This window comes from Jaculus jaculus, chromosome 6, assembly GCF_020740685.1.
Source record: "Jaculus jaculus isolate mJacJac1 chromosome 6, mJacJac1.mat.Y.cur, whole genome shotgun sequence".
Lineage (NCBI taxonomy): Eukaryota > Metazoa > Chordata > Mammalia > Rodentia > Dipodidae > Jaculus > Jaculus jaculus.
Window position 1 is genome coordinate 108,322,721 of NC_059107.1, and position 71,932 is coordinate 108,394,652.

Genomic DNA, 71,932 nt, shown 5'->3' on the forward strand with positions numbered 1-71,932 from the left:
TTATTCCCAGCACGTAGGCTTGAAGATTCAGAGAGCGCTTCTGGATTGAATAGTCCACAATTCCCTTTGAGGGAGCTTGCAGCTTGGGGAATGTCCCATGGGTGTAGGGTGTGACATTCAGGGCATCTCCAAACCTTTTTTTTTTTCTGTAGCAATTGAAAAACAATTTCCTATGTGGTGTGAAGGAGCATTTTTTTTTCTTTTTTTTATTTTTTCAAGGTAGGGTCTCACTCTAGCTCAGGCTGACCTGGAATTCACTCTGTAGTCTCAGGGTGGCCTCGAACTCACTGAGATCCTCCTACCTCTCCCTCCCAAGTGCTGAAGGATCATTTTGAGGCAGGGTTTCACTTTGTAGCTCAGGCTAGGGGGAAGCTTGCTGTATATTCCAGGCTGTTCTCAAACTTGTGATCCTCCAACCTCACCTCCTGTACTCATGTCCTGTTCATCTAGTAGGAAGCTTACATTGAGATTTTTTCCCCCTAAATTCAGCTTAAATCATAACATGCTAATGTGTGACACATCTACATGTGAACTTGTGAATTTGCTGACACTGAGTAAGGATCTCTTGATGAGTCAAGAGTGGTGCGTTGGCTTGGCTGCTCAGCGCTTTGGGGAGAGGCCACACTAACATGTTCTCCATGAGTTAGACTTCAGATGACATCTTCTGCTTTTGGAAAACAATATCCCAGACATGAAATAAGAAACTATGAGTCACATAATAAATATAATACCAGGCTTGTGCCATGATTGCTTTTAGAATATTGTATTTTAGTACTTGTTTAATTATCTGTTTGCTACAAAAGTTGGCAGTCCTGGCTTCCCTCGCCAATGTAAACAAAATAATATTGTTTCATTCCTTCACTATTTATTGCCATAATAGTAGAAACACATTTTTTAAAAAAAAAAAACAGTTCCAATTTCTATGTAGTTTTCGAATGGGAAGTTTCAAAGAAAGCTTGTTTTTACTTGAATGGTCTGTTTTTCCTTCTAATACATCTATAAGAGATGAAATGGAACATTCATTTTGAAAGTAAACAAATTCTTTCTCAATGAGGAAAAAAAGCACTGTGACTGAAGAAGAATTTCCAACAGAAGTCTTTTTGTCAGTCATGACTCATCTGGGGGCTTGGTGGTCCAGGGTGTAGAGCTCAGCTCTAATCGCCTAGTATTTCGATTTCTACAGCTCACTGAGCATCATGCGAACCAGAGGCAGTGACTGCTGTTCACTGGTTAGTACTTTGTCTCCATGGCAGCAATCTGTTTGGGAAGCCAAATGATCATGAGAAGTTTGCTGGCGAGCATGACGTCAAAGCCTGAGGGAGCAGGATACTCTGAGGGGCATGTGTCAAGCAGCCCCAGGGACCAGATGTCCTCCCCGCTCCAGCCAGATGTCTGCTTCTGCTCTTGGCTGGCCCAGTGCGAGACACAGAGTGTGAATAGCCTCTCTTGTTAAAGGAGGACACATAGCCCTCTAAGGCTTGTGCAGGGGAGAGCTTTGGAGGACAGCTGTGTGTAGTAACCTGCTTGTCCTGGACTTCCTGCTCCAGCCAGTTGTCTCTCTTTGACTTTGGGTGTTCACCATCTTTAGCCCCAGGGGTATATTGGCCAGACAAAGGTAATGTCAGACTCTTGCTGTGGTCTCAACATTGCTGAGATGGGCAGGACAGCCAATGGGTCTCTTAAGATTGAAAGACAGCTAAAGACAGCAAACATGTTCCCATAGCATAAGGCTGAGAAGAACAGTCTGGGCCCAAGTTTGATGCAAAAGGATGGGAAATCAAAGACACTGTTAGTGACCAGCAGGTAACACACCTTGAAAGTTTCCTGGCTCAGACTTGGAATGGGTCATTCCTTAAAACAGCCTTTGTTCCTTTTGGTGGGGAGTAGTTTTCAGAGAGCACTGCTGGGTGCTGGAGGTGTTTATTGTGGCTGAATTGTCTGTCCTAAGCTGACTCTGTGGATGTATTTATATTTGAGAACAAAGTAAATTCCTACTAGTATTTCCAGCCTAAACATGTCAACATACTAATTGTCAAGTGGAGTGTCACACACCTGTAATCCCAGCACTTTGAAGGCTGAGGCAGGAAGATACCAAGTGTGAGGTTTATCAGGACATAGGGAGCCTCAGTCTCAACAAACACACAATATGTGATACAGTATTTTAAAGAACACTAATTTCTTTCTTAAAAATATTTTATTTATTTATTTGTGAGCAGAGGGGGGGGGGGAGAGAAGGAAAGAGAATGGATGTGCCAGGACCTCTAGCCACTGAAAATGAACTCCAGATACATGAGGCACTTGGCTTTATGTGGGTACTGGGTAATTGAACCCTGGCCAGCAGCCTTTGTAGGCAAGTGCCTTAACTGCTGAGCCCTCTCTCCAGCCTGAAAGTTACTTTCTCTGAATATATAATTATAATTAATCACTGCCTCATTTGATATTAAAGTAATGACTTTATCTTACAGTATATGAGTTGAAATCACCAACATTATTAATAATAGTCCTATGAATAAAATTAAGATTTATTTGCAGCACTATTTGTCCCTTGAGTACATATGCCTGTCAAAGTACAGTCAAAATATTGTGTTGTAACACAATATGGCTTTTATGTGTTCTTAGGCTATTGACAATATTTTCAGTCAGGTTCATTTGTCATTTGTTTTCAATATATAATTTACTTTGAATTTTTTTAAAGAGCAATGGCTTTATTATGAAAATAAAGATGACTACTGTATCTTAGTTGTGGGGTCTCAAAGTTCCTATCTTCACTTCCTAGGAAGGCTAGACTCCTTTCTCTTCATCTTGGTTGCTCACCAAACACTAAGTTGAACATTCAGGACCATCTACATGCATATTGTTCTTGCCTCAGATCTCACTTCACTCAAGCTGCAGTCAAGCAAAGGCCTGAATTCTTAACCCTTATTTATGTTAATGCAATGTTATTTCAGAGTCCAAACTGTGTAAGTCAAATCTAGAGATAGCTCAGTGTTCCAGTCCTGTCAGCACACTGCTCCTTCCCTCATAAACTTTTTATTTATTTGTTTTTGAGGTAAGGTCTTGCTTAGCCCAGGCTGACCTGGAGTTCACTATACAGTCTCAGGCTGGCCTCGAACTCACAAACATTCTCCTATCACTACCTCCCAAGTTCAGGGATTGAAGGTGTGGACCACCATGCCTGTCCCTCACCCATACATATATAATTCCTTTTTGGTTCATCTAACTTGTTAGTGTCTCTTTTTCTAAAGGTCAGCAAATACAAATATATTTATATCCTCCCACACCCCTGCCCTTTTTTTATAGCAAATATTCCATTATATTTTAATTATTTTTAGGGTAAATATTCTACTGAACTTTAAGAATGACTTAAAAAACAGTAAGGATAATACATGTAGTTCAGAAATACCAAAGCTCTGGAGACGTAAACACTTTGTTTTGAAACTGCTGCTGAAGTGCGACCGCTTTTCTAGAATTCCATTTTCCAAGAGGAATATTTACTTATTTTAAAAGCATGCATCCCTTGCCTCTCTTGGGTGACGGGAAATAAACTGACCCAATTTAGGGTGCTTCTCCATCCTTTAGCATCTATGTCCGGAGGCCCGACCGGTCCTGCAGCGGGCTGACCTTTCGGTGTGCTCGGCTCAGTGCCGGGGGACACCCGCAGCTCGCCCCAGGCCCGCTCCTTCCAGAGACCCCGCCAGTCCTCCCAGCCGCAGTTGGGGTGTGTGTGTGTGTGTTGGGGCGGGGGCAGCGGTGCGGAAATCTACCTGTTTCTGGTTTCTACCAGCGCAAGCTGGGGGAGGCGGGGCTTGCGGGAGAGGCTCCGCCTCCGCGCCGGCCGCCCCCCCCCCCCCCCCCAGCGCCCGCCGCTCGCTCCCGCCCCGGCCCTCCAGTGTGGGCCGAGCAGGCTCCGCACTGCAGATGCCAGCCTGCCTCTCTAGCTCGGCGGTGCCCGCGGTGGCTCTCTGGTGCCCCTGAACCCGCCCGCCCTGCCAGCGCCCGCCGCGCGCGGAGACACAGAGCCGAGCCCCCGCGAGCGCGGCGTGCGGAGCCCCGGAGCCCTCGGAAGCGATGCGGCAGGACAAGCTGAGCGGCTCGCTGCGGCGCGGGGGGCGATGCCCGAAGCGGCAGGGCGGCGGCGGCGGCGGCGGCAGCGGCGGCGTGGGCACCATCCTGAGCAATGTGCTCAAGAAGCGCAGCTGCATCTCGCGGACCGCGCCCCGCCTGCTCTGCACCCTGGAGCCGGGTGAGGAGCGGGGCGCCGGGCGGGGCTCGGCCGGCGCGGGAGGGCAGGCGCCAGGCACCGCGCGGACCCGGAGCCCGGGCCCGACCCGCCCCGCGGCCTGTGGCGGGCAAGTGCAGGCGGCTGCCGGGTTCCCTATTGTGTGTGCTCCAGCCCCTGAAAGAGCCCGGGCTGGACCTCTGCGCTCCGGGGGAAGACAGTCCCTGCGAGTCCGGCTCCCTGGGCTCAGCACTCCTGGGACGGGTCGCCGGGCTCCGGGTGGGGGCTGGCACCAGGTCCTTTGCGCAGCTCGGGGTCCCGGAGCGTGCCTGGCAGTGCGAGCACAGGCCCTGTCTGCTTGCGGGCAGCCTGTGTTTACACACCCCGGTTTGTTTCTCCAGGCTGCACCGCCGTCGCCTGGCATCCTCGTCCCGGGGCGCTGTTTGGGGCAGGGGCAAGGGCAAGGGCAAGGGGCGGCGGCAGACGCAGCCGGCCGGTCGCGGTGGCACCTGCTCTGGGCTCGCGCTCGCCTTCCGCGGGGCTCCGCTCCCTGCCCCCAGCGCCTCCCGAGACCTGCCTCCCATCCCCGGGAGCTGATGCTCAGGCTCCGGGTCTCGAAGGGTGGATCGTGTCGCTCGCTGCATTTCTGAACCTCGTGGCTTCTTTGTTTTTCTCCCCTCGGAAGTGTCTAATTGCAGGGATTGTAGTATTTTATTCACCATCTTCTTTTACCCCTTGAACAAATCTCCTTCCCACGTTAAAAGTGTTTTGTATTTCTGAATCCGGAACAGCTGTGATTATCAGATGAAACACAAACCTCTTCTTATTCACTTAGGAGGAAAGAGGGTCAAAACGACCCGATTTAAGCCTTTGCACGCAGGTGGTGAATGATCATTTCTACTTAAAACCTGACTAATTTTCCCCGATTTTTCTTGATACGTGTATATAATGAATCTTGATTATAAACTCCTCTCAGTATCTTCTCTCTCTGTGCCCCTTTGACGAAACCCCATCTTTTTCCTAACAACTGACTCACTTTGATCATGAGAAAATGGTTGTAGTTTTTGCTAACTCCAGGACTCCTAGCAGGTGCTTCGAAAAAGTCAAAGGAAAGTATCTGGCCGAACACACTGTGAATCCAGTGGTTTTAGAGCAGCAGGGAAAAGTTGGTGTAGGGCAGAATTTCTGGTCTTTGTTGTAATAAAGCAAGCGTCATGATTTTGCATTCCTCCATTCAGCACCCCAGGTCTGGACAGCACCCTCACAGGCAAGTCCAGTTCATAGTGTCTTAAATTATTGGCCCTAGTGGAGATACTCTGGGGACCTTTGCATCACCGATGGGGCGGAAGTTCATGTAAACCATCTCGCAGAGATGAGAATCAGTGGAGGAGTTGGTAGACCAGTGCGCGTTATTTTTATTATCTTATAAACCCTGAGGGGGTTGTTCCGATCCATACTAATCCATAAGGAATGGACGTTCCAGGGAAGTTTTCAGTATGTGCAGTCAGCATCTTCAAGGCAGCAAGATCTTTTTGAGTTTGGCATCTTTTGGTCCTTGACTTTGTGTGCAATGAGTTTTTTTTTTTTTTTTTTTGAGGCATTATCTCACTCTAGCTCCAGAGCTGGCCTCAAATTCACAGCAATCCTCTTACTTGGCTTCCCAAGTGCTGGGGTTACAGGCATGTGCCCCCACCCCCAGCAAGATTACGTCTTTTTTTCTCTTTTTCTTTTGAGGTAGGAACTCACTCTAACCCAGGCTGATCAGGAATTCACTATTGTAGTCTCAGGATGGCCTTGCACTCATGGAAATTCTACCTCTGCCTCCTAAATGCTGGGACTAAAGGGGTGTGCCACCATGCCTGGCTCAGTAAATCCTGTAAAAAAAAAAATGGTTTAGCCAGATGTGGTGGCACACGCCTGTAATCCTAGCATTTTGGGGGCAGAGGTAGGAGGATGGCCTTGAGTTTGAGGCTATCCTGAGACTACATAGTAAATTCCAGGTCAGCCTGGGCCACAGCAATAAGCTACCTGGAAAAGCCAAAAAAAAAAAAAGTAGTTTAAAACCAGCTGCAGTGGAGCACACCTGTAATCTCAACACTTGAGAGGCTGAGTTAGGTTCACTGTGATTTCAAGGATAACCTGGGCTATAGAATGGGTTCCAGGCCAGCCTGGGCTAGAGTAAAATGCTGTCTTAAAAAAAAAGTGGCTTAAAGCTAAGTGTGATGATGACTGTCAATCACAGTATGTTAGAGGCCGAGGCAGAAACATCACAAGTTCAAGGCTAGACTGATGTACACAAAATTCCAGGCCATCATGAGCTTTATAATGAAACCTTGTATTTAACAAACCAAAACCAAAACCAAGCGACTTAAAAATGTCATTCATTGATTTCTGAAATTGTGAAAGAAGGATATACAGTATTTTCAGATTTTATGCAATTTAAGCAGAAATGAGAATTATGTAATTTCTTTTTATTTTTATTTTTTTTATTTTTTATTTTTTTTTATTTTTTTGAGGTAGGGTTTCACTCTAGCTCAGGCTCTCCTGGAATTCACTATGTAGTCTCAGGGTGGCCTCGAACTCATGGTGATCCTCCTACCTCTGCCTCCCGAGTGCTGGGATTAAAGGTGTGCGCCACCACGCCCGGCTGTAATTTCATTTTAATAACAGCACATAATTCTAATATGGAATTCTGAATAAAAGCCAAATATAAGCATTTAAACATTAGTTTTTTTATGGACTTTCCTACTTATTTACTTTTGTTCCAGATTTTGGGTCCAAATCAAAGAAGGTTAACGTGATAGATTACTTGAGATTAGAATTCATTTTTTTCTTTTTCCTTCTTTCTTTCTTTTCTTTTCTTTTTTTTTTTTCTTTTGAGGTAGAGTCTCATTTTCACCCAGGCTGACCTGGAACTCACTATGTAGTGTCAGGGTGGTCTCAAACTCACAGTGATCCTCCTACCTCGGCCTCCTGAGTGCTGAGTGCTGGGATTAAAGGCTTGTGCCACCACGCCCAGGTCAACACGTTTTATCTTTATTGAGTAAGTATATCAAAATTTATATGAAAATCTCCAGATGGAATTGTGATGATGGGTCTTTCCATAAGGGGAAAAGTGGATGGAGGATGAGGCTCAGTGACAGAGCACTTGCCTAGCATGCGCGGCTATGGACTGGATCCCAGCACTCCCACAACAAACTAAACAGAAGAGGTACACAGACATTTTAATCTTGCAGTGCCGGGGATCCAACTCAAGGTCATGTGCATGGCACAGAGTTACTTGGCCTCCTTGACTGAAATTTAGCAAAAACATGTTTAAAAATTTTATAATCAGTAGAACTAAGTTTTTACTTTTGTTTGATATAACAGTTTTTGTAAATAATCGCTATTTACTTTTCCTTTAGGAGTTGATATGAAATTGAAGTTTACTCTTGAGCCATCTTTAGGTCAAAATGGCTTTCAGCAGGTAAATATTCTTAGCTTTTAATGTGCTTTTATTTTGGGTTACTGGAACAGTGCATTGATATATACATAGGTTCTGAAAATGACAATATTAAATATGTTTTGACACACAAAGGATGTCAAGGTTTTTTGAAAATTAGTTTAAAAAGTTTTTAAAAATAGTTTGGTATATTTTAAAAGTATTTTATTTATTTATTTATTTGACAGAGAGGGGAGAGAGAAAGAGATAGAGAAAGAAAGGGCTCACCAGGGCCTCCAGCCACTGCAAACATACTCCAGACACATGTGCCAACCTTGTACATCTGGCTAATGTGGGCCCTGGGGAATCACACCTGGGTCCTTTGGCTTTGCAGGCACATGCCTTAACTGCTAAGCCATTCCTCCAGCCCAGTTTGGTATTTTTTTTTCTATGAAGTATTTTATTTTTATTTATTTATTTGAGAAAAAGAAAGAGGCAGAGAGTGAGAGTGAGAGAGAGAGAGAATGAGCTTGCCAGGGCCTTCAGCCATGGCAAACGAACTCCAGGTGGCTGTGCCACCTTGTTACATCTGACTTACATGGTTCCTGGGGAATAGAACCAAGGTCCTTTGGCTTTGCAGGCAAGCGCCTTAACTGCTAAGCCATCTCTCTAGTTCAAGTTTTAAAATTTTTAAGTAGCTTAAATGGTAGCAGATTTCTTTATGGCATTTTCATAAATGTTTTGTTTTGGTCGATCCCCCCCATTCTCACTCCCCTTCCTGACTCCTATCCTTGCTTAAACCCTTCCATCTTTAGTATTCCCCCTTCCACCTTCATACCATGTATTACCCTCCCCACCTCGGAGGACCTTTGTAGCTCTCTGGCTTCTTCATATTCATCCACATAAATAACCACAGATAAAAATTAGAAGTTGTGATCTGCATATGAGAGGGAACATGCAATGTTTGTCTTTCTGAGCCTGGGTTACATCAGTATATTTCCAGTTCCATCCATTGTCCTTCAAAGTTCAGTTTCATTTTTCTTTATGACTAAAGTTACTTTGTGTATAATGTACACATATTTTGGGCTTTAGTCAGAACTTCCCAACCATTGAGTGTGTACTTCAAATGGGTCACAGGTGTATTTAGTGAGAGTGTTTGGTGTGGGGTGGTGGGGAAGTCTTAGTCCCTAGAACAGTAACTCTGGCTGAAAGAGGCTCTGGTTAGCTACTGTGCTGCATTAATGCTGTCACACAGTGTGGGTGTCAGGATGGAGAGAAGGTTGCAGAGTGCTAACCCAGGTGCATGTTCTTGCTCCTCTGTGCTTCTTCTCTGTTCCCAGTGGTATGATGCTCTCAAAGCAGTTGCTCGACTCTCAACAGGGATCCCAAAGGAATGGAGGAGAAAGGTTAGTGGCTTCAGGGCGCTACAGTACAAAAAGACTGTTATTCTGTCATTGAAAATGTTTGGAAAAACCAAAATTATATTCTTCATTCTTCATGTGTGCAGTAAGTAGTTATCACCCGTCTATGCCAGGTCGTGTTCTAGGTGGTCAGGATGCAGCACCATAGAGCTTACAGTGTGTCAGATGGTGGTAAGTGCCATGAATAAACATAAAGCCAAGAAAGAAACAAGGAGAGTGTGAGAGAATGGATACAAGGGAGTGCTATTTTATTTTATTTTATTTATTTATTTTTGGTTTTTCAAGGTAGGGTCTCACTTTGGCTCAGGCTGACCTGGAATTCACTATGTAGTTTCAGGGTGGCCTCGAACTCACAGCGATCCTCCTATCTTTGCCTCCCGAGTGCTGGGATTAAAGGCGTGAGCCACCACGCCCGGCTTTATTTTATTTTATTTTTAATTTTAGAGATAGCAAGAAGGGGGGGGGGGAAGAGAGAGAGAGGGAGAATGAGAATTGGTGCTCCAGGGCCTCCACCACCGAAATTGAACTCCAGGATACTTGTGCCACCTAGTGGGCACGTGCGATCTTATGCTTGCCTTGCCTTTGTGTGTCTGGCTAATGTAGGATCTGGAGAGTCAAACTTGGGTCCTTAGGCTTCACAGGCAAGCCCCTTAACCGCTAAGCCATCTCTCCAGCTCAAGGAAGTGGAACTGTAAATAGCAGATGACATATGAGTAGGGCCTCCAAGGAAGTGAGAAGCTGACTGTGCAGCTACCTTGAGGAAGACAGCCCAGGTGGGAACATCTAGGGCATGTTCAGTTGAAAGCACAAGGCCAGGGTGTGGGAGCGTGTGTGCTCGTGGGGTGGGAGGTGGTGGTGGCTGGAGCATGGAGAGCAAGAGAGACTAACCAGAGAGAGGGGCACAGAGGCAGTGTGCGAGCTTAGGTCATGCCTGACTTCTAGGCTATAGGAGGACTGAGGTTCTTTGCCCAGCATTTGGAGGGGCTAGGAGAGTTTAGAATAGGGGAGTGATATGATCCAACTTACATATCCAATCAACTGTTCTGCCTACTGACTTGAGATTCTGAGAGGCAATGCAGAAGCAAGGAGATGAATGGGACACTTATGTAATTTAGACCAGAGTTGGATCAGGGCTATGGTGGTAGAGATGGAGAGAAAGGTCAGATGCTAGGTGTATTTTGAAGCCTGAGATGACATGAGAACCCATTTGATTGAATATAAGGTGTAAGAAGGATATGAAGGATGACCTCAGGAGTTTGGCCTAAGTGACTGCAAAGGTAGAACTAATGTTCGTATTGATGGTAACATACAACTCTGTGTGTGTGTGTGTGTGTGTGTGTGTGTGTGTGTGTGTGTAATTGGGGTGATGGTACATGAAATAATTGGTTTTAGATTTGCTGAGATTGAAAAGTCTCTTACACGCCTAACTCAAAAGTGTCAAGTGGGCATTTGGAGATGATGCTAATGCTCAGAGGTCTGGTTGGAGTTATTGCTGTTCCTGCTAAATAATGCTCAAATACTAAAACTTGCAATGTGCTCTAATGTTGCTAATTTATGAAATTAATCTTAATGCTATAATTTGAAGTTGAGGGTTCCTGAAAATAAATATTAAAATGGAAATTGTAAAGTACATTTTTCAGAATTAGATTTCTTTTGGTAAGATAAAGAAATAAAGATATCCATTGACTTAAAAATACTATTCCAGTACTTGCTTCAGCAGCACATATACTAAAATTGGAATGATACATGGAAGATTAGCATGGCCCCTGTGCAAGAATAACACACAAATTTGTGAAGCATTTCATATATTTTTAAAGATTTTATTTCTTTATTTGAGAGAGTGAAAGGGAAAGACACACAAACACACGCACACACACAGAGAGAGAGAGAGGGAGAGAGAGAGAGAGAGAGAGGGAGGGAGGGAAGGAGGGAGAGAATGGGTGCACCAGGGCCTTCAGCCACTGCAAACGAACTCCACACGCATGTGCCACCTTGTGCATCTGGCTTACGTAGGTCCTGGGGATTTGAACCGAGGTCATTTGGCTTTGCAGGCAAATGTCTTAACTGCTAAGCCATTTCTCCAGTCCTTTTTGTTTTTTTGAGGTAGGGTTTCGCTCTAGCCCAAGCTGACCTGAAATTCCCTGTCTAGTCTCAGGGTGGCCTCGAACTCATGGAGCTCCTCCTACCTCTACCTCCCAAGGTCTGGGATTAAAGGCGTGCGCCACCATGCTTGGCTCTTATTTGTTTTTTAAAGAAGTAAAAACATACTATGTATTACGGTGGTGCACGCCTTTAATCCCAGACCTTGGGAGGTAGAGGTAGGAGGATTGCTGTGAGCTTGAGGCCACTCTGAGACTATATAATGAATTCCAAGTCAGCCTGGGTTACAGCAAGACTGTACCTCAAAAAACAAGGAATTAAAAAAGTATTCCTGGGCTGGAGAGATGGCTTAGCGGTTAAGCACTTGCCTGTGAAGCCTAAGGACCCCGGTTCGAGGCTCAGTTCCCCAGGCCCCACGTTAGCCAGATGCACAAGGGGGCGCACACATCTGGAGTTCGTTTGCAGAGGCTGGAAGCCCTGGCGCGCTCATTCTCTCTCTCTCCCTCTATCTGTCTTTCTCTCTGTGTCTGTTGCTCTCAAATAAATAAATAAAAAATTAAAAAAAAAAGTATTCCTTATGGGAGCCCACCACAGATTTGTATGTGTGGGAGTGGGGTAAGACAGAGGCCCCTATGGTGAAAAAGCATAGAGATCAATCTAGAACTCACCAAAACAAGCTGGTAGAATTATACAGCTACCTTAACAAACTGAAATAAGATGTGAAAAAAATTGTGTGTGTTTAACAGTATCTCTAATGATTGGATTGTTACTTAGCAAGTAGTAGCAACCATAAGTGTTTATTGCAAGAATAAACAAAGGGTCCTACAGGGTGCAATTTGGTAAATACATTTGATAAGTTTCTTGTAGATCTCCATGTATGAGAAACATCTGTATTGGAGCAGTTCCCATTTTCCTGCTGAAAGCATACCAGTTTTCTAATGAAAATGAATCAACATATTCCAGTTACCAATCTTATTTCTGCAATATTTTAGGTTTGGTTGACCTTGGCAGATCATTATTTGCACAGCATAGCCATTGACTGGGACAAAACTATGCGTTTCACTTTCAACGAGAGGAGTAATCCAGATGATGATTCAATGGGAATTCAGATAGTCAAGGTAAGGCCCCTCACCTTGGCCTGTTGTTCTGATGTAGAAACAAAGATGCTAAGAGCCAAATGTTTCATAGACAGAGGACAAAATGATCTATACTTTGTGGTCCACAGTTTTTTTCTCCTCATTTTAGCAGTTAATAGCTCCCCCACTTTAGTTAATAGCTTTTGTGTAGGTAAGTTTGATTTTGTCTTATTTTCATAAATTTAAATATTTATAGTAAGGAGAAAATGTTTGTGAATGAACTTCCATTTATATTCAGTCAATTTATTTATTATTTTTTTGTTTATTTTTATTTATTTATTTGAGAGTGACAGAGAAAGAGGTGGGGGGGGGGGGAGGAGAGAGAATGGGCCTCCAGCCACTGCAAACGAACTCCAGACACGTGTGTTCCCTTGTGCATCTGGCTAACGTGGGTCCTTTGGAATCAAGCCTTGAACCAGGGTCCTTAGGCTTCACAGGCAAGTGCTTACCCACTAAACCATCTCTCCAGCCCAAGGAGATTAAAATCCCCCCTCCTTCTTTCCCCTTTTTTAGCATCTCAGGCCTGCCAGCTGGATTTTTACGTAAGTCATTGACTGAGAAATTTAAAGTTAAGTATATTTTGTATTAGAGGCGTTCAGTTGATCTTAGGCTTTGATAGTTTAACTGTTAATTTAGAGGCAGGTTGGCTCATGGATCTACTTTAAACTAACCAGATGTTTGAGGGTTCAAACCAGCTGTGGAGGCAGCTGTAGTTTGCACACCTGCGTCACAATAGCTGGTGAAAGCCTGATGCTAAAAGCCAAGGATGCTGATTACATTTGGTACCAGAATAATCCTCTTACATAAGGCTTGGCCACGCGGTTTTGGAATCCACATGAGTGCATTACAATATGATGCTAAGCTGGGATTTTCAAAGGAAGGCTGTTACATCTACATTTTGGCCACCACAAGATGGCTAATGTGTTGTCATATCTTATGTACTTTTTTTCAGGAAGAAGAACTAACTTAAATGAACTACTTTTTGGTCTAAGTTGGTCTGTTCTAGACAAATGCTATAAAAAAATCATGGTATTTCACATTGCATACTAAAACCTTTTGCATTTCTACATTTTAATTCTTTATTTGGAACTTTGGAGTAGGTTTCATAGAGATAAGTATTTCGTGTTTGAAATACTCTCTTTCTGTTTAATGTGTTAAGCCAAGGCACATTTTATAATCATGTTATTAAAAGGATCTTTTATTTTCTCATTGAAGCAAATGTTATGCCAGTGTAATGACTTTAGCTCCTGAAAACCATGGTCTCTGCTTGGTAATTAAATTGTAGATCTTAGCACCATGACATTAAAGTGGAGCAAATGTTTTTGTCTTGCTGGCACAAATTTATAAAATATAGAATGCATAGAATGATTTTGATATCTGTTTATGATATATAAATGATGTATTTGATACATAAATGATGCATTTGATATGTTGATTTTATTCCTTAATTTTATGGCTTTGGTCGCTAAATATTATACCATATTTTAAATATTTTTATTCATTTGTGAGCAGAGAGAGAGAGAGAGAGAATATGAATGAAAATAAGTGCATGGGCATGCCAGGGCCACTTGTTGCAAGTTCCAGTTTTATGTGCCACTTTTTTTGAGCACCTAGCATTACATGGGTACTGGGTAATAGAACCTGGGCTGGCAGGCTTTACAAGTAAGTACCTTTAACTGCTGAGCTATCTCTCAAGCCCTTATACCATATTTTATAGAAATAATTAATTGTAGAATCAGTTATGCATGTGTTGAAATGACAATTATATAAATAGATAAATATATATAAATAAGTATATATATTATGTAAGTATATAATATAATAAAATATATATGTATGCCTGATTTTTATTTGTTTGTATCTATGAATGATTGTGTGTGTGTGTATACACACACACACATTCTTTTTTTTTTTTTTTTTGGTTTTTGGTTTTTCAAGGTAGGGTCACTGTTGCTGTCAGGTTTGCATTGTCAGCAGAAATCACCCAACCAAGAGCAACTTGTGGGAAAAAGAGGTTTATTTTGTCTTACAGGCTGAAGGGGAAGCTCCACGATGACAGGGGGAAACGATGGCATGAGTAGAGGGTGGACATCACCCCCTGGCCCACATCAGGTGGACAAAAGGAACAGGAGAGTGTGCCAAACACTGGCATGGGGAAGCTTGCTATAACACCCATAAGACCGCCCCCAACAATACAGTGCCTCCAGGAGGCTTTAATTTCCAATTGCCATCAGCTGGGAAACCTAGCATTCAGAACACCTAAGTTTATGGGGGACACCTGAATCAAACTTCCATAGTCTTACTCTAACCCAGACTGACCTGTAATTCACTCTGTAGTCTCAGGGTGGCCTAGAACTCACAGCAATTCACCTACCTCTGCCTCCCAAGTGCTGATATTAAAGGTGTGTGCCACCATGCCTGGCTTCCTAATGAATATTTTTAAAACAAACTAGATTTATATTCAATTTATATGAAGTTATAATATAGTTTTGTTATCTGAGTAGCTTTTTGTGTTAATCCTGGATGCATGATAAGGAAAATTTGCTTGACTGAAATTTCCCTTCTAGGGCTGGAGAGATGGCTTAGCAGTTAAGGTACTTGCCTACAAAGTCTAAGGACACAGGTTTGATTTCCCCAGAGCCCATGTAAGCCAGATGAACATGGCACTTGTGTCTGAAGCTTGTTTGCAGTGGCTAGATACCCCAGGGTGCCCCATTCTCTCTCTTTCTCTCCAATAAATAAATAAATAAAAATAAAAAATATTGCTGGGCATGGTGGCACACACCTTTAATTCCAGCACATGGGAGTCAGAGGTAGGAGGATTGCTGTGATTTCAAGGCCACCCTGAGAATACAGAGTGAATTCCAGATCAGCCTGGGCTAGAGTGAGACCCCACCTTGAAAAACCAAAAAATAAAAAAAAAATTAAAATTCTCTTTCTAATGTTCTCTTGGACCACATATTAGAAAGTAGTAGGAAAGAGCTGGAGAGATGGCTTAGTGGTTAAACGCTTGCCTGTGGGACCCCGGTTTGAGGCTTGGTTCCCCAGGACCCACATTAGCCAGATGCACAAGGGGGTGCACACTTCAGTTCATTTGTAGTGGCTGAAGGCCCTGGCATGCCCTTTCTCTCTCTCTCTCTCTCTCTCTCTCTCTCAAAGAAATAAAAATAAAAATAAAAGAAAGTGGTAGGAAAAAGAAAATTTAAAAGAATATTTTGGGTCATGTGTATAAATTGCATGTACATTACTTTGAGTACCAAATTTATAATACTATATATGTTTTTTAACTTTTGAAAAAATTGTTGAAATTTATACAGTCCCCTCCCCCCAAATCCCCTTTGTCCCCATTCCCCTCCACTGTACCCCTTTTCTTTTCAAGTATACCTTCTTCTATTTTGATGTCTTATTTTTATCCTCCTCCATCATCCATAACAACATGTTCCTTGGTCTTGTGCAAGTACCAACAGCCATTGTCAGGTCATGAATGCAAGGATCGCTTTGTGTTTGAAAGACACAGGATTCCAAAGCACTCCTCTCCATTCTTCTGCTCTTATATCCTTTCTGCCACTTCTTTCACAATGGTCTCTGAGCCTTGGAGGGTGTGTGTCAAAGACGTCTCATTTAGAGCTGGAGAGATGGCTTAGCGGTTAAGCGCTCGCCTGTGAAGCCTAAGGACCCCGGTTCGAGGCTCGGTTCCCCAGGTCCCACGTTAGCCAGATGCACAAGGGGGCGCACGCGTCTGGAGTTCGTTTGCAGAGGCTGGAAGCCCTGGCGCGCCCATTCTCTCTCTCTCTCCCTCTATCTAGCTTTCTCTCTGTCTCTGTTGCTCTCAAATAAATAAATAAAATATTAAAAAAAAAAAGATGTCTCATTTAGTGCTGACCATTCACCTGTTACTTCTTAGCACTTTGACAAGTTTTGAGTCTAGCCAGTAGTCTCCACCATCTGAAAAGAGAAACCGCAGTATTATTAGTGCATGTACATTTTTAAAAATTAAAATCCATGTTTGTAAAGGTAAAAGTGAGGGAAAGAAATAAGATAGTTGTCTTTGAAGAGAGTATTAGGAGTTGTACTAATTAACTTGTAGTCACTGTGACGTTAGCTGTGACAAAATACCTGAGAAAGTCAAACTGAAATGAAGGAAAGATTCATTTTGGCTTGCAGTTTGAGAGGTTTCAGGTCATGGTTGCTTTGCCCTGTTGCTTTGGACCTGTGCTGAGGTAGGCTACGATGGTGGGAAGTGTGTGGTGGAGCAAAGCCACTCACAGCATGGAGTCAGGAAACAGAAAGAGAGAGCCCAGGGCGTCAATAGCCCCTCCCAAGTCCATGCTCCCAGTGACCTCACTTCCTCTAGACTCTAGCTCCTGGACTCTGCACTGCCTTCCATTAGCATTATAGGTTGGTGACTGCCTTTAACACATGGTCTTTGAGGGACATTTATACACAAATGACAACAGGAGGGATTTAAAAACTGTTGCTTTCTCTTACCTTCTTAGGATCTTCACCGTACAGGCTGCAGTTCCTATTGTGGCCAAGAAGCTGAGCAGGACAGGGTCGTACTAAAGCGGGTACTGCTGGCGTATGCCCGATGGAACAAGAATGTTGGGTACTGTCAAGGTTTCAACATCCTGGCCGCTCTGATTCTGGAAGTGGTGGAAGGCAATGAAGGAGATGCACTGAAAGTGAGTCTCAGGGTTTTTTTTATATTTCATTTTTTATTTATTCATTTGAGAGAAAGAGGCAGAGACCACACACATGTGAGAGAGAGAGAGAGAGAGAGAGAGAGAGAGAGAGAGAGAGAGAGAGAGAGAATGAGAATGGGCACACCAGGCCCTCCAGCCACTGCAAATGAACTCCAGATGTGTGTGCCCCCTTGTGCATCTGACCTATATGGGTCCTGGGGAGCTGAACCTGGGTCCTTTGGCTTTGCAGGCAAGTGCCTTAACCACTAAACCATCTCGCCAGCCCAAGTCTCAGGTTTTCGACCAAGACAGCTGAAATTCTTTGTCCGTGTAATGGGAATGGGAACTTAGTCTTCTCTGATCCCTGTCCCCTTTCTAATACCATGACAATTCGCTGTAATAGCATCTTCCCCAAGTTAAAGCCATGTCAAGTTACAGACTGATGTTGCTGCCAGCTGTGAGGTAAATGGACATTTTATTCTCATTTACAAGACATTCTTCTTTTAAAAGGAAGTTAAATAATGATGGTGTTAACTGTCCGTTTTTGCGTAGTTAAATGCTGTGCTACTGAGCCAGACTCCCAAATCGTTCATTTTTTTTGTGTGTGTATAACAAATTAGGTATTTTAGACAGCATGCATATATTACTTCACAGTTTCTTTGGATCTGGACTGTGGGTACAGCTTAGCCAGCTCAAGAGCACTTCACGTGGCATTCATGGTGGTGACTGCTGTGTTCTCATCTGAAGGCTCAAAGGCAGCCTTTGCCAAGCTGCTCTTGTGGTTGTTGGCTGGGTTTAATTCCTTGCGGGCTGTTGAACTGACAAGTCGCAGATGTTTGCTGGTGGTTGGCTGGGGGCCATTTAGTTGCTTGCCACGTAAGGCACTTCCGTCTCAGCCTGAGAGTGGCCAAGGAAGAAGAGTTTTAAGTTACAGATTTGTAACCAAATGCCAGGTGTGGTAGCCACTGTTTCCCCATGTTCTAGACACAAGTCGTCACCAGGCCCAGTTCACAACCAAGGGGAAAGACAAAGTGTGACTGCCAGGCGTGGGGTTATAGCTCAGTTGGTAGAGTGCTTGCCTAGCGTGCATGAAGCCTTGCGTTTGATCCCTAGTTCTGCATGAAGCAGGTGTGCTGAGGGTATTTGCATCAGGAAGGTTATCGAAGTACATTAAATCATTATCTCTCAATCACTGATGGTTTGGGCCTTTGTTAGTTCAAAGCAGCTCTGGAAACACTGAGTGAACACTAGCAGTGTGAGCTCATAGTTCTCAGTATGACTCAGTGAGTCACCACAAACAGAGCCATATGAGACGTGAAGCCTTTGAAGGAGGAGGGTGGCCTCTGCTTTCTTTGCTTAGGGCAGTGTGGGTTGCCAATTCATGGTTGAACCTTTGAACCACTGGTGATTGCAGTGTTTGTGATGCATGAGATTAAATCTTTGTTTTCAAGATCCCCTCTCCCCGTTTGACCATGGCAAACACCTCAGTGATATTTAATCTCTGACTAGCATGACATGGAAAAATAAATGTTCCTTCTGGTTTTATACCCATGAGGGTGGACCTAATTATAACCCACCTGGCATGGCCCCAGCTAGTGTTCACCCTTTTACGGTTTCCATTTGTGCATCTAAGGGAACAGCTTTGAGGATGCTTGTTCATCAAATAGGTGAGGGTGAGGGAGAGAGAAAGCAGTGACAAGTAACATATATGACTTTAAGACATTTTAAATTAAGTAGTTGTATTTTTTCAGGCCATCAGCTTTAGTCTTTTTTTTTTTTTTTTTAATCAGATGTAATTTGTATGGTGACACAATGAGAATTATTCTGATGGAAAGTTGTAATAGGTGATTCAGGTTGGGGTAGGAGGGAGTGGTTTAGGCAAAGCATATACATGCCAGTCAATGATAACCTGAGAAATTAAAATCACTCATAAAGAGCTGGATGGGAGCCAGGTGTGGTGGCGTGTACCTGTGATCTCAACACACTGGGAAGTGGAGGTAGGAGGATCAGCAATTCAAGGCTAGCTTCAGCTACACAGCAAGTTCAAGGTCAGTCTGGGTTACATGTGATCCTGTTTCAAACCAAACCAAACCAAACTCAAACAAAAGACTTGAACAAAAAACCAAACTGAACCCACACAACAGAAAAGAAAGAGAGAAAGAATGAAAGAAAGAAAGAAAATGAGCCCAACAGCATGCCGTGAGATACCACAGTTCTCCATTGACGTTTGAGGTGTGGATATCTATCTGGTGCTCAGATATTGAACTTGCAGACGATGGCTGTGCTCATAAAGAAGTATTTCCTGGTCCCCAGGAGATTACCCAGTGTCTGGTTTTCACTGCAGCCTTTGTAGTTTCTCCCAGTTGAAAGTATTAGTGAAATACTTAGAATTAATGGCCCATGTTCCCAGTTTCTTAGCACTTAGAGTTTTCTTCTACTTTGCTTCTAAGTATCTGTTAAAAATCAGAATCTCAGCCGGGCGTGGTGGCGCATGCCTTTAATCCCAGCACTTGGGAGGCAGAGGTAGGAGGATTGCCATGAGTTCGAGGCCACCCTGAGACTACATAGTGAATTCCAGGTCAGCCTGAACCAGAGTGAGACCCTACCTCAAAAAAAACAAAAACAAAAAAACAACAACAACAACAACAACAACAACAAAAAATCAGAATCTCAGGGCTGGAGAAGATTGCTAGTGGTTAAAGGCACTTGCTTGTAAAGTTTGCCACTCAGGGTTCAATTTCCAAGTCACCCACATAAAGCCAAATGCAACAAGTGGTGCAAGCATCTGGTGTTTGTTTGCAGTGGCAAAAGACCATGGCATGTCCATATTCATGTTCTCTCTCTCTCCCTCTTTAATATACTCATACAAATAAATGAAAAATTATGTAAAAAATCAGATGCTCTCCCATTATTATTTTTTTTATTTTACTCATTCATGGGTGGAGTGAGGGGGCTATCTTTTTTCTTTTAGCATCAGAGTTTGAGATGATTGTAGACTGAGAAAGTTATTGCATCACAAAATAACTGGCATAATTGAAGGATTACTTGTTTTTCTTGGAGTTTCAAGGGAATCTTAAGTTTTTGAAAATTATGTTTATTTATTATCTATTTTCAAGGTGTGGGGGAAAGATTAGGCACACTAGGGTCTCATACCACTGCAAAGGAACTCCAGACGCAAGTACTACTTTGTATATCTGGCTTTACATGGATATTGGGGAATTGAACCCAGGCCATCCAGCTTTTCAAGCAAGTGCCTTTAACTGGTGAGCCATCTTTTCAGCCCAGGAATCCTTTCTTTTTCTTTTTTTAAATAAAAATGTAAATGTTAGGGCTGAAGCTGTAGCTGCAGAGCAGAATTCTTGCTTTGCTTGCGGAAGGCCTTGGGTTCTTTCCCCACCACCCTCAGTCCTCCAAAAACAAAAATGTAATTTTGTTAGTGTTACATAACTTCTCCTTAGGTGAAAAGTACCACAATGCACAGATAGTTACATTTCCCTTCATTGTCCAATATAAATACCCTCCTGCTGGTCCGGGCTACCAGGGACCTTGGCCTTGCTGGGATCTGCTCTTCCCTCCCTCCACAGGACCTGGGCAGCATCCTTTACCTGTGGCAGAGTTTCTGCTTCCCAGGAACTATGTGTACCTAGTAAACCCTATCCTAACATAACATGACCGTGACCCCTGGGCCTGCCCATGCTGGACCAGAGACCATAGAAGGGCCTTCTTAGTGGTCTGCCCTCACATACAGAGCTAAGCTCTGGGAAGTAGATGTTATAAAACACAAGTGAGGGGGAAATGGACCATTGGTAAGGCTAGAGTTTGATTCCCTAGTACCTACATAAGCCAGATACACAAAGTGGTGCATGCGTCTGGAGTTTGTTTGCAGTGGCTAGGGGCCCTGTGCACCCATTCTCTTCCTTCCTCCCCTGTCTCTTTCTATCTCATAAATAAATAAATAAAATATAAAAAATAATAAATGTAAAACAGCTACTTCCCTAACATGTAGAGCCAGCTAGGATTTTGTTTTTCTGATGCTGTGGGCAACCAGCTGGTTTTTCATACACGGAGCTGCAAGCTGGCTGGGGCAAGACTATGGATCCGTGCGCAGAACTCATGCTGTGCTTTTTTGGGTCATTCTAGTGGTTCTTTACATTTTAGAAAAGCTCCCCAAGTAGAACCACCAGAATGACAGTCACTTGAAGGACTTGCAGCAATGTTATGAGAGAACTGTTGACTTTACTCAGTACGGTGGTTCAAACAAAACCTGGCCGTGTTCTCTCAGGAGAAGAAGGGGGACAAAGGGCCAACATCCGTTGCTGTAATAACCCAGGCAGAGGGTAAGAGCATCTCAAGGCCTGCCTCAGGGTGGGTGTTTTATGACAGCCCCACTTTTGGGTTTCATATGGAGGTTGTAAAACTGCTGACATCATGGAATCGTTCCTCAGAGAGGCTGAGGGTTGTGTAACCACCACTACGTAAGGGGTGAACTCAGGTCTGGCAGCCCATTTGGAAATCTCAGAGTGCAGCAGACTTTGGGTCTGAGTTACTTCAATAATCATGCTGCCTTTTCCTTATACAGAGAGTAGGTGAGCCTTGGAAATCTGGAACATTCGGTGCTGGCACATTGAAAGGATAGTGTGCTTTGGCCAGATGCATATTATCAATTTGAATGCGTTCTTATTTTGGGCATGTTGGGATCCTGGCTGTTCTGAGGAAGTCTTGTTATCTTTTCAGATTATGATTTATCTGATCGATAAGGTACTTCCTGAAAGCTATTTTGTGGATAATCTGCGGGCTCTGTCTGTGGATATGGCTGTTTTCAGGGACCTCTTGAGAATGCAGCTCCCTGAGCTATCTCAGCACCTGGACACTCTTCAGAGAACGGCAAACAAGGAGAGTGGAGGTAATCATGACTCAGTGCTGTTACACCTTCGGGAATATTGTGCTTCTCAGATTCTGCTCTACCTCTGAGCTTAAGTGATCAGGTACCTCTGTTTTTAGAGTTTGGTGCAGTTAAACAGTTACCTTTCCAGAGAGTGAGAAAACAAAACCAAAAGTGTTTGGGATCATACGTTGAACCTTTGACTAGCCTTGCGTGGGGAGTGGGTTGAGAGACTGGCACTGCGTTGGCACCAGATCAGCAACTAGCAGGACACATCGTGGTCTAGATAAAGAATGGCATATCCTTCGTATAGTAAGAGAGGTCTGACTACTAGCTAAACTGCTCCAGGCTGGCACTAGAGCTATAATGAATTCTTTAAAACTGATCCTCAGGAACAGTTTAGCTGACAGAGGTGTCCAGTCTTTGGACATTGCTACATGCTGAGGTGCATGTGGCCCATGGCCCTCAGGTAGGACACACACCTGAGTCACATAAAACTGACTTCCTTAGAAGCACTGAGGTTATAGGAGAGTAGCTGTGAGAGTCACTGCTACCTGCTGGGCAGCATCCACCTTGTGGAAATACGTTGGCTAAGTCACTATAAATGTACCTACTGCATGCACTTCTCCAGCTGCACTCTGGACACTAGAAAGGAGTTTGCTTGTTTCCTATCCTGACTGCCAGTCCCTGTTGTAGACTGTGCTTGTAATCTAGTCTGCACCACGCACTTACATATGGGAGACGGGTCAGAGGAGTAACTCAGTGGCAGGTGCTTGTCTAACATGTGCAGGGTTCTGAGTTTGAGCTCTAGCACAAACCCTTCTCAGCAAAACATATGGGAACATATTAAAGGATTATTATTATTGTTATTATTGTTATTTTGCTTTAGGGTGACAGAGAGAAGAGAGAGAACTGGCACACCAGGGCCTCAGCCACTATAATTGAACTTCAGATGCTTGCACCACCTAGTGGGCATGTGCAACCTTGCACTTGCTTCACCTTTGTGCATTTGGCTTATGTGGGATCTGTAGAGTAGAGCGTGGGTCCTTAGACTTCATAGGCAAGCGCCTTAACCTCTAAGCCATCTTTCCAGCCTGATTATTGTTGATTTTCAGACAGGGTCTCACTGTAGCTCAGGTTGGCTTTGAACTAATAGTGATTCTTTTGCTCCAGCCTTCCAGTGCTGGAATTACAAACATGAGCTACCCATGTCTCTTCAGCATTTAAATAATTTTCTCATTTGATTCAAGTTGCAGTATAGCTGTGTGATTTTCTGAATCTCACGATGCTTCCAGATGGACTCATCTTGCCTGTCTTCTCATCAGTCAGACATAGGAGCTTAAACTACATAGTTTTCAAGTTCCTTACACCTCACTATGAGGAATTACCTTAGGTTCTTGTCTCTGAGCAAATACTTGTTCATAGTTAAGGAGGAAGAAAATGTGTGAATTGAAACCTCTCTGCTTACACTTGTCAGTTTCATGTTGTCAGGAAGAACATCCAAACCAGACACAGTTTAGGGGAGGAAGGGATTTATTTCAAGATGACAGATCCATGGATGTTCCATCAATGGTGGAAGAAGCTGGCTCCCTTTTACAGATTGAAGCAGTGATAAAAACCACCAGCAGCCAACAAGCACCAAAAAAGAAGCAAGCAGCAGGGACTTGCCAGAGCTCACTCTGCTGTCCACACCTTTGGGATAAAATTCAGATCCAGCCCCAGCGACCCCTTAGGGCTGGACTCTGGAATTCACCCCCCAGTGACACCTCCACCAACCAGTGGCTGGAGATATAAGTTACAAGCTTTAATAAAACACCTGAGAGCCGGGTGTGGTGGCACATGCTGCTAATCCCAGCACTCGGGAAGCAGAGGTAGGAGGATCATCATGAGTTCGAGGCTACCCTGAGACTACATAGTGAATTCCAGGTCAGCCTGGACTAGAGTGAGACCCTACCTTGAAAAACCAAAAAAAAAAGAAATCTAAGTCTATGGGGGACACACATTCAAACTACCACAGTAACTGTACTATACTAACTGTGGTTGAAAGGATACGTCTTAAGATTTACAATTTTATTTTTCATTAGTTATGACATATTTATGGTCACCAGAAATGAATGGGAGGACTATATGTTCAGTGCACTCAAATTTCAAAATATATTGAATCCAAGATCTGTCTTTCAAGCTGTATAGTTTAGTTCAAATATTTTTATTTTATTTATTATTAGTTATCTGCAAGCCGAGAGAGAGTGAGCATGGGTGCATCAGAGCCTCCAGCCACTGCAGACAAACTCCAAACACATGAACCACTTTGTATCTGGCTTTATGTGGGTACTGGGTATTGAACCAGGGTTGTTAGGCTATACAGGCAAGTGCCTTAACCACTGAGCGATCTCTCCAGCCTCCAGTTCAAATTCTTAAAATTTTTTTATTTTAGAGAGAGAAAGAGAAAAAGAGAGAAAGAGAGAGAGAGAGAGAGAATGAATTTGCACACCAGGGCCTCTGCCACTGCAATCAAACTGCAGGTGCTTGCACCACCTAGTGGGCATGTGTGACCCTGCATTTGCCTCATCTTTGTGTGTCTGGCTTATGTGGGATCTGAAGTGTCAAATCTTGGTCCTTAGGCTTTGCAGGCAAGCTCCTTAACCTCTAAGCTATCTCTCCAGCCCCAGTTGAAATATTTTTAAATTTAATGTTGTTCACTATGTAAATATTTTGGGATTTTCCAGTTAACTTTCTATTGTAGTTAAACTAGTGATTTCTAGTATATAGCTATAGTTTATAGAATTAAATAATTTAAGAAGTGGCTAAATTATAGTGAACAAGTTGTTCACTTGCATTTGAATAAAAATGGATACTGTAAGATTTTAGAAATATGATTTTTTTTTTATTGAGAGAGAAAATTGGCACGCCAGAGCCTCCAGCCACTGCAGTTGAACTCCAGATACATGTGTTACCTTGTGCACAGGTGAAACCTTGTGTACTTGCATCACCTTGTGCATCTGGCTTTTGTGGGATTTGGAGAGTCAAACATGGGTCCTTAGGTTTTGCAGGCCAGCACCTTAACTGCTAAGCCATCTCTCTAGCCTGGTGTTTTTTTTTTTTTTTAATTAAATTTTAGTTATTTATTTGAGAGAGAGAGAAAGCGAGAGAGAGAGGATGAGTGAGTGTACCAGCGACTCTAGCCACTGCAGACAAACTCCAGACACATGCACCACCTTGTGCACGTGGCTTACGTGGGTACTGGGGAATCAAACCTGGGTTCTTAGGCTTTACAGGCAAGTTTCTTAACTGCTAAACCATCTCTGCAGTCCCCTGGTGTTTGTTTTTGAGAAGATATATATATATATATATATTAAAACAATGCTTTTGTTTTGGTGAGGATACTTCCTCTTTAAATCAAAACATTTTTTATGAGAGACAGAGAGCAAGAAAGGGAATTGGTGCACCAGGGACTCTAGCCACTGTCCTCAAACTCCAGACGTGTGAGCCACCTTGTGCACATGTGCAACCTTGTGCACTTGCATTATCTTGTGCGTCTGACTTATGTGTGATCTGGAGAGTTGAACATGGGTCCTTAGGCTTTACAGACAAGTGCCTTAACTGCTAAGACATTTCTCCAACCCTACTCTTTAATTTTTAGCACCCTTGAATAAGGAGGGCCAGAGGAAGTTTAAGATTTCTGAATTATGATAAAAAATGTTAGGCTTGGATTATAGAGCTTTCTATTAAAAACACCCATGTTCTTCCAGAAGAATGGGAGGGAAAAAAGGAGGAAAGAAACAGTTTAAAGAGTTATGAAGGGCTGGAGAGATTGCTTAGTGGTTAAGGTATTTGCTTGCAAAGCCAAAGGACCCACGATTGATTCCTCAAGACCCACATAGGCCAGATGCACAAGGTGGTGCATGCATCTAGAGTTTGTTTGCAGCAGCTGAAGGCCCTGAACAGCCATATTATGTCTCTTTCTCTCTGCCTCTTTCTCTCTTTCAAATAAATAAAGTTTGTTTAAAAAAAAAAAAAGAGTATGAAGACGAGGCTGGAGAGATGGCTTAGTGATTAAGGCACTTGCCTGCAATCTAAGGACCTAGGTTCGATTGCCTATTGCACACATAAAGCCAGAAGCACAAGGTGGTGTATGCATCTGGAATTAGTTTTCTTTGGATAGATGTCCTGCTGCATCCATGCTTTCTATGTCTCTCCCTCTCTCTCTCTCTCTCTCTCTCTTTCTCTCTCTCTCTCTCTGCTTGCAAATAAAAAAATATAAAACAACAACAAAAGAGTTATAAAGAAAGCTGGGTATGGTGGCACACACCTTTAATCTCAGCGCTTGGGAAACTGAGGTGTACAAGGATCCCTGAGTTTGAGGTCAGCCTGGGCTAAAATGAGACCCTGCCTTGAAAAACCAACCAACCAACCAACCACACCAGAAAGCATTATGAAGAAGAAAGCAAGGAAAGATACCAACTTGGGCGGCAGTGGAGGAGTTGTGTGTCTTGCAGATCATCAGTTCTGAAGGAAGGGGTTTGTCTCATTTCAGGTGGATATGAACCTCCACTGACCAACGTCTTCACCATGCAGTGGTTTCTGACGCTCTTTGCCACATGCCTGCCTAACCACACAGTTCTAAAGATCTGGGATTCTGTGTTCTTTGAAGGCTCAGAAATCATCCTGAGGGTATCACTTGCCATTTGGGCAAAATTGGGAGAGTAAGTAACATTCCTTTTCTGGTCTGTGGTGTTGAGGGCTGTAGGCCCTCTTTAGGCTTTTTAAGTTTGAAGCACTGATACTTAAGTGTAAGGAAAAGAGAACACTGAGCTTTGTGGGTTTGCTTCGGCCTCTGGCTAGCTCCCCTGGCCCCTTCTTGGTTGTTTGGGCAGTTGGAATCTAGTTTAGAGGAGTGGGTTTCTTCTGGCGTTTGGAGTTTCCCCTCCTCCTCACTGTCTGGTTCCCTCGTTAGCATTTCTGTGGACACTCCTTTTGAAGGAAGAGAGGAAGACTTAGATGAAGAAGAAACTGGAAAAACTGGAGAGATGTAGATGAATTTGATGGCCCATGCCACAGTTTCAATCATTTATTTATTTATATAACCTTTTTGGAGACAGGGTCTTGTGTAGGCTAGGCTATCCTGGAACTTACTGAGAATAATCTTGAGCTGTTGATCCTTGTGCTGGGATTCCAGTCCACCACGCGTGGCTCTGGGATTTCTTATGTTATTAATATTTTTTGTTCTGCCTTTCAGGGCTGTGATGAACTTAGATGAGATAAACTACAAAGTGTACAAAGGTGCTTGTGCCCAGTCAGTAATAGAATGTATGGAACGCCTTTTTTGTTTTTTATGAAGAATTATTTCTGTGTTGAAATGTGTTTTTTTTGGGAACATATTACCAAATAGGGTTTACTTATACTCTTTACTAGTAGCAGGGCTGAAAACGACAGTGTGTTCCCATTGAACTCTAAACGTGACTTGCACACCAACTTTGTGTGTTTTAGGCAATGGAAGAAATACTGGTATAAAGCTGTTAGGCTAACTTCAGGAGAGACACTTCCAGAGAAGGCAGTTGTCTTTCTCCAGTGCTCTTCTACTTTTCTTCCTTGAGACAAAGTCTCTTACTGAGCCCTGCACTCTGGGTTTTCCAATCAGACTGAGAAGCCCTAGTGATTCTCTGGCCCCTCCCACTCCCACTGGGGCTACGGGCTTGCAGGGCCATGCCTGGCTTTTTACGTGGAGCCTGTGGAGTTGAGCTTACCCACTGAGCCATCTCCCAGTCCCATGACTATCCGTCTTTTGATCATGCCATTTGTGAGGGGCAAGGAAAGCCCGCCAACATATATCAAGTCTGTCATTGTTAGGCAGTTGGAGCACGTTGGCTCCGTTCTCTCAAAAACCTCAGGAAGGAGGGTCGACTATTCCTCCTTGCCTTTTCCAGAGAGAAAATTATCCCAAGCAGGTTAATTAACTCATTCACAGTGATGCAGCTCATGAGCAGTGGAGCTGGGACTCGCTCCTGGAGCTTTCTGATTCTGGTGCCTGCCATCATCCCCACAAAAGCTCCACTGGAAAAACACCAACAGTGGTTAGGAAACCTCCAGTAAAAATCACTGACACGAGGGCCTTCTGTATGGTGATCTGTGGGGGTCTCTCTTCACCTTGCTGCTGTAACCTGGAACTTCTTCCCTTCACATAGTGGAAAGATGGACACTTTGGAACCTCTGCCAGCTCAGTGTCACCAGTGTCTTCTCACACATCCTTTCTTTTTTGACCGTCTGCTCTGGCACTCCCTCATCACCCTAGGCCAGGCGTATGTCTCTCCTAGGTTTCTACTTGTATTCGAGTTTGCAAAGCCGCCCCCAGGCCGACCTTGCCTAGGACACAAGCTGTCTGATCACTTCCTATGAAAAGCCTCTGGGCCTCTTGTGTCCTGAAGAAACTCAGGGATGGTGGGGCCTTTGGGATTTGCTGTCTGTCCACAGCTCTCTGGTCTTAGGTCTTACTGGCTTCCTATGGCTGTGCCCCACCTCCCACTGTGGTCTTGGGGAGCTGCCTGCAGTCCCCAGAAAGCTTGTTGTCTCCTGCACGTCTTTTTTTTTTTTTTTTCCTGTTTGACAGTTTCAAAGCATTTTTATCAAGACTCAATTTTTCCTCTTTCTCACTCACCCCTCCCCAGGGTAAACTTAACTACTTTTCATTATGGCCACCTGCTGTGCTGTGTTTTTATAAAAATATTTCCACGGTTTATTTCAAATATGTATTTTCATGATTATGACAGTGAGATTTGAGGCTAAGGCTTCACTGCCTCTCCTTTCCTTTCCTTTTTCCTTTTTCCTTTCCTCTTTTTTCCTCTCCTCTCCCCTCCCCTCCCTTCCCCTCACCTCTCCTTTCCTTTCCTCTCTTCTCTTCTCTTTTTGGATGACTCTGAAAGTTGCCCAACATTAGTACCTGTCAAAACATATATCTTGGGCTGGAGAGATGGCTCAGCAGTTAAAGGTGCTTGCTTGCAAAACCCGATGGCCCTGGTTCAATTTCCCAACACCCATGTAAAGCCAGATACACAAAGTGGCACATTAATCTGGAGTTTGTTTGCAGTGGTAAGAGGCCCTGGTGTGCCCATTCTCTCTCTTTCTATCTCATTTTTGCAAATAAATAAATACATAAATATTTAAAAGCATATGTCAGTTAGGTATGGTGGTGTACACCTATAATCCCAGCACTTGGGAGGCAGAGGTAGGAGGATTACAGTGAGTTCAAGGCCACCCTGGGACTACATAGTGAATTCCAGGTTAACCTGGGCTAGAGTGAGACCCTACCCTGAAACTCTCCCTCCCCAAAACACATGTCTTATGTCTGTTGGGCAAATAAAATTATCCTACCATGCAAAAAACAACCAGCACCCATTGGTCTGGGCTATTCCATTTTTCCCCATGGAACAAAGATTAAGGTCTAATCAATCTCAGATTCTTCCCTGAAAGAACTGGCAAAGTTAGGCCTGTGAAAACATTCTGTAAACATATGCAGTATGTAGATAAGCTCTTGTGCTTTTCTTCTTGTAACCCTACTCTGGTTTGAGTTTAGTGTGTTTCACGATCTTTCTGAAGATTAGGACCAACTGGTTCTCTACTGAGGGTAATTGCTCTTCAGTTCTCAATTTTGTGGTTGTGGTTTCTGGTCACTGGAGGGTATTCTGCTGTGAAGAGTGTATCACATGGAAACAGTAAAGATGCCACGGTGGGGCTGTGAAGCTCAAGGAGCTGCACAGGCAGATGGAAACTCCTGTAACAGCCGTCTCAAAATTACTTCTGCTGTTTTGTCTTTACAGTTTTTTTAAAAATTAAATTAAATTAAATTTTAAAGTTTGTCTTGCCTGATCTTGCACTCCTGGACTTAATTGGTCCTCTTTCCTCTGTCTTCATGCACTTCTATACCCAGTATGCATTGGTCGTTTTGATTTTTTTCTTCATGGGCAGCAGGCTGTCCTGTGAGTGTGTGGCAGCATTTTGATTTGTGCTGAATCGCGAGCGTAATTGACTTGTTGGCCAGGGGCAGCCTTGTCATCTTGTACCTGTCACATAACATGAATGCCCCAAGCAAGTCCTTCATGTGTCCTTTCTTCATCTAGGCAGATAGAATGCTGTGAAACAGCAGATGAATTCTATAGTACCATGGGCCGCCTTACTCAGGAGATGCTGGAGAACGATCTTCTGCAGAGCCATGAACTCATGCAGGTGAGTGAGCAACAGTAAGGCCAGCCTGGGCCTGGGAGCCTGGGGTCATGGGAATAACCTTTGCTGGAACTGTGCCCTGTGAAATATATTGGCCAGCTCTCTGTTCTAGTTTTTCAGTTGAAAAGACTTCACCAGGCTGGGGAGATAAGTCAGTCAGTAAGGTGCTTGCCTTGCAAGCGTGAAGACCGTAGTTCAGTCTCTAGTGTCCATTACAGGCATCGTGCTCTGTACTGCTGAAAAACCCTTTGGTACCAGATAAAAACTAAACTGAGGGCAAAACAATCATCAGGTGCTTATTCTGAACTTGAGGGACTTATGGGGTGAAATAGTTATTTGGGAAAAGCAGTTATTATTTTTTAGGCTCTACCCTTCTGGCTCTCAGTATTTCCCCTTCCACTTTCTCACGTAGTCTATCATGGAAAGGAATTACGAGTATAAAAAAGGTATTAATCTACATCTTGGTTTATTTTCACCTCAGGTTATTATGTGTTAATGATAAGTTTCCATTTGTGAGACTTGGAGGATTTGGTTATTCTCTGCAATGTTACTGTATCTCAAGATATATTTACCAAGTCATCGAAATTGGCAGCACATATCAAAAAGATTTGTTAGCATCCTCTCTTCCATTAGGTTGTGTGCTATATATATATATGTATGTATGTATGTATGTATATGTATATGTATATGTATGTATGTATGTATGTATGTATGTATATATAATATTTTTATTTACTTGCAAGCAGAGACAGAGAGAAAGAAAAACAGAAAGAATGGGTACACCAGGGCCTCCAGCTGCTGCAAATGAAAATGAACTCCCAGATGCATGTGCCACTCTGTGCATCTGGCTTTACATGGATACTAGGGAATGGAACTTGGGTCGTTAGGCTTTGCAAGCAAGCACCTTAACTGTTGAGCTGTTTTTCCAGCCCTTTGTGTGTGTGTGTGTTTTGAGGTAGGGTCTTGCTCTAGCCCAGGCTGACCTGGAATTCACTATGCAGTCTCAGGCTGACTTTGAATTCACAGTGATTTTCCTACCTCTGTCTCCTGAGTACTGGGATTAAAAAAGTGTGCACCACCATGCTCTGCAGAGAGAAAGGGAGGGAGGAAGAGAGGAAGGGGGGATGGGTTATATTACCTTACATGCCTGTGGAAGTGCCTGGAAACTATCTCCAGATTTCAGCCTTCATATACCTTTCCATTCCTTCAGGAAGTTTCAGTTCAGATCTTGAGGGATTGCTCAGTGGTCAAGGCACCTGCTGGGAAAGCCAAAGGTTCGATTCCCCAGTACCCATGTACAGTAAGATGCACAAAGTAGCATATGCGTCTGGAGTTTGTTTGCAGTGGCTGGAGGTCCTGGTGTGCTCATTATGTTTCTGTCTCTCCTCTCTCTGCTTGCAAATAAATAAAAGCACTTGAAGAACTGTGAGAAAAGAAGTTTCAGTTTAGATGCCATCTCCTTCATGAAACTTCACTTGTCTTAACTAGAATCAGCTTTCATTTCACTTGAGTGTTAGTTTTGTGCCTCTCATGAGTGCTTTCATCTCCTTCTGCCTCACTTGAGACTGTGTCTTATTCCTCCTCCTCACTGCAGGCTCCTTGAGAACCAGGCTTGTGGTCAGCACTTTTCTTTCAATAGAGTTGCTTACTTCATACATTTATGAATTCATGAAGCCAACATTTACTGAGAGTTCATGGCTTGTTTTCTGCCTTTTCCTTTATAGTCAGCGGCATTTGCTGGGTTAAAGGAAGTTCACGGAAGCTGGCTCCCCTGTTCATTCTGGTCTCATACAGTTTGCATTGTGCTGCCAGAGTGACATCTACCTGTTTTGCTCTGGCTGCTGTTTTGTTCTACACTAAAGCCTCCTGAGCTCTTTGCTACTACATTTTTTTTTTTTTTTTTTGGTGGGAGGGGGACTTGGACTGACAGAGTTTTGCTTTATAGCCAGGCAGGCCTTGAACACATGACAATCCTCCTCTTCCCTCAGCCTCCTGAATGCTGGGATTACATACATGTGCAACTATACCCAGCTGTTACTATTGTTAATAAAACACTTCAGGGCTGGAGAGATGGCTTAGTAGTTAAGCCAAAGGACCCAGGTTTGATTCCCCAGGGCCCATGTAAGCCGATGCACAAGGTGGTGCATGTGTTTGGAGTTTGTTTAAAAAAAGAATAAAAAAATAGCTGGGCATGGTGGTACATGCCTTTAATCCCAGCACTCAGGAGGCAGAGGAAGAAGGATCTCTGTGAGTTTGAGGTCACCCTGAGACTATATGGTGAAATCCAGGTTAGCTCAGGCTAGAGTGAGACCCTACCTTGAAGAACAAAACAAAAGAATAAAAGATAGAAAAAACAAATTAAAACCCCACGTCAGCCTCACGTTTCAGGCCCTGTATTCATGGAGCAGGCCTACGACCAGACCCGGGAGGACACGTGTGGAGGGAGACCTGGGGTCTGTCCTCCGAGGGCTTGCAGCAGCACGGCCTGTGCGCTGAGGAGGCTGAGAACAGAACTCCTGGGGGCGAGGCCGAGGAGTAGAGGGAGTGGACATAAAGCTAGAAGATGCTTCCACAGGAAAATTAATGTCAGGGTTTGCCTTCAAAGATGAGTACGAGTTGACCAGATCCTGTGTGTGTCTGAGTTGCATGGATTTGCGAGAGCCTGTTTGCGTGTGTTGGAGGCACTGAGGCAGAGCAGATGGACAGCTCATGGTTATTTTCTTTGTTGCTGGAACAAGTACCTGACTAAAGCAACTTATTGTGGCTCTTGGTTTAAGAGCGTGCACTTTTCCATTTAAGAGAGTGCATGGTTGATGAGGGCTCTGGTTTAAGAGTACAATTTATCATTTAAAAGAGCACATGGCTTAAGAGGGCCCCGTCCACAGTGGCAGAGAAGGCGTGGCAGAGTTGGTGGCGGCAGGAACGTGCAGCTGGAACTCCTTACATCGAGGAAGACCAGGTGGCAGAGAGCTTTTCCCTTTCGTCCTTTTTTTTTATTCAGCCTAGGACCTCAGCTCACGGGCTGGTGCTGCTCACATTCACGGTGAGTCTCCCCTCCTGGAAGCCCGCTCACAGGAGTGCTGACATGTGTGTCTGTTAGGCGATTCTCAATCCAGTCAAGGTGGTGACGAAGATGACCCACCACCAGTCCACTCCTCGTGAACTAAACACATCACTTGAAGTCATCATGGTGGTTGTTGGAGTCTTGGGGGAAAGGACGGGGCTTGTCTTTCAGGGACTGAGTTACGGACGTTGGGCAAAGAACGGGGACTTGTTCTTTAGGGCAGTGTTGTGAAATGGGGTTCCTGCATTTGTATGGTTTCTGTGGACCTGAAAAGGAGAAAAATAGGAGCTTAAAATCTCTGAGAGATTTTAAGGGGAGGAAAATGGGTGGACTTGTGTTCTATGCTCTGTGAAGCATGAATTTGAAAAGGTCAGGTCTTAAGTCCAAGAAGGCCTGTGAGAAGGCAGTGAAGGGTAAAGACGGCAGGACACAGACGGTCCTTACAAAATGAAGGTGACTCCATGTGGCTATGGACCCAAGATAAAGGGGTGAAGAAGAAAGAAATGGGGGAGACAAGGGCAACCTGTGAGCTTTCAGGAAGGACAAAGAAGGTGAGTCTTGGGGGGGGGCGCTGAGCTTGTTCCCAGCAGGATGTGTTGGAGGTTCATTTTGGCCGCCTCATCCCCACCTATCTCCAGGTCTTCCCCGCTGGCTCCCCGCTGGGGCTGTCACACTGGTCCCGGCTCTGCAGGCCACGTTCTCCGTGATGTGCCCTCTGTGGCAGTCCTGCTCTCCCACTTGGGTCCCACTGCCCCTCTCCTTTGTGACGTCAGCCCGCGGTGATGGTGTGGAGGCCGTTCTGCAGTCGAGTTCACACTAATGGCATGTTATTTGATGCCGCTTGCTGTTTTTTTGTTTTTTTTTCAAGTCCATTCATCTATGCTAAGAGAGCCATGGGTTCGTATAGTAGAGTACTAAGCTTATGCCCGATTGCTTAGACAATACTCAGAATCATAGAACGTTCGATCTGGAAGCAGTGGCTTTCAAACTGGGCTGTGCGTGAGAGACATTTCAGGTGAGTATTCAAGTGCAGACATTTGGCTGGTGGGTGTTTCTGATGGCTTTTAGACTACATAGAGAAACTCTGGTTTGAAAGACAATCAAAGATCAACTAAGTCTCTTTGCTTTCTAGAGATAAAACCAAAACTTGGAGTGTGAGTAATTTGACAGTTTTTTTTTTTTTTTTTTTTTTTTGACGTAGGGTCTCACACTAGCTCAGGCTGACCTAGATAGAATTCACTATGAAGTCTCAGGGGTGGCCTTGAATTTACAGCAATCCTCCTACCTCTGCCTCCTGAATGCTGGGATTAAAGGTGTGCACCACCACGCTCGGTTTGACAGTTTCTTGGTTGTCTAAGCAGCAGGCTCAGGACTGAGACCCATGTCCCTGCTTTCTGGTCCAGGGCTTTTTCCTACCACCCAACACACTGCTTCCATCATCTTCAAAAGATGTCTTTCTGAAAACGAAATTTCATTAGCAGACTGACCCAACATGTCAATTCACTTAGAGTTTAAACGTTGCCAGAAGGAATGAGAGAGATGTTGAGCTCTGTCTTGTTGTCCAGGCATTTCTAATTAGACATGAGGAGAAGGAATCACTTTTCACCCTGTCTTAAGAGAACCCTAGAGGGAGCTGTCAGTAGTGGCGTGACTGGTCAGGTTTCATGTTGGTGGCATTTATTCTGTCAAGGAGAACATCTGCATGAAGATGAACCAAGCCTAATATCATACACTGTGTTTTCATGTTTCTTGTAAAACATTTCAGTAATGGAAGAGGAAATAGAATTTCTTTACAACAGTGTCTAAATATAAATATCTATTTAAATGTATGTTAGTACTTAGATAGTAAATAGACTTGTCTGTTTTCCTTGGCATGGTAGAATGTTAGAGACAGAAATAGTAATCGCTATTTCAAGCTACTTTCTTTTCTTTATTCACTTAAAAAAAATCAATGGTTGTGATCTGGCTGTGGTGGACCATAAATCTGTCAACATAGTTGAAATGGCTCCACATATGAAAAAATGTGAGCTGAATATAAGTTTTTATTTTTGCTCTGAGGAGATGAAAGAATTCTCCCCTTTTCTAAGTGCTGTACACAAACTAATATTCTAAGTCGCTGCCTCCCTTTTCCACATAGATCACCTCACTGCTCTCTAGTCAGTATTGTCTAGTTTGTGTGTGTGTGTGTGTGTTCTTTTGTTTTGTTTATTAAGGTAGGGTCTCACTGTCGGCCAGGTTGACCTGGAACTCAGTGTATAATCTCAGGGTGGCCTCGAACTCACAGCGATCTTCCCACCTCTGCCTCCTGAGTGCTGGGGTTAAAGGCATGCGCCACCACACCTGGCTGTGTGTTTGTTTTTTCAATGACAGCATTAAATAGGGAGATTGGGGGAAAGCTAATGAGATGATTTTTGATCATGTCTCCAGTGAATTCCTTTAGGGAAGGGTAGAGAGCATTCTTAGAAGGGTTGTAGATGCTTTAGAAACCTCACCAAAGTGTTTGGGGCTGCCGTGTTGAGTTCCGGAGGCGGCTGTCACACAACGCCTTGGAGCAGGATCTGCCTTTGGACCCACGCCTTTCACCTTTACCCATCAGGGAGGGGTCCTAAATGTCAAGGATGTGGATGCTTTGTTCAATAGAAGAACAATGTTTCATTAATTAGTTCTATCAAAAATTGAAACTGGGGCTGGAGAGATGGCTTAGTGGTTAAGCGCTTGCCTGTGAAGCCTAAGGACCCCGGTTCGAGGCTCGGTTCCCCAGATCCCACGTTAGCCAGATGCACAAGGGGGCGCACGCGTCTGGAGTTCGTTTGCAGAGGCTAGAAGGCCTGGTGCGCCCATTCTCTCTCTCTCCCTCTATCTGTCTTTCTCTCTGTGTCTGTCGCTCTCAAATAAATAAATAAATAAATAAATAATTTTTTTAAAAAAAATTGAAACTGGCTGGCCTTCAGAGTAGTGTGTGCCCATAACTGGCAGCATTTAGGCAGTGCCTTTGAGAACATCTGTTCTAGAGATGCTCTGAAAAGGGCTCCTGTGGGGTGTGGGTGCGAGCTAAATCATGTTCAAATTTTTCTTGAATTCTAAGACTGTATTACTGTACTATATTTTGAAGAAAGCTTTATTTTTGGAATCTGTTGTAAATGTAAAAGTGAACAACCTCGAGGCTTTTGTGTGTGCCCAGTGCTGTGGCATGTCAGGATGCTGGTGCCTGTGGGATGGTGTTGCCCTCAGACATGTGAGCCCTTCAAGTAAACGAGTGTGCACGTGCAAAGAAAAACTCTAAACAAGTTTGTCTCAGGGCCACTAATGACTGTTTTTGAAGGATGCACAATAAGGAAGCAGTAGAGGAGTCAGGTGTTTTCCACTGAGTGGCTCTGAAGGAGTTTGAGCTGAGTCCCGCCATCTGCCCTGGGCCGGGATGGGACAAGGTGGGGCGGGCCTATTCCTTCCTTATCAGCTTTATAAACTTCCTTGCGAAGGCTGGATCAGGGGTCATTCCAGTTCCTTCTTACAAAAATGACCTTACAGCTAGATTAACCCCCTACCATTCTTTTTTTTTTTTTTTTCTTCAGTGAAACTATTTTTAGGCAATGTTGAAAATCCCAGTATCAATAATTGTAATCTTTGGGCAGTAGGGGGGGAGGGTGTTAATTTCATCTTTTAAAATTGAATCTGAATCCAACTTTCTCAGTTGTTAAGGCCAAAAAACAAAAACAACAACAACAAAATACCCCAACTGATAGGACAAGCTGATTCTTGGCTCAATTCTGGAATCAGTCTGGTGTGTGGTGGATATATTGTTGAGCCAGTTCTGCTCCAGAAAAGAGGAGGCACTTGCTTTGGTTGGATGCCCTGTGAAATCAAACAATAGGAGAACTTGCTGTGACCACACTGTTAATGAAAGTGCATGAAATGTTCTAGGCATGCTGTTTGCATTAAGATTAGTATAGCAGAACCTGCATAGGCGCCACCCAGCTTAAGACAGAAAGCATTGACAACCATGTGCTCACCCCATGTGCTCCCTGATCTTCCCAGCTGTCTCCTCGTGGTCCTGAGGTTCACACCCTACATTTTTCAGATGAGGAAAGGAAGCTTGGGAAGCCTGTGGACTGATGTAATCTTACACTTCATGCTAATGGAAGCCTTCTATTTCTTCTCGGAATGTGGGGAGCGTTGTGTAGTGTTGCTAAGTTTGTACTGCTTCTCAGCCTTTTGGATATAATCAAGTGGATAGTGTGTGATAAGACAGCTTAGAGATGACTTTTTTATTTTTTTGGTTTTTCAAGGTAGGGTCTCACTCTAGCCCAGGCTGACCTGGAATTCACTATACAGTCTCAGGGTGGCCTCGAACTCACGGCGATCTACCTACCTCTGCCTCCCAAGTGCTGGGATTAAAGGTGTATGCCACCACGCCCGGCTTAGAGATGACTGTTGTGGTCTCCTTAAGGCTAGCACATAGCTTGGTACAATAAACATGAAGAACCAAAGGGAAGGAATTTTAGTCTAATACTTGTTGGGATCTTGGATTAGTGTGTCAAATGTATGTAGATATCATGGAGTAAGGACATATGTGCAGGTCATGGGAATCAAAATTGTAATATATTGTCACAGTGGTGGCCCAAAGCTACAAAGTGGACAAGCAGCACTAATCAAACTCCTGTTAGAGCCCTCCCTTTCCTGCCCAGGCACTCAGTAGATGTCTAAGTCTCCAGAGAAACAATCCTGCTAAAATGAAAAATATCACTTAAAAATATTTTCTTGGGTAAGCATCATTAAGATGTTTGACTGGCTTCTGAGAGAAATAAAAATATGATTAATATATGTTTGTCAGTGACTAAAACCCTTAATATTGAGCAAATATGTATGGAGAACTTATTTTTTTTTCCAAGGTAGGGTCTCACTCTAGCTCAGGCTGACCTGGGATTCTCTATGTAGTCTCAGGGTGGCCTTGAACTCACTGCGGTCCTCCTACCTTTGCCTCCCAAGTGCTGGGATTAAAGGCGTGCACCACCATGCCCGGCCGAGAAATTAAATTTTAATAGGAAGAAAAGAAAAGAAAACAAGATTCTCATCATGCTGAATAATTTTGAAATTCTTGTGTAAGTGCAAATGCTTTTTCCTATTTTTATTTATAGATTTTTTTGACAGTCTCTGCTTTGTACCTTGTCACTTTTTCCCTCTTTAAAAATAACAGCTAATAATTTTCACCTAGAACTCATTTCAAGACCTTTGAAGAGGTGATATCTTTGGAGAGAACTTGCAGTTGATCACAAGATCATCCATGGGACTCAATTTTTTTTTTTTTCAAAAAGCTGAAGTTAATGACAATGAACATCATCAGAACACTGGGAAATTACCTCTACATAGGAAGGCCATTTATGGATTCTTTGGAACAGAGGCCACAGGAGTTAAGCTACCTATCAAATGACAAGAGGAAGCTAAGCTGCTTGCATCTCCCCACCCGTATGCATCAGTTGGAATGGACAGCTGCAGCTAGGTTAATGTGAAGACTCACATTTGGTTGTTGTCTTTTAAAAAACATTTATTATAGAGAGAGAAAAAAAAAATGGCTGTGCCCTAGCCACTGCAAATGAACTCCAGATGTATGTGCCACCTTGTGCGTCTGGCTTTTGTGGGTAATGGGGAATCAAACCCGGGTTCTTAGGCTTTGTAGGCAAGTACCTTAACCACTACGATGTCTCTCCAATCCAGGACTCGTGTTTTGATCCATACAGGCTAAGTTGAGTGTTCCTTAACTGCTGCACTTGGGACTAGAAAACACTCAGATTTGGAGATGTTTGAATGTACATAAGAGAAGTTGGGTATGGGATGTAAGTCTAAACACAGGATTCATTTCTATCTCATACACACCTTATACATTTATCTGAAGGTAATATTATGCCATATTTCTGTGACCCATTGCATGAGATCAAGTGTAGAACTTCCTCATGGCATCATGTGGGTGCTCATCATGGTTCAGATTTTGGAGCCATTTGCATTTTGGTCTTGGGAAACTCTGTCTGTGACAGCTCTTCCCCCTACCCTGCAAGGAGCAGAAACCATTTCTTCCCTTTCAATCTCATGAAATTTTAACATCTTTCTAGGACTCATAAGAGTTGTTCAAGGCCACTATTTCAAACTTGGCAATTTTGTTTCTGTTTTTTAGACCGTTTATTCTATGGCTCCATTCCCTTTCCCACAATTGGCAGAGCTGAGGGAAAAGTACACGTACAACATTACTCCGTTTCCAGCCACAGTTAAAGTCACTTCAGTTTCTGGGTAAGGTTCTTCTTCCTCGGTTATATGACTGAAGACTTGGTGTCTTGATTTATTATTATTGTTAATGTTTGTTGTGCCCTAAAATATGTACAGATAGTTTGGTACTTATATTCTGAATGTATTTTTGCAAAGATTTAGATTCAAGAGAGATTTTTACAAGTGTAATTTCCAAAGAAACCTGAAACATGAATTCAAGGCATATGTAGCAAAACTACAACTTATTTAAAGCTATAAAATACTTAAAATCTCATTTATCAAAATAATGTCAGTGGAGCCGGGCATGGTGGCACAAGCCTTTAATCCCAGCACTCGGGAGGCAGAGGTAGGAGAATTGCTGTGAGTTCAAGGCCACCCTGAGACAACACAGTGAATTCCAGGTCAGCCTGAGCTAGAGTGAGCCCCTGCCTTGAAAAACCAAAAAATAAAAAATATAATATTAGACTGGTGTACTGAAAGACAAAAGACTTAAATAATTTAAATAATTAAATAATAATAATTATAATAATATAAAATATTATTTACAAAGGCTAGAAATTGACAAAAATATATACAGAATCTAGGATATGAAAAATTGGCATTTCAAATCAATACTTATAGCCCTAATGATATCTAACCTGGAAAGTTACAGTCATATCTCACAGCATATATTTGGATGAATTTCATATGGATGAAAGTGTTACATGGTAAAAATGAAATAATTAGCAGTAGAAAATGTGAAACAAAACAAAACAAACAAAAAAAGAAAATGTAAATCAAGTCCCCCAGTCTTTTGAAATTGAGGAAGCCTTAGTAACTGACTCAAAAATTTAAATATAGAGAAAAAAGGAATCTCAATTTAAGCACTTTTTAAAAAAAATTATTATTTTTTATTTATTTGAGAGCAACAGACAGAAAGAGGGAGATAGAGAGAATGGGCATGCTAGGGCCTCCAGCCACTGCAAACGACCTCCAGACGCATGCGCCCCCTTGTGCATCGGGCTAACGTGGGTCCTGGGGAATCGAGCCTCAAACCGGGGTTCTTAGACGTCACAGGCAAGTGCTTAACCGCTAAGCCATCTCTCCAGCCCTTAAGCACTTTTTTAAACTAAAGTTTATTTTAACATTTTATTTATTTTATTTGAGAGAAAGAGGGAGGTAGATAGATAAGATAGAGAAAAGTAATATGAGCATGACGGAGCCTCTGGCCACTGCAAACAAACTGCAGACACACCCGCCACCTTGACTGTCTGGTTTTATGTAGGTACTAGAGAAGTGAACCTGGGCCTTTGGCTTTGCAGGCAAGCATCTTAACTGCTAAGCCTTCTCTCCAGCCCTCAATTCAAGTACTTTAAAATAGTTTTGCACATGACAAAAAAACAAAACAGAACAAAATCTCTCTAAGCAGAGTCAAAAATATATGTGGCAATGTATATTTCACTTCTATACAAAATACAGGGCTGGAGAGATGGCTTAGCAGTTAAGCACTTGCCTGTGAAGCCTAAGGACCCCGGTTCAAGGTTCGATTCCTCAGGACCCATGTTAGCCAGACACACAAGTGGGCGCACACATCTGGAGTTTGTTTGCAATGGCTGGAGGCCCTGACACGCCCATTCTCTCTCTCTGTCTCTTTCTCTATCTGTTGCTCTTAAATAAATAAATGAAAATAAAACAAAAAAATAGAAACCAGTATCTTTAACATATGAAATTCCTAGATGTTAATAAGAAAGTGGCCACCCTATTTAAAAATAATGAAAAGGTGGGACTAGGCAGTTTATGTAGAAGGCAACATAATGAGCACTAAGGGAAAACAGAGATTCTGTTTTGCTTGTATTTTACGTGCTTACATATTGTGAGAACTTAGTGACTACAGGATTTGTGACAATCTGGTCATGCTGACATTTGTCTCTTGACTCAACAATCCTCTCCATGAGTTTTCCCACACTGTAATTTCTTCGCATGCTAAACGCAGTGTTATTACAGCATTGTTTATCGTAGCGTAATATTGGAAACCACTCAAGTGGGCACTGTTAACAGCCTGGGTCTATAACATAGGCTGTGTATCTACAACATAGCTATAGAAAAGGCTGAGAAAGCCCTGTAGGAATATGAAAGAATGTTTATATGAATACAGGCAAGGATGTATGCTCAGATTTAGAAAAATGAATAAAACCATATAGTTATGTTTGTTTATGTATATGTAGATAAGCTAGAAGGTATGTAGGTAATAAAGGTGACCTGTATGAATTAGGTGGGGCGAGACCTCAGGAGACATTACCAGGGAGACTTGCACATTATATAATTCTCTAACCATGGTGTTTAAATCATGTGGTTTAGTTACTTTCTAAAGTACTGCTATTTCCTTTGACTTCCTCTTTTGCTTCCACACCAGGCGACATGGTAAGGTCAGAGACAGTGATGAAGAGAATGACCCGGACGATGAGGATGCTATCGCTAGTGCTGTGGGGTGTCTTGGACCTTTCAGTGGGCTCCTGGCACCTGAGCTGCAGAGATACCAAAAGCAGATTAAAGGTCAGAGGAGCTCTTCATGTAGATGAGCATGTTGTCTCGCTGTGAGGAGGGCTTTGTTGTATTCCTTGGGGCTCAGTAATTCCCCAAACTGCTGAGTACTATCCAAAATCTGTATCAGGACATTTTCTCTGTGAATTTATTATTTGGTAAGATCTTTCTGTATCTAGTGTTAGCCATATAATATGAATTTCATTTCCTTTATGGGTACCTTTTGCTTACGATAATTCTTTTTTTAATATTTTTACATATTTATTTATTTGAGGGAGAAAGAGGTAGATAGATAGGTGGAGAGAGAGAGAGAGAATGGGCATGCCAAAGCCTTCAGCCACTGTAAACAAACTCCAGATGCATGTGCCACCTTGTGCATCTGGTTTACATGGGTCCTGGGGAATCAAACCTGGGTCCTTTGGTTTACAGGCAAACTCCTTAACCACTAAAACATCTCTCTAGTCCGCTTACAATAGTTCTGATTCAACTTTGTCTTCTTATTTCCTTAGGACAGCCTGACATATAACATATGCTTAATACATCCTGACTGTAATTTAAGTCATTCTAGAGTGGCTTCTTATCTACTAAAGGACTGAATCTTTGAACTCCAAACATTATGGCAGCCTCTACTTGAACTTTTTGTAGTGTGTGTGCACACGCATGTGTGCATGCATGCATATGCATGTTGGTATATGTGTGGGTGAATGTGTTTGTGTGCAGGTGTATGTGTGGAGGCCAGAGGTCAATGTAGTGTGTCTTCCTCAGTCACTGTCGATCTTATTTTTTCTATATTTATTTATTTGTAAGCAGAGAGAGACAGAGAAAGTGGGCATACCAGGGCCTCTAGCCACTGCAAACACACTGTACATGCATGTGCCACTTTGTGCATCTTGCATTGTGTTGGTACTGGGTAATCAAACCTGGGTCATTAGGCTTCACAGGCAAGTGCTTAACTGCTGGGCCATCTCTCTAGCCCTTCATCTTATTTTTTGGGATAAGACCATTCTGTGAACTTGTAGCTCACCAATTCAGCCACCAAGCCCTAGGTCTGAACCATCTCCCCAGGCCCTTGAATTTCCCTTCCTTTCTTTTTTCCTTCCTCTCCCCTCCCCTCCCCTCCCCTCCCCTCCCCTCCCTCTGGGAGGCCTTGAGCTCATGGTGATCTTCTTATCTCTGCCTCCCAAATGCTGGGCTTAAAGGCTTATGTAACCATGTCCCATTCTCTTAAATTTCTTGTGTGACAAGGATTTTATTATTTAGCACTGTTAGATTCTTCTCTCAGCCTTGGGTTTCTAGCCGCAAAGAGACAACCTTTACCTGTTGTTTAAAAAAGGTCTTTTTTCCTGAATAAAAATGGAACAAGTCTATTCTTTTATGTCTGATATCTCTGAAATCTTTGAGGACAGTCCTTATATCTCCTAAGGCTTTACTAAAAGCTTAATTTCTTTGAAACTTTTCTCCTTTCTCTCTGCCTTCCCTCCCCTCACCCCTTCCCTTCCTCTCCTTCCTCTCTCCTCATATTTCCCCATCCCCCCTTTTTTCTGTTCTCCCTCCCTCCCTCTGTCCTCTTCCTCCCTTTTTTGTTTGTTTTGCAGTGCTAAGAATTGAACCCAGGGTCTCAGGATGCTAGACAAGGACTCTACCACTGATCTATATTCATAGTCTTTTTTCAGTATTTCTCAGAAAGTATGATTCCAGACTTTCTGATATTCTATTAATTCACCCTGGATGTAATGTAACCTGGTATTACCCCTCTTATATTCTGAGCCTGTGGCTATGTCTTGTTCATTTCTTGTACAGGGTCCACTTCCCACGGACTGGACATTACAGTGTGATGGACACTTGGGAAGCAGCATGTGGTTCTCCCACCACGTCCTTTCCCGTCTTGGGTGGCAGCTCTTCCTTAGGATGTTTATTTCATCTCTCCCTGTTGGGAAGCCATTCTTCTTGTTCAGAGAGGACAGGAACCTGCTTTAAGAGACAGAAACACGGACATCTCTGTGTTGTCTTTGCTGCCTGCCAACTTTGCATTACCATTTTTAAGACTTTTCATGTTTTGGTTCTTGGTTAGTAGGTGGCTGTGGCAGCTGCTAGTGTTGCTTTTCTGGTTGTGATATTTTGAGTATTTTCCCTGAGCCTCAGCTCATTTTGAGTTTTAGCCCACTTAATGCCTGGGTTTACACCGCTTTGTGTGAATGTCTGTGCAGTGTGCTCTTATCTTACCTTGTCTTTTTTGTTTGTTTGTTTGTTGTGTTTTTTCGAGGTAGGGCCTCACTCTGGCTCAGGCTGACCTGGAATTCACTATGTAACAGTCTCAGGGTGGCATCAAACTCACGGTGATCCTCCTGCCTCTGCCTCCCAAGTGCTGAGATTAAAGGCATATGCCACCATACCTGGCTTACCTTGTCTTTTAAAATAGCCTTTGAGAATTTGAATCCAACAAGAGTTCTACTAATTTCTATAATGCCCTCCACCCCTTTTCTTTTTTTTGAACTACATTTTTATTTATTTGAGAGCAACAGATAGATATATATAGAGAGAGAAATTGAGAGAGGGAGAGGGAGAATGGGCACACCAGGGCCTCCAGCCACAAATGCACTCGAGATGCATGTGCCACCTTATACATCTGGCTTACGTGGGTCCTGGGGAATTGAGCCTTGAACCAGGGTCCTTGGATTGCACAGGCAAGTGCTTAACCACTAAACCATTTCTCCAGCCCTCCACCCCTTTTCTTATTGCTTTAATTACAGCTTCTGGTTTCTAGACATGGTCAACATGTATTTTAATGCTAAGGTTTTTCAGTTTGCATTTCTGTTGTCTATACCTATGTTCCATTTTTGTTTACTTTTCTTTCTGTACAGTTATGTGCTTTGGGATGACATTTTCTCTTCTTTTCTCCTAAACTTCATCACTAGTCTTCTTTCAGTAATTTTGTTCAAATTGGCAAATTAAATATATTTGTGAGATATTCAGCTTTTACCTGGAAGACATTCTGATCAGATGTTAGTATAGTTGAAGTCTCATAGTCTTTCTTTAGCTGGTTCCCAGGTTATAGTTTAACATATGGCTCTAGAGAAGTCTGATTTGCTCTCTCTTTGCTTGGGCAGCCTGTGAGTCTATACACTCACTCCAGCTGTAGTTTCTCTTGAGTGCAATCTTGATTTTACTTGAGGGACAAATTCTTCTATTTGTAGATAAGATGGGTACAAATCATATCAGCCATAACACATAACATTCAGTCAGGACATACTTGCTAAATGCACAAAAGCATTTCTTTCTAGTGGTACAATGATCCAGAGGTTTGATAAACATATAAAAGGTGTTATTTTTTAAATATATATATTTTATTTCCACTTACTAATGAGAGAGAGAGAAAAAAAATATGGGCGTGCCAGGGCCTTTATCCACTGCAAACGAGCTCCAGACACATGCCCCACCATGTATATCTGGCTTACATTGGTACTAGGGAATCTAACCTGGGTCCTTAGGCTTTGCAGGCAAGTGTCTTAACAGTTAAGCCATCTCTCCAGCCTGAAAGGTATTGCTTTTTTAATTTCATAAAAAACACGTTTTTGTTTGAGGTAAGCCCAACAGACTGCCTTTTTTTTTTTTTTTTTTTTTAATGTGAGAGTATGTGTGTGTGTGTGTGTGTGTGTGAGAGAGAGAGAGAGAATTGGCACACCAGGTCCTCCAGCCATTGCAATTGAACTCCGGATAGATGTGTGTGCCCCCTGTGTGCATGTGTGACCTTGCACACTTGCATCACTGTGTGTCTGGCTTATGTAGGACCTGAAGAGTCAAACATGAGTCCTTAGGCTTCACAGGCAAGCATGTTACCTGCCTAGCCATCTCTTCAACCCTCATTAAATATACTTTTTTTTTTTTTCAAAGTTAGGGTCTCACGCTAGCCCAGACTGACTTGAACTAGAACTCACTCTAGTTCCAGGGTGGCACTGAACTCACAGCGATCCTCCTACCTCTGCCTAATGCTGGGATTATAGGCGTGTGCCTGAGAGAGAGAGAATATGGGTATGAATGGGGTACTAGGGCCTCTTGCCACTGCGAACAAACTCCAGATGAATACACCACTTCTTGCATCTGACTTTATGTGGAAACTGAGGAATCTAACCCTGGTTGTTAGTCCTTGCAGGCAATCACCTTAGCCACTAAGCCATCTCTCCAGCCTCTCTTTAAAAAAAAAAAACTAAGTATTTATTATTTATTAATTTATTTATATGGCAGAGAGAGAGAGAGAGAGAGAGAGAGAGAGAGAGAGCAAGTGAGCACGTGAGAGAGTGCGCAATGCGCGTGCGCGTGAGAGAATGGGCATACCAGCACCTCTAGCTGCTGCAAACAAACTCTAGATCCATGTACCACCCATACATCTGGCTTTATGTGGGTATTGGGGAATCCAGCTCAGGTCCTTAGGCTTTGCAGGCAAGCACCTTAAACCATTTAGCCATCTTTCAAGCATTTCTTTTGTGTTTTAAAGTATACTTCTGTGGCAGAAATTCTCTGGAAAGAGCACTGTAATACCAGTATGAGTGAAAGTAGAGGGGTTTATTTACCTGGGGGTCAAAGAGCTTGAGATGCTCTCCAAAGAAGCTCTGTCCTGAACTGAGATTTTATTTTCATTTTATAGTTTTCATTGCTGAGGGGAGGGGTAAGTGAACAAACAAGATGTGGCAATTTGTATATTAATCATTTCTGTAGCCAGGCCATCCCAACAATGAGCTCCATTTTATTTGGTTTTAGCTTAAACTATCTTTTTTCCATATCGACCCTCTGGGCCCTTTTTAAATTTTGTTTATTTTTACTTGTTTATTTGAGACGGACAGACAGAGAGAGAGAGAGAGGGAGAGAGAGAGAGAAAATGGGCACACCAGGGCCTCTAGCTACTACAAACGAACTCCAGATGCGTGCACCCCCTTGTGCATCTGGCTAACGTGGGTTCTGGGGAATCAAGCCTTGAACCAGGGTCCTTAGGCTTCACAGGCAAGTGCTTAACTGCTAAGCCATCTCTCCAGCCCTGGGCCCTTTTTAGACTGTTTTATCTTTGGGAATTTTCCATCTGCTAACAAAGATAAGTTTAGCTCCTCAGCAATTGACTCTATAGTAACTCAGTAAATCAGTTCAACTTTTAACTTTTTTTCTATCACACTTTGACTTTCTAAAGTCTACCAACTGTTAACCTTTCTATGTCCCCATGTGGTTGTATGGGTATCTGCACAGTGACTTTAGACATCTGGTATAGTGATTTTTTAAGGGGCTTTATTAGAAAATGACATTGATTTTTATGTGAAAGCAGTTGATCTTACATGTATATAATGAAGAAAGTGGTCAGTGAACCACATCGCTCATTTCAGGCCTACAGGCTTAAGAGACAAGCAAATCAAAACAAGCCTGAGGTAAATTCTAGGCTACATTTTTGTGGTTTGGAAGTTCCTGGAAATGAAGGCACTACAGGAGGTCATAGGTTAATTTATTCCCATTTGATTCTGTTCCCCTCCACTGACCAGCTCTTCATGTCCCCTGAGTGCAGAATCAACTGAGGAGCAGAGCCTGAGATCTAACAACATTGCAGAGCTCAGTCCAGGAGCCATCAACTCCTGTCGAAGCGAATACCATGCCGCGTTCAACAGCATGATGATGGAGCGGATGACCACAGATATCAACGCCCTGAAGCGGCAGTACTCTCGAATTAAGAAGAAGCAACAGCAGCAGGTCCATCAGGTGTACATCCGGGCAGGTAATGACATTAACTGATTGGCTTGAAATCAATCCCACCATGTACAGCGATGCTAGGATGGCTTCAGAGTTATTCACTGTGGCTCAGTGTGTTAGCTCCGTTGCCCGTTGCTGTGGCAGACGTCTGACAAACGCACAGTAGGGAAAGGGTTTGTTTTGGGATCTCAGCTTGGGGGTACAGTCTACTGTAGAGGGGAAGGAGTGGTGGTAAGAGTGACTCTAGCTGTGACAACAGGAATGCAAGACAGCTGGCCACATGTGTCTACACGTGCCTGCGGTCAGGAGGGGTATGAACGCTGGTGCTCGGCATCTTTCTCCTTTCCCCCTGTTTACTTAGCTCAGGACTGCAGCCTGTGGGATGGCATTGCCCACATTCAGTGTGGGTCTTCTCTCTTCGGTTAGACCTCCCTAGGAACACATGTGTGCACACGAATGCTCACCCACCCCTGTATCTCCTAGTTGATTTCAAATCCAGTCAAGTTGACAATAAGGGTTAACCATGACACTTATTGTCTATACACCTGCTGGCATCAGCTAGTAATATAGTTAACACCTCATTTTTATCTTATTTTACTAGGCTCCATGGAAGCAAAGGACCTTGGGTTCTTTTTAGGTCCTAAGGAACAGGCAGTGGATGGTATTAAATTCTGTTTACTAGGTGCTGTGGAGAAGGGTTGACAGATGATTAGAAAGTTGCAATGCAATGCAATCCTTGGATTTGAGAAAGCTTAAAAATTAACACAAGCAAAAATAGAATTTAATTATTTGCATAATAGTAACTCAAACCACACTCTAGTCATTTAGATGGTAATGTGACAGATGTTATGATGATGGAAAATGGAATAAAAAGATTAAAAAGCTTGTGTCACCCTGGTGGGTTACCTGCCATATCTCGGAGTGCACCCGGGAGAACACCATCGCAGTGTGGTGGAAGTGCTCTTTTCCAGGGATTGCCTGACTTCTTGTCCTGTCTGAGCAAACACTGGTCCATTGCTGGGATCATACTTGCTGGCTCGGGAGTGGGGTTTCTTGCTCTAAGTGACTATCCTAATGAAAGTGGTGCCGGTGCAGAATTAACCATGATGTGAATTTGGCATGTTTTAAAGTGGCTTGTGAGCATGTGACTGATCTTGTGCAGAAACTGAATTCACTCCCACTTACCTGAAGAAATAGGCAGATTTCGAAGGTTCTTACTCTCCTGAATCATCAAGAAAGCAATCACAAAAGAAACTTGCGATGATAGCATTTTAACTTTCAAAATCTCTGGCACATACATTGCCTATTTTTCCTTCAGTCTTCTGAGGAGTGCTTAGCAGCTGTTCAAAGTTTACAATTTAGCAAGTGGTCAGGCCAAGGCTAGAAGCCAGGTATTCTGATCTTCCGTGAAGTCCTTTCTCTGCACTAAAAAAAAAAAAAAAAATCTTTTGAGTGGGATGGTGAACAATTCCACTAGGTTTTAAGTTTGTTTCAGTGGTACTAGGGTCAGCAAACTAAGGTCTATGAACCAAATCCTACTCACTGTATGTTTTTATGTTTTTAAATATTTTTTCTCCAAATACAGTTTTGTTATAACACAGCCACACCCGTTTTCTTACATGTTGTTTAAGGCTGCTTCAACCTCCAATGGTTAAAATATTTACAGTCTTGTCCTTACTGAAAACGTTTGTGTTGATCCCCACTCTAGAGCATGGCTTATGTGGCCTCCTTAAGGGGAGAGATTGTTGTTCTGAGGTGAAGTTCTCAAACTTGGGGAGCATGTAAATCACGTAGAGATCTGATGGAATGTAGAATCTGTCTCAGTAGTCAACTTGGAAGTGCTGAGATTCTACGTTTTCTGCAAGCCCTAATGCTTCTGGGTGCCGAGGGTACTCCTAGAAGCAAGTTTTCCGAGGAGCCGGTACAGCCATGCAGGAAGTTCTTGACCCTGAACTCAAGGCAGACAACCTAAGTTTTGAGGCTCAGTGGATGATGATGAAGATAATGGTATAAGATTGAGGTACAAGATTTCTGGGTTAGGGATGATAGGAAGTCAAGGCCTTTCAGATGTGAGAGCTTCTGTTTTCATAGAGAAATTGGAGGAAAGCTATTTGCAGGGAGTATATTGAGGGGTTGGGAGCGAGCTTAGGAGAAGTAATAAGATTTGGATAGGTCATTGAAAGGGATGTAAGAGGAAAGTGGAAAAATTGTTTGGTCATTTTGATGTCCCAGAAAAACAGGAAGAAATGAATTTGGAAGGCTAAATTTCAGATAAGAGAATGTGGATTTTGGGTCCAGAGTTTGGAGTTTGGTCAGGAATGTGACAAAGAGCTGGGAATGCCTGGAAGGGGGCATTAACGAGGTCAGAGGCTTCATGATCCAGTCACCTCGCAATGATTGGATCCAGGAGCTATGGACCAAGTCTTTCACACATGAGCCTTTTTGGGGAACATCATAGCCAAATATCCCCAGGCTGCAGTACCTTCCTGTTTGAAGAGGAGGGACTCGATGCCCTAGGCTGTAGAGTTGAACTCAGTTTCTGCTGTTCACAGTCACATGATTCTGCAAGCGCTGGGGATGTCCCTGGGAAAGGCTTCCCATGAGATTACTGTTAAGGTGGACAGTTACTTCTCTGTGGTACGTTTCACACAACCTTTCCACATTTCTTTCAGACAAAGGGCCAGTGACCAGCGCTCTCCCATCTCAGGTAAACAACTCTCCAGTGATAAACCACCTTCTTTTAGGGAAGAAGATGAAAATGTCAAACAGAGCAGCCAAGAATGCAGTCATCCATATCCCTGGCCACACGGGGGGCAAAATATCCCCCGTCCCCTATGAAGACCTGAAGACGAGGCTTAACTCTCCATGGCGGACTCACATCCGAGTCCACAAAAAGAACATGCCAAGGACCAAGAGTCACCTGGGCTGTGGGGACACCATAGGGCTGATCGAGGAGCAGAACGAGGGCTGCAAGATCACCAGCCTGGGGACAGCGGAGGAGGAGTTTCCCCCTAGTTGTACAGCCAGCGCTTGCAGCGAAGGCGGCAGCTCCGAGGGCGGCTCTGGGAGGACCATCGAAGGGCAGTCTCCAGAGCCAGTATTTGCGGATGCCGACGTCGATGTGGCTGCGGTTCAGGTGAAGTTAGAGGCCTTGGAAATGAACCTAAGGGATGCCGCTGCTGGAGCTGAGCCCAGGGTGCCCCTTCCCTGCCAGAGGCATGTCCCGGAGCCAGCTGATGCCCCCGGAGAGAACAAAGCAGCCAGCAAACCTCCCCAAGGCAGCCATTCCAAAACCCCCATCTTCAGCCCTTTTCCCAGTGTCAAGCCACTGCGGAAGTCAGCCACAGCTCGCAATTTGGGGTTGTACGGCCCTACAGAAAGAACCCCCACCGTGCACTTTCCTCAAATGAGCAGGAGCTTCAGCAAACCTGGTGCTGGGAACAGTGGCACCAAGAAACGATGATGCCCCGGGGCAGCTCAGTGTCGGGACTCCACTCAGCCTGGTGGCGTAAGGATGCCGCTGTTGCTCTTCTAGTTTTGTTCGTCCAGTGAAAACGGATAGGTTCAGAGATGAGTGACGACAGCCCATCAAAATGGGAGTTGGAAGTTTGGTGATGAGAATTTGAATAGAGATGTTTTCCCATCCATTTGATAACTGATCAACTAGATTCTTGGGGCAAAATAAATTTTGTGGTTTTTAAGTGTGAAGTTTTCCCAAGTATCCTTGTGATCTGTTTAGAAAAGAACACATCTAGACTGTTAAACCTTCTGTCTATAGCGCCTTTTCAGGGTCCCAGTGACAGCACTCCTCTTACTTTCCAGTCCTCTGGATGTCACAAGAACTCAAGCATGAACACACCAGCTTGCTAGAACAGAAACCATAGAAAGAAAGTTTCTTAGTTGCAAAACAACAACAACAACAACAACAAAACTCTTTAGATTTTCTTCTTTGTGGGGGATATTGTTAGTGTGCGTGGGGGTTTAGCACCATCTCCAAATTGTTTTTTTTTATCTGACGCTAAAACATCACAGAAACATCAAGCTATCCTTTCTTTATTTCTACCTGTGAAAAGAAAACCTTTGATCAGTTGAAATTTGCTAACTAAATTGAAGACCATTTGCAGAGAACATACATCTGAACTGCTTGCTAATTCCGTAAGCTTTTCCCAAGGATTCATTTTCTTCTCTCGGGGAGAGCGTTGAGCCTCATTGGTACTGAAGACCTGATGGGCGGCTCGTTCACCTACCAGCTTTCCACAGCAGACACACACAGCTTCTGCTCAAAAGCCAGAGCACAGCATCTGTGACTGTTACTTGAATTTTGTGCTTTTGGGGATTGGAGTACTTTGTTACTTGAACACTGTCTTTCTTGGGAGAAGACGCCAGCGTTTTCCTAATTCTCTCTCTCACCCACTACACCCCTGCCCTGGTCCTTGCAAGTCAGAGATAGAATCTCGTGTCTCCACTATGCAGTTGGGAACTCTGATCCACACAGAGGTGAAATAATAGCACTTTAGTCACTGCAGGTAAAACTCCCAGTATTCATGTGACCTAGCCATGCTTCCTCCAGTGCAGTAGACAAACTTAGTCCTCAGTGTGCAGATGCAATGATGACAGACTTTATACAAACCAAGACTGAGAAGTCACTCACTAGACATCCTCCTGACTCCAGGACCTTCCTTCAGATGGCCTGTGATGGTGTTTCATAAAATGAGCTCTGATCTTATCATGAAAACTTAGTATTTTTTTTTTTTTTTTGTCCAAATGCTTCGTGCACCTATCCTCTGGCTGCACAAAGGGCTCTCGGCTCACCCTGGACCATCACTAGCAGTGTAGATTCATGTCTGTGCCTTCACCTTTGGAAGGCTTTGGCAATGCTTGCAGGAACATGGTTGAAACGGTCAGTGTTAGTCGGAGCTAACTGGTTTCTAATTCTGAAGCCAAAGCTGTAGTTTGAGGGCTTTTACTATGAGAGGTTCTCATTTTATAATCTAGAGTGTAGTTGTGTGGGCTTTTTTGAACAAAAATATATATATATATATATGAATGTCACATTTTATACCCCTTGTGGTATTTTTACCCCCCAAAGAGCCCAAGATAGAAAGTGTGACTAATAAGCTGTTGCAGTTTTGGCCCGAGCTCTGTGCCATCTGAAGTTAGCAGGCATCTTCTGAACATGCAGCCACACCCACAGCCTGCTTCTTGGGAAGGCTGTGGGTGGGGAGCTGGGCTTACTTTGCACACCACCCCCAGGAGATGGAACCTGCTGAAGTCTTCCAAAGTTAAGCACGTGAAAAGTTTCTTCCATCTGCCAAACGTTGTAGATAAGAATGATGGCACCTCATCATCTTTTCTCTCCCTCATCCCAGTCAAGTCAGAACAGTCCTGTTCCCCATGAGGGGTACCTGACTTGAATAGAAGATTGCACATTTCTCATTCCCTCAGCTCCCTGAGGGTCCGGGATGAGGGGCTCAGGTAACAAGGGGGAGCTGTCTGCCAGCTGTCTCAGTTGTACAGCACATACTTGGCTCGACAGTCTCCTCTGATGTCCCAAGAAAGGGACAGATGAGAGGGCATGTAGCGTGGAGTAAGTATTAATTGAGTGAAAGAAGGAATAATTGAAAGGAAAATCCTACTGGAGATAAAAATGACCATGCCAATTTAATAATATCCCAACAGATGTCTGCTAAAGCATTCTGTACCAATAATGTGCATGCATTGTACCAAGTAATCACAATGTGAACCGATCAACTCACAAAGCCTTGCCTTCTCTAGAACGTAAAGAAATCTGTAGTAGCCTCTCCCACACAGCATGTACAAAGGCCAGTATGGACTTGCTGTCTTCCTCATGTATTGGACACTGTATGCAAACACCAGAAGTACTTAACAAGTAGCAGTCTGTTTATTTCTAGGCCTGCCTGTACCCTCTTGGCACTTTTTCTAGAAGTCAGTTCTGCACTTCATTCCTCTTTAAAAAGCCTCCAGATGATCTAAACTTAGTTTGTAATGTGGACCTATAGACTGTAACTGTTTGGAACAATGTTTCCCTTTTTTTACTTGTCTTGTTATTCTGAAGAACTGTATGATTTCAAAGATGTATACATAAAAATTCTCATTATTATAGTGATTGTGCTATTTTCTGCCTGAGCACATGCAGAAAACACTGCTATGACATTCCCTTCCCCCAGTCATTTCTCATCTCATCCCACTTGGTTACAGCAGACAGGAAATCATCCCCCACAGTCTGATCAGTGGCTGTAGGTGCCTGTGTCCTGCCTAGAATAGAGCAAAAAAGCAGGTTCCTGAATGTGAGTGAGGCCTGAGGGGAGAAGAACATGAGAATGTGTGTGTGTGTGTGTGTAATATGTATATATAAAGTTTTAGACCTACCACTTTGTTTTCTTGTAACAGAACAATAAGACTACAGTTCAGCTTCATGGTCTTCAGGAATCATGTCCAGTTGCTGCTATCTCCCCTCATGGAAGCTTTTTTTTTTTTTTTTAAACTGATAATTATAAAGAAATTTATTTTAAAACAATTCCTTGGCATGCATATAATTTTGCCACTTATTAAAAGAAGGAAATTTGCATTCTAATGAGGTGGATATACTTGTTTTCACATCAAAATTTGAACATTGCCTGAATATTTGATACTGCAAGAAAACAAAGACATTTCCTGTCAACATTTTTAGAGTTGATTGATATTTTGATTTAAAAAATTTCCCTGTTTTCACACATGTATATATTTTGATCTTATTCCCCTTTCTCTAATCTCCATCTTCAATGCACTTTTCTTTCCTTCTAAATTTTTTTAAAACTCCTGAGTTAAATTAGGGTTTCTTGCATGATCATGGGTGGACGGTTATTAACTGGGCGACTTACGAGCTGCTACACCATTGATGAACTTGACTCCCTTCTCTCAGCAACCACTGATATTCTGGGAGGTATGGGTCTCGTGTGTCTTTCAACTATCGATGGTGACGTTGACAGGTTCAATCTTGTGTAGGAAACCACAGCTGCTGTGAGTTCATGAGATTACTTGCCATTAGACAGCATTTTATAGCCCTCCTCCCCAGCCTCCTGCTCTTACATTCTTTCTGCTTCCTCTTGCACGAGGTTCCCTGAGCCTTGGGAGCAAGTGGTCTAGATGGTCTGGTTAGAGCTGAGCACACAGTGGTCACACACTCTTGGCAATTTTGCCAGTTATGCATTAACCACCACTGCCCATTGTAGTAAGGAACATCTGTGATTGAGGCATTAAGCAGTACTAATCTATGGGGACAACTATATTTTGAAGGCAGTTTGACATGAGAACCACAGTAGTGGGTTCCCAACCCCTAGGGCCTATGTCCCTAGCCATACGCTTTTGGCAAGGTTTACAGTACTGGGCATAAAATCTCTTCTATGGAGGGGGCCTCAAATCCAATCAGAAATCAATTGGTTACTCCTATCACAATTATGCCCTTATTACACCACTGGGCATATCTTGCCTGGCAAGTTGGGTGTGGAATACACAGGTCTGTTGATAGCTTTTCTCCAGAAGTTTGCACAGCATCTGACAAAGAAAGCTGTTAAGAAGGAAGATTCTAGCTTAGTTTCTCTGCATCCTGAGAATGAAGTGTGTGGTGTCTTCAACAACATGGACTTACCATCTAGTTTTGGTGTGCAACCAAAAGTAATAGCAGTAGTCAGTATTGTTTTTTACATAATTTCTGAGCTATTGGGCTTCTGGTGTTTTGGTTTCTACAGCAGTCATATGAGGCAGCATTTAAAACACATTATTTTTCCTAATTAGAAAAGGAACATGCTTTAGAAAATAAAAAGAGCACAAGGACTCATTCATACACTGGCACATATATTTCCAATATTTTCTTGTGTGTGTGTATAATATACATATACGTCTATTTACCTATACAAAAAGGCATGCTGAGGGCTGGAGCGGTAGCTTAGCAGTTAAGGTGCTTGCCTCTAAAGCCTAAGGACCCATGTTTGACTCTCTAGGTCCCACATAAGCCGGACAAAGAAGGTGATGCAAGTATGCAAAGTTGTACATGTGCACAAGGTGGCACATGCATCTGGAGTTCAATTTCAGTGGCTGGAGACCCTGGTGTGCCAATTCTCTCTCAAAAAATTTACAAAGAAAGGTATGTTGAATGTTGTAGTCAGCTTCACATTGCTGGCAGAAAACACCTGACCAAGAGCAGCTTGTGCGAAAAGGACTTATTTTGGCTTATAGACTCAAGGGGAAGCTTCTTGATGGCAAGGGGAAAACGATGGCATGAGCAGAGGGTGGACATCACCTCCTGGCCAACATCAGATGGACAACAGTAACAGAGTGTGCCAAACACTGGCAAGAGGAAGCTGGCTATAATCCCCATGAGCCCGCCCCCAGCAATACACTGCCTCCATGAGGCTTTAATTTGTAAATTGCCATCAGCTGGGGACCTAACGTTCCGCACACCTAAGTTTATAGGGAACACCTGAATCAAACCACCATATTGAATGAGTAAGTTTAGGCTGTATTTGCAGTAAATGCTTTTCTACCCTGGTTTCTAGTGACTAGTATTTCATTCTGTGTTCTTTTCAGAACTCACATATCCAGTACCTTGTTGCCAAATGAGGTTTCTGCTGTAGATAATAATGGAGAGAACATTATAATAATTACATCTTTGTACAGAGTCCCTTTAACAAATGTGTTCACTGGGCGTGGTGGTGCATACCTTTCTTTAATCCCAGCACTCAGGAGGCAGAGGTAGGAGAATCACCAGGAGTTTGAAGCCATCCTGAGGCTACATAGTGAATTTCAGGTCAGCCTGAGCTAGAGTGAGACCCTACCTCAAATAAAACAAAAGCAAAAATAGAAAAAGTGTGTTCATGTGTACAGATGCATGTGTGTGTGCAGGTGTGCATCAGAAGCCAAAGGAGAACCTGGGGTGTTGGTCCTCAGGTGTGCCATCCACCTCTTTTTGAGACAGGGTCTCTCATTGGTCTGGAGCTCACCATTTAGGCTAGACTGGCTGGCCAATGAGTCCCACGGAGCTCCCTGTCTCCACTTGCCAGCACTGGAATTACAGATGCAGGCCACCATGCCTGGCACTTTACATGGGGTCTGGCAATCCTCATACCTTGGCCTCCAAAGTGTGGGGATTAAAGGTATGCAAGAGAGAGAGAGGGAGAGGGAGAGAGAGAGGAAGGATTAGACAATGGGTGTACCAGGGCTCTAGCCACTGCAAACAAACTCTAGATGCATGCACCACTTTGTACATCTGGCTTTATGTGGGTACTGGGAAATTGAACTTGGATCATTAGACTTTATGGGTGAGCACCTTAATTGCTGAGCCTTCTCTCCAGCCCTGATTTTTAACATTTGAGCAATGTTGATATTACAAGAGATTTAAATTCTCTCCTGTGGAGCAGGCTGTCACCCAATCAGGGAGTGGTTAGTTTCCCCCATAACATACATGCCCCTACTATAACAGGTGACACATGTGTCCTGACTGGCCAATCTTAGGGTTTTGCAGAGTCCACTGCTATTTAACACTATTGATAATTTCTCTCTCCCAAAGAGCTGCATGCAGTGTAACTCTTTCCAGCTTGCTTTTTTTTTTTTATTAACAACTTCCATGATTATAAAAATATCCCATGGTAATACCCTCTCCCCCACACTTTCCCCTTTGAAACTCCATCATATCCCCTCCCCCTTTCAATCAGTCTCTCTTTTATTTTGATGTCATGATCTTTTCCTCCTATTATGATGGTCTTATGTAGGTAGTGTCAGGCACTGTGAGGTCATGGATATCCAGGCCATTTTGTGTCTGGGGGAGCACATTGTAAGGAGTCCTACCCTTCCTTTGGCTCTTACATTCTTTCTGCCACCTCTTCTGCAATAGACTCAGAGCCTTGGGAGGTGTGATAGAGATATTGTAGTGCTGAGCACTCCTGTCACTTCTTTCCAGCACCATGATGCCTTCTGAGTCATCCCAAGGTCATTGCCATATGAAAAGAGAAGGTTCTCTACCAAAAATTAGAGTAGCATTAATATATGGTGTGGTGGTTTGAATAGAATAGGTGGCCCCCAATATATTCAGTTGTTTGTTTGTAGTTTGCATCTGCTGGCTACCTGGAGGCAGTGTCACTGGGTGGATCTTAAGGTATGGTGGTGGGTTTCCAATTTCAAGCTAAAGATGTGCAAAGTGTGCCTAGCTGGAGTTTCTGAAATGCGTTGTGGCTTTTGACCTTTAGGCTTGTCCTTCTCTCTCTCTGCTTGGTCCTGTGAAGGCAGGCCAGCTTCTTCTGCCATTATGGAACTTCCCCTGGACCTGTAAGCTTCAATAAATCCTTTACTCCATAACTGTGCCTGGTCTGGAAGTTCATCTCAGCGAACCTGGTTTGTCTGCTACATATGGGTATTAACATTAAGAGAAGTGCTTACTGGGCAGTTTGATAAGCATAGTATATGCATTTAGCCAGACAGCAGCAAACGTTACACCCCTAGGGCTCATAACTACCCCTGTTTTAGGTTTTCAGTATCAGGGATGTGTTCCCTCCCATGGAGTGGGCTTCCAGTCCAATTAGAGGGCGATTGGTTTCCACCATAACAGACATGCCACTATTGCACCTGGCTGGCCAAATTTAAGACTTGCAGGGTCCACTGTTGAGTATCTTCACTGGTGGCTCCTGAGTGTTCCATTGTCCAAAAAGTAGGTTTCCATATGATTTATTTATATCCTCTTAAAGTTTGATTAGCCCTCCCTCTACCTTTCCTTTACTCAATCTCTTCCCCTGACCTCACTTGTGCCTTTTCACCCCCATTAATCTATTCTTCTACATGTATGTATGTATGTGTATATATATATACACACACACATACACACACACACACATACATACATACATACATACATACATACATACACAATACCATCCTATTACGTCCCCCCTCCCTTCCTTTCTCTTCCCTTTATATCTCTTTTGTAGCTTACTGGCCTTTGCTACTGAGTTTTTTTCCTACTCACATAGAAGTCCAGTCATCTGTAGCTATGATCCACAGATGAGAGAGAACATGCGATGTTTGGCTTTCTGGGCCTGGGTTACTTCACTAAATAATCCTTTCCAGATCCATCCATTTTTCCGGCAAATTTCATAACTTTTCTTTATTGCTGAGTAGAACTCCATTGTGTAAATGTGCCATATCTATCCACTCATCAGTTGAGGGACATCTAGGCTGGTTCTATTTCCTAGCTATTATGAATTGAGCAGCAGTAAAAATGGTTGAGCAAGTATATCTAAGGTAATGGGATGAGTCCTTAGTATATATGCCTAGGAGTGCTATAGCTGGGTCATATGGTAGATCTATTTTTAGCTGTCTTTGGAACCTCCACCCTGATTTCCACAATGGCTGGTCCATATTGCATTACCACCAACAGTGTAGAAGGGTTCCTCTTTTTCCATATCCCCGCCAGCATTTATGATCATTTGTTTTCATGATGGTAGCCAATCTGACAGGAGTGAGATGGAATCTCAATGTAGTTTTGATCTGCATTTCCCCAATAACTAGGGGGAATCCAGCTTTCTTATAACTAGTGAACAGAAAGGAGGCTTTCAGCTCAGTTCTAGTTTGATTTCTTAGTGACCTACGGTCCAAGTATGTGGCATCTTCAGCAATAGGATCTTACCATCTAGTTCTGGCATGCAACCAAGAGCCGTGGCAATGATCTGTAATGTTTTGGGGCATCAGGGACCTCCCTGGCTAACAACTCATTGGCAGGTATCCCTACCTCTGGCACTGAAATTTTTCTAGTAACAATATATATCTTCTGGGAGTACCATTAATCAAAGAAGTAGGTTTCCATATGGCTTATCGTAACATCTTAAATTTTCATTAACCCTCATCCCACCCTTTCATTACTCAATCTCTTCCCCTGACCCCACTTAGGCCATTCTACCCCCAGTAATCTGTTCCTCTACTTACATATATACAGTACTCCTACAGTCAGCTTTACATTGCTGGTAGAAAAAACCCAACCAAGAGCAGCTTGTGGGAGGAAAGGGTTTATTTTGGCTTATAGACTCAGGTGAAGCTCTATGATGGCAGGGGGAAATGATGGCATGAACATCACCTCCTGGCCAACGTCAGGTAGACAAAAGCAACAGGAGAGTCTGCCAAACACTGGTAAGGGGAAGCTGGCTATTACACCCATAAACCCACCTCCAACAATACATCATCTCCAGGAGCTTCCAATTCCCAAATTGCCACTAGCTAGGCACCTAGTATTCAGAGCATATAAATTTATGGGGGGACACTTGAATCAAAACATCACATCCTCCCCTTAAATCCTTCCTTCTCCACCCTTCTTTTAGCCCCATTTTAGCTTCCTGACCTCCACTATTGGTGTTTACTGTAACTCATCTACAAATCTAAACATTTGTAGTTAGGATCCACATATGAGAGAGAACATGTGGCATTTGACTTTCTGGGCCTGGGTTACCTCACTAAGTATAATCCTTTCCAGACCCATCCATTTCTTTGCTAATTTTATAATTTCATTTTTCTTTACCTCTGAATAGAATTCCACTGTACCAATGTATTATATCTTCACTAACTATTCATCAGTTGAGGGACATCTAGGCTGGTTCCATTTCCTAGCTTTTGTGAATAGAGCAGTAATGAACATGGATGAGCAAGTATCTCTAAGGTAGTGAGTAGAGTTCTTAGGATACATGTCAAGGAGTGGTATAGCTGGGCCATATCGTAAATCTACTTTTAGCTGTCTCAGGAACCTTCACACTGATTTTCATAATGGCTCTACCAGTTTACATTCTCACCAACAGTGTAGAAGTGCTCTTCTTTTTCCATGTCCTCACCAGCATTTATGGTCATTTGTTTTCTTGATGATAGTCATTCTGACAGGAATGAGATGGAATCTCAAAGTAGTTTTGATCTGCATTTCCCTGACAGCTAAGATTGTAGAACATGTTTACAGGCCATCTGTATTTCTTCTTTTGAGATCTCTCTATTCAGTTCCATGGCCCAGATTTTGATTGGGTTGTTTGATTTTTTATTATTTAGTTTTTTGAACTCTTTGTATAACCTAGATATTAATCCTCTGCCAGATGTATAGCTGACAAAGATTTTCTCCCATTCTGTAGGTTCCTTCTTTGTTCTATTCACAGTGTCTTTTGCTATACAAAAGCTTATTTTTTTCAAGGTAGGGTCTCGATCTAGCCCAGGCTGACCTAGAATTCACTATAGAGTCTCAGGCAGCCTTGAACTCATGGCGATCCTCCTTCCTCTGCCTCCAAAGTGCTGGGATTAAAGGCATGTGCCACCACACCTGTACACAGTTGTACAAAAGCTTTTTAATTTCATGTGGTCCCAGTGGTTGATTAGTGGTTTTACTTCCTGAGCAAGTGAGATTATATTCAGAAAGTTGTTTCCTATGCCATTATGTTGAAATGCTTCCCCTACTTTTTCCTCTAGTAGTTTCAGACTTTCTGGTCTGATATTAAGGTCTTTGTCCATTTGGACTTGATTCTTGTGCATGGAGACAGATAAGAATCTATTTTCATCTTTTTATATATAGATATACAGTTTCCCCAGCACCATTTGTTAAAGAAGCTGACTTTTCTACAGTGAATATCTTTGTTGAAAATCAGATGACTGTGGCTGTCTGGGTTTACATCTGGGTCCTCTATTCTGTTCCATTGATTTACATGCCTGCTCTTGTGCCAGTACCATGCTGCTTTTGTTAGTATGTCTCTGAAATATATCTTAAAATCAGATAAGGTGATACCACCAGCCTTATTTTTATTACTTAGAATTGCTTTGGCCAGCGGAAGTTTCTTGGTGCTTCCAAATGAATTTTAGGATTTGTTATTTCAGGGAAGAATGCTGTTGGAATTTTGATGGGGATTGCATTAAATGTGTAGATTGATTTTGGTAAGATTGACATTTTCACAATATTGATTCTTCCAATCCAAGAACACGGGATGTCTTTCTATTTCCTAGTGTCTTCTGCAGTTTCTCTCTTAAGTGTTTTGAAGTTTTCATTGTAGAGGTCCTTCAATTCCTTGGTTATGCCATAGTACTTATTTATTATTTTAAGGCAATTCTTAATTTCATTCTCAGCATGGTTGTTGTTGGTACATAGGAAAAATACTGGTTTCTGGGTGTCAATTTTGCATCCTTATATGTTGTCAAAAGTGTTTATTAGCTCTAACAGTTTGCTGGTAGAGCCTTTAGGGTTTCTTATGTATAGAATCATATCATCTGTGATTGATAGTTTGACTTCTTTTTTTGAATTTAAATCCCTTTTATGTATGTTTCTTTTCATATTGCTATCACTAAGACTTCCAGTACTATATTAAATAAAAGTGGGGACAGTTGACACCCTTGTCTTGTTACTGATTTTAGTGGAAATGCTTCAAATTTTTCCCCGTTTAGTGTAATGGGCATAGGTTTGTCATAAATAGCCTTTATTATGTTGAGATATGTTCCTCCTATTCCCAGTTTCTTCAGGACTTTTACAATGAAGGCATGTTGGATTTTGTCAAATGTCTTTTCGGCATCTATTGAGATGGTCATGTGATTTTTGTCCTTAGGTCCACTTATATGGTGTATTAGAATCTTCTAATTTTTCTATATGTATGTTGCTGGCATATAATGTTCATAATTATCTTTTATGAACCTTTGCATTTCTGTAGTACTAGGAATAATATCTCCTCTTTTTTCTTTCCCCTCTTCTCCCTTCTCCTTCTATCCTTCCCTTCCTTTTCTCTGTCCCTTCCTTCGCTTCTTTTTTCCTTTCTTTTTTTTGAAGCAGGGTCTCTCTCTATCCCAGGTTGTCTTGGAACTCTGTCGTTCAGGCTGGCCATGGATTCATGGTGATCCTCTTACCTCAGCCTCCCGAGTGCTGGCATTAAAGGTGTGAGTCGCCACTGCTATTTCGCTTCTTTTTGTTCTTATTGTTTCTTTGGGCACAGGGTCTCATGTAGCCCAGGTTGGTGTTGAACTTGTTATGTAGCCAATGATGACCTTGAACTTAGGATCCTTCTGCCTGTAACTCCCAAGTGCTGAAATTACAGGCATGTGCCGCCATGCTTGCTTTTATGTGATGCTGAGGATTGAACCCAGGGCTTTTTACATGACAGGCAAGTACTCTGTCAATTGAGCTACATCCCCAGTCTCTCCCTCTGTTTTTTTATTTCATTTACTTATTTTTCCATCCTTTCTTCTTATTAGTCTAGCTAAAGGCTTTTCAATTTTGTTAATCTTTAAAAAAAAACCTTCAATTTTGGTGATTCCTTCTGTCTCTATTTTTATCTTTTTCTATTCTTGATCTTTGTTATTTGCTTTTTTTCTGATAACTTTGGACTTAGTTTGCGCTCCTCCTCTTCTTCCTCCTTCTCCTCCCCCTTCGTTTTCCTATTCTTTCAGCTTTCTAGGATGAGTTATGAGTCTGTGAGGAAGAATAACCTAGAGGAAAATGTGGCTTTACAACTATAGTCCTCATTGAGAAAGCAAGGAGTTCCAGAGAATCCCAGTTCACTTTCCTAAAATTTCTACTTTAGAGAACCCCTGGAAGTCCCTGTGAAGGATCATTGGCTCAAAGCATGACTGATTGTCTGGTATATGCTTTTGAGCAGCACTGGGATACACAGTGGCCATGACCTCATATTACTCTTAAGAGTGTGAAAGATCAATACCATGGAGAATAAATAAAATACTGTAAGAGGCTCTTAGCCATATTTGTTGAGAGGCTTGCCCAAACAACCCTCCCCCCACAACTCTTTACTGATATAAAAATTGCCTGGTGTGGTGGCGCACACCTTTAATCCCAGCACTCCAGAGGCAGAGGTAGGAGGATCACCATGAGTTCAAGGCCACCCTGAGATTACATAGTGAATTCCAGGTCAGCTTGAGCTGGAGTGAAGAGACCCCACTTCAGAAAAAAAAAAAAAAAAACAAACCCCAAACCCTTAAGTTATAACTATTGGATTTTTAGATTTTGAAAAGATCATTTCAATATTCAGGAAACTGAGGCAGGAGGGTTGCTATGAGCTCAAGGCCAGGCCAAGCTACAGTGTGAGACTGTCTAAAACAACAGAAACAAAACCAAACAAAGCTGTCTCTCAGCCAGGCGTAGTCGTTTATGCCTTTCATCCCAGCCTGGGACTACAAAGTGAGTTCCCAGTCTGCCTTGGCTAAGGTGAGATCCTTATCTTGAAAAAAACAAACAAACAAACAAACAAAAACCAGAAACAACCCAAAAGCAACTCTCTTTCTCAAATAAAAGGAACATTTCTAAAAATGGAATTATATCAAGTGAACATTTTACTTTTCATGAATTTGTCTACCAAAAAGCAAAAACAAAATAAACAAATAGCAAAAACAATTGCTTGTCTTGGATCTAGAGAAATGGATGGATTCCAATAATAATTCCTTAGTAATCATAACCAGGTCTCCTCTACACAGTGGACCAATGAGGGTCTGGCTTTTGGAGTGGCCAAGGTCTGTGTTTCTGAACCAGAGAGTATATGGTAGGTTAAGATAAAGGGTTTTCTTGCCTCATTTCAACAGGGCAATCAATCACAGTTGTGCAAGGAACTATTTTTTTTTTTTTTTAAATCCAATTCCATTGGCCTTGTAGCCTGTAAAAATCCTCTTAGCTTCTGAAAATGAGCTGACTTGGGACTCTGTATGTTGACAGTGACACCAGAAAGCCCGTGTTACTGTTATGGGCCAATGCTGTAGTCACCAGTATGTGCTCTGGGCACTCCTGTGAGTCTCCAAGGCCCTTCCGTGGATTCCATGAACTCGTTACTGTTCATAATAACGTGAAGATGTTAACTGCCTCTTCTACTCAGGTTTTCATGAGTTACTGGAGTCTTCAGAGGCTACAGGGTATGTGATATCATTGTGGACCAAATATGGAACCAGACGTGAGAAACCAGCTGTCTTCCATTAAACCAGACATAAGAAAGACTTGCAGAACGTGTTAAGCATTGCCCCCTTTTCACCAGATTATATTTTGGATATTTTTCTGCTAATGGATTTATTTTAAATCATTAAAATATTTTTTATTTGCCTAATAGGTCAGTAAATATCAAAATATATTTATAAAATGAAGTTCATTAGTGTTCTTATTATTTTTAGGAGTTTATATATAAGGAGCTTCAGAGACCAAAAATTTCTGAGAACTCCTGGTCTCTGGTACAGGGAAACAACACAGGATGACATCTGATAGTATTTGCTGAGTGCTTTGCTGTTTGATGAGCACTTTGCTAAGAGCCTGAAATTGGGGCTGGGAGATGGCTCCGAGGATGAAGCATCTGCTGCCCAAACACACGTACCTGCGTTTGGGTCTCCAGAACCCATGTGAGGCTGGATGGTATTGTCATCCCCGTGCACCTCCGGCAAGAAGGGAGGTGGAGACAGCAAATCCCAGAAAGTCACAGGCCAGGCAGCTCGGGGAGTCTTGAACCAGGTGGAGGGTGAAGACTCACACCTGAGCTTGTAATCTGACCACCACAGGTGCACTTTGGCAAAGGTGTCCCCAATCACACACATACGACCATGCACGCATACACATAAGCTGCATCCATAGGAATAAAAGAGCCGTGTATGTGGATCTAATTTTCATAACTATCGTAGAAGTGCTAGCCTTCCTTTCCATGGTATAGATGAAGAGCCCAGAGCTCAGATAGGGCTTCTCATTTCCTCAACTCCACAGCTGCAGAGAGAAAGAGGCAGAGCGGGCACGCACCTAGAGGGTGTGGCTCTGCGGCCCAGCCCTTCACCTCCTAATGGCAGTGCTTTTAGCAGCTTGTGCCTCTCTCTGCCCATCCTCACATAACCAGCTCCCTCAGTTCATATATATGTTTTCTTTTTTGAGGTGGGGTCTTAGTCTAGCTCAGGCTGACCTGGACCTTACTCTGTAGTCCCAGGTTGGCCTTGAACTCACAGTGATCCTCCCGAGTGCTGGGATTAAAAGCATGTGCCACCTGGCTCTTGTCTTCATAATTTGATGTCAGGAAATGAGTTAGACAGAGGATTGGAGAAGGCTGTACTACAGACCCTTCCAAGGTCGCTTCCTCTCTGACTCAGGGTTGGGCGGAGACAACTGCCGCCTCCTTCTGATGTGAAGGTAACTAGATCCAAGGGTACCACTATCCACCCTGGCATTTCTCCTCTTAAGTCACTCAAGGATCCAAAGGGCCATCCATGCTTATTAAAAAGTATGTCCCTTCCAGGTCAGCCTGGGCTAGAGTGAGACCCTACCTCGAAAAACTAACAAACAAACAAAAGTAAGCCCTGGGCTGGAGAGATGGATTAGTGGTTAAGGCCTGCAAAGCTGAAGGACCCAAGTTTAATTCCCCAGGACCCACATAAGCCAGATGTACAAGGTAGCATGTGCGTCTGGAGTTTGTTTGCATGGCTGGAGGCCCCAGCATGCTCATTCTTTCTCCTCTCTCTCAAATAAATAAAATATTTTTTAAAAGTTAAGTCCCACATTGGGTAACAACTTGGAACAATATGGCAGAATTATACCAAAGTGGTGGGGGAAGGTGTATGTGGACTGGTGGGGAAAGGCTCTGTCTAACCTGGGAGTGTCATGAGTGGGGGCTCTCACAGACACTTACCCTGCTTCACCGCCAGACAGTTCACATGCTGCCTTCAGAGCAGCCCCGCCTTTCATTAAAATGCAGCTGTGCTTGTGTGCATGTATGCATTTCCTAGCGACCAGTTAAAAGTGTGCAAGCCGGTGTGTGGGCAGCTTTTGGCTCTAAGTCACCGGCACTCAGAGATCAAGAGAGCTCCTGGCTGTCCTGTACATTGTCCTTCCATTGAAACTAGGAGACTTAAAAAAAAAAAAAAAATCATCTGGGACCAGGAAGTTGGCTCCTATAGGGAGTTCTTAACATTTGACAAAACCAAATGGAGGACGACTGATATCCCCACTCCCTTTTTTGAGACAGACTTTGCTATGCAGCATAAGCTACCCTGTGCACATAATGCAGCCCTAGGCCCCTCCTCTCTTGACATGTTTCATTCCAGACATAGGTGTGTTGTAACTCGTTTCAGTGGGAGGAGAATGGCAAGCGTAATCTTGCAGAAAGTGAAAACTAAGTTTCATTAAGCTGCAGCTTGTGGGCACGGGCTAGGAATCATCCTGCAATCCTGGGTAAAGCTGTAAGGAACAACGGCACCTCTTAGTCAAAAGAGAAAATTGTCTTATGTGTGGAAAAATAACTGGATAGTAACAACCATCCAGAGGTTTAATGTTCATGCAGATTTGGATTTACCTGGCTGGGTAGAAGGTTCAAATATTCCTTTCTGTCCAAAATCAGGGGCCTGTTATTATCTCTCCTGAGCAGATTCTCTCAACTCACTGCTTTAAAGCTCTTCTTTTTGTAAAATTTATTTTATTTTTTATGAGAGAGAGAGAGAGAGAGAGAGAGAGAGAGAGAGAGAGAGAGAGAGAGAGAGGCGCGCGCATTAGGGCCTCTAGCCACTGCAAGTAAACAAACTTCAGACACATGTTCCACTTTGTACATCTGGCTTTATGTAGGTACTGGGGAATTGAACCTAGGTCCTTAGGCTTTGCAGGCAAATGCCTTAACCACTAAGCCATCTCTCCAGCCCTGATTTCTTTTTTAATGTCTTCAAGTTGTCAATGTAGAGGTCTTTCACAGTTTTGGTTAGGTTTATTCCTAGGTATTTAAAGTTTTTTGCAGCTACTGCAAATGTGGTATTTTTCTCTGTGAGTTTATTATTGGTGTATATGAAAGCTACTGACTTTTGTGTTTGATTTTGTAGAATCTTTACTAAGTCGTCTGGATTAAAAATCATCAAAGAAACTTCAGAGCTAAACTATACCACAGATCACTGGACCCAGTAGATGTACATGGAGTATTCCACCCAACAGGTAGAAAATTCTCCTTAGCAGCACAGTGTGCCTTCTCTGCCATTGACTACTACAAAGATCTGAGGCTGTCCCTTGTAGCCTATTTGACCACAGCAGAATGAAAGTAGATATCAATATCGAAAGAGAATATAGAAATTACACATATTATTGAAGACTGAACACACTTTTAAATGAACAATGGATTATTGAAGAAATCAAGGAGGAAATTAAAAACTTCTTAGAAACAAATTATGATGATTGTGTAACCTACCAGGTTCTCTGAGATACAGCTAAGGCAGTCCTAAGAGGAAAATGTATATCAAGAAACTAGAGAGATTTCAAAAAACCAGATGATCCACTAAAGGCTCTATAAAAATAAGCCAATCTCAACTCCAGAATAAACTATACAGGTCAGAGTGGAAATCAGTGAAATAGACACTAAAAGAAAAATACACAAAATTAATCAAACAAGAGTTGGTTCTTTTTTATTATTTTTATTTCATTTATTTGCAAAGTGAGAGAGAGAGAGGGACCGAGAGAGAGCATACATCAGGGCCTCTAGCCACTGCAGATGTACTCCAGATGCATGCGCCACTTTGGCAGCTGGCTTTATGTGGTTACTGGGAATTGAACTCAGGTTGTTCAGCTTTGCAGGCAAGCGCCTTAACTGCTAAGCCATCCCTTCACCCCAAGAATTGGTTCTTTGAGATTGATAAGGCCTTAGTTAAACTAACAAAAAGGAGAAAGCCTCAAATGACATCAGAGACAAAAGGGAACTGTTACAACAGACCCCAATTAATTCAAGACATCATTAGCAAATACTTTGAAAACTTATACATCAAAACACTGGAAAAAATCACATTTTTTTTCTTTTTCGAGGTAGGGTCTCGCTCTGTGCCACATCCCTCTGCCCACACCAATTCATTTCTATGCAAAACAACCCTGCACAACTTCTCAGGACACGGGCATAAGAGCAAGCTTCTCACACAAACTGCTAGCCCAGTCCAAACAAAGCTCTTTCTCACCATCATAAGCCAAACTTCACAATGCATAGACTACATTCAGGTCTTTCAAGTCTGACCAGAATAGTCCATCAAGCTGTACTTACAGCACTGCAAGGCATCTCTTAGGCCAAGGTTTCAAATCCTTCCACATTCCTCTTGAAAATCAGCTCCAAAAAGCCACACAGTCAGGTGTCTAGCAGCAATCCCACTCCTCAGTACCACTTCACTGTTGTAGTCAGGTTTGCATTGCTGGTAGAAATCACCCAACCAAGAGCAGCTTGTGGGAAAGCAGTGTTTATTTTGGCTTACAGGCTCGAGAGGATGCTCCACAATGGCAGGGAAAACGATAGAATGAGCAGAGGGTGAACATCACCCCCTGGCCAACATAAAGTGGAGACTGTGCCAAACACTGGCATGGGGAAACTGGCTGTAACACACATAATCCTGCCCCCACAATACACTCCCTCCAGGAGGCATTAATTCCCAAATCTCCATCAGCTGGGAACCTAACATTGAGAACACCTAAGTTTATGGGGGACACCTGAATCAAACTGCCACAAATGTTTTAAGGTTTCACCTATTTGGACAACAAAGAACTGGTCATTGTGATGATATAAAATGGCTTGATTCACATAACATAGACTAGCAACCACTCAGTGGATGTGCATTCAAGAAAAAAAATCCTGGTTGTGTGTCAGATAATGGGTGAGTCAGCGCAAAGTTAGCCTGTGTATAACACAGAGCAAAGTTAGGCTGAAGGGTTTGGTGAGTTTCATGTGCATAATTTAATTTTTAAAAAATAATATTTATTTATTTGAGAGAGAGGGAGGGGGGAGGGGGAGATAGAGAGAATAACACACTAGGGCCTCCAGTCATTGCAAATGATCTCCAGACATATATGCCACCTTGTGCATCTGGCTTATGTGAATACTGGGGATCGAACCTGAGCCCTTTGGCTTCGCAGGCAAGTACCTTAACCACTAAGCCATCTCTTCAGCCTTCACATGTATAATTCTCATGCTTCTCTGATATATTCATGTTTTGATTGTCTAACCAATTTCCCATCAGGTGAGACTGCAGGAAAGTACAGAGTGAAAAGACAGGAGGGCCCGGATGGGGTGGGATTGTGTTTTCTGTCCCCGGAATGGAACAGATGTGTGATTAATTTACCTGACCACTAGATGCCACTGTTGCTTCATGAGAATACTGCCAGATGCCTCTGTCCTGGTGACTGTGGACCAGCATTCGGTCTTCTTTGTATCTTGTAAAACTCCTTTGTGACTTCTACCCCCATCTGCCAATCTTGTGCACTTTAAAAGGTGAATGGACTCAGCTATTTTGTAAGAAGCGTTCAGGTGCAAAGTTCCCAGGCAAAGATCATTTCTTGAATAATGACTTCAAATAAAGCTTTCTTTAAAAGTGCTGTTTCCATGGTAAAGGAAAGCCAACGTTATGGTGGGTTTAGGGCATACACTCTACCGGTGTCTTGTGTGGCTCACTCTGTCACAAGATGCCCCACAGGGTGGCTGTTGTGGCTACACAAAGGGCCAAGTTGTAACCCAAAGCCCAACAGGAGCCCCCTTGGAGGAATAGCACAGTGGAGGGTCTCATGTTGGGGACAGGAGTAGAGGTAGCCCTACTGTGTGCTGACCTAGCCGAGGCAATACGCTCTGTAGGTCCTAATAGCTGCTGTGGAGACCTCAGAGCTGGAAAAGCTTTGGAAGGCCAACCTTTCAATCTTCCAGTTAGTACAAGCGATCCTCTGGAACTTCCTTGTTGGCGAGGTTTTCCCTGCTACAGCACTCTCCAGCGCTGCCCTGTGACGAGGTCTCCTGCGGGGCCTTCCTTCGCCCGCCCTGGATCTCCTCGCCATTTCCAGACTATCGGCTCGGGGTAACTCAGTACCTATTTCTTGAACACTTCTAGGTTCAAGGCCCTGTGCTAAGCCATCTGGGGCATTTTCTGGAAACAAAGTGGGCTATCAATATTTTCTTACTATGTGTTTTCTGGAAGAAACATGACATTCCAGCAGAGGTCTGATTCATCCCAAATGTAGGGACAATGACTGCACTCAATCTAGAAGCTTCCATACAGTAAGACAGACTGTGTTAGCCTGCTATCAGTGCTAACAGTGCTGGCTCATCCGACTTTGAGGTAGATTTAAACTTCCAGGTCATTTTTCTCAGGTTATATGCCAAGCAAGTGTTTTCCTCCTGCTCTATACCCCCCCCTTTTTTTTTAATGGTCATTTTTGCCATAAACCCAGGTCTTCAGTCACACGGTGACTACTGAGCACTTTACAGTTAGCCCCATCACTGAGCCAGGAGATAAGGCAGTCAGTCTACCTTTTGCAAGTTGAGCATCTCTCCAGGGGTGGGCCATTCACAGATTGAACTGTGTGCCTGCTCTGACTTCATCTAATTGCTAAAGCCTGACTGCTCGTGCATGCTTGTTCTTCACGGGTTTTACATGAAGCGGACTGGCTTTTATAGAATCGGATTCACTATCAAGAAATATGAACAGGGCTGGAGAGATGGCTTAGCGGTTAAGCACTTCCTGTGAAGCCTAAGGATCCTGGTTCTGATTCCCCAGGACCCATGTTAGCCAGATGCACAAGGGGTGCACGCATCTGGAGTTTGTTTGCAGTGGTCGGAGGCCCTGGTGTGCACATTCTCTCTCTCTCTCTCTATCTGCCTCTTTCTCTCTCTCTGTCACTCTCAAATAAATAAATAAAAATGAACAAAAAATATTAAAAAAAAGAAATATGAACAGACTTTAGCTTGGATTTGGGATTCTGTTTATCAATGGTGTGTTAAAAATTTCAAATGGTTACGTAGTTTCACAGTTTTAATAACATTTGGTACATATGGACATGCGATTATGTTCAAGGAATTTGCAAAATAACAGTGTGTATGAGGGAAATCAGAAATAGATACTATGAAAGCATAACTATTTTCCACAAATACTGTTGTATTGAAGTACTGTTGACCCCTTCCTCCCTCCCTCCCTCCCTCCCTCCCTCTCCCTCCCTCCCTCCCTCCCTCCCTCCCTCCCTCCCTCTTTCCTTCCTTCCCTTCCTCCTGCTCTGTCTTTCTCTCTCCTCACTCTGCAGCCCAGGCTAGCCTCAAACTCATAGCAATCCTCCTACCTCACCCCTCTGGGAATAGGAGGTGAGCCATGATAGTTGATATTTCAGTTTCATTGAGGAAATAAGGTCCTGAGGGTCCTTTTTTGAAGGTCCTTTTTGGTAAAAACCTTATAGGACTTTCAAATTTGAAAGGTGGTAGTAAGTAAAGACCAGGCAGCCTCGATGTTTTGGGGGAGAAAATGTTTCTAAGAAATATTTATCTGTTGTGAATACAAAATATATCAGGCATCTCTTTT

The 71,932-nt window shown here is 43.1% G+C and overlaps 1 protein-coding gene and 1 non-coding gene across 2 annotated transcripts; both read left to right on the forward strand.

The window, feature by feature from the left end:
- Window positions 1-4,068: 4,068 nt before the first annotated feature.
- Tbc1d30 (TBC1 domain family member 30) lies at window positions 4,069-53,761 on the forward strand. Its single transcript, XM_045153449.1, has 12 exons — window positions 4,069-4,243; window positions 7,624-7,685; window positions 8,981-9,046; window positions 12,154-12,279; window positions 16,794-16,979; window positions 21,714-21,882; window positions 26,396-26,564; window positions 29,973-30,078; window positions 39,306-39,418; window positions 41,787-41,926; window positions 47,457-47,663; window positions 50,311-53,761. Exons 1-12 carry the CDS (start codon window positions 4,069-4,071, stop codon window positions 51,099-51,101), a joined length of 2,310 nt encoding a protein of 769 aa, XP_045009384.1. The 3' UTR covers window positions 51,102-53,761.
- Window positions 10,766-10,872, forward strand: LOC123461836. The gene has a single exon (XR_006637901.1). It is a non-coding gene; the product is annotated as a U6 spliceosomal RNA (small nuclear RNA).
- Window positions 53,762-71,932: the final 18,171 nt, after the last annotated feature.

Coding starts and splice junctions, on each gene's coding strand:
- Tbc1d30 (XM_045153449.1), top strand. CDS start 4,069: ATGCGGCAGGACAAGCTGAGCGGCTCGCTGCGGCGCGGGGGGCGATGC. Junction 39,419..41,786: donor AAAGTCACTTCAGTTTCTGG/GTAAGGTTCTTC, acceptor CTTCCACACCAG/GCGACATGGTAAGGTCAGAG. Junction 47,664..50,310: donor TCAGGTGTACATCCGGGCAG/GTAATGACATTA, acceptor CATTTCTTTCAG/ACAAAGGGCCAGTGACCAGC.